Genomic DNA, 71739 nt, shown 5'->3' on the forward strand with positions numbered 1-71739 from the left:
TACCAGCTCTCCTGAGAAATGTCAGGTAAGAGGAAAAGAAGAAGAAATGCCTAATTTTTTCTGTTCAGTGGTGATATATGCATGCAGACACCAGCCTAGGAATTGTGGAGGGAACTCTAATGAATCCCTCTGAGTTGTGTCTATGGTGCTGATTACCGCTGTTCCCGCAGAAACCACTTGTATTTGTGTTTTGGAGAAGTTTTCAGCAGGCAATGAAGTATTAGTCGCTATTTAAAAAATGTACCACATAATTGCAGAAGATAGCATGTTCCCGTTCCAATTAGAAGTGAATAACTAATACCTGAAGGAGCCTTGTGCAGCATCTGTAGGTAAATACTGCTCTTTGTAAAGCAATCTACACATAGAAAAATGCGTAATAGGCTTGTGAATGGTAAGGTTTAGATGTAAACTACTGAAGTAAAAGAATCATGGAGAAATCTAAGCAGAGTTTAAGGTGTTTTTTTTCTGAAAAGATGCAAAATACATTGCTAGCACATCATGCTCTCATTTATTACTTGTATATCAATATGGCAAGCAGAACACTTTCTACCTGAGAAAAGTTTGTCCTCAGCTCTTCATGTAAAATTCACAAAAACATTTAGACATGGCAATGCTTCATCTTCAACCAAAGCCTGTCTTCATACGTTAACCATGCTTGCAGCCATTCTCCAATGCTGAGGTCAACTAGCATGAATGGCCCATATTGACTCTTAAAACTCCTACACAGCATGGCTGTTGCATACTGGAATGGGACTGTTCCCAGTAAACACCTGAATTAGCTCACTGCAAATGCTGAGATGTGCCCTAGCTGCTGGGTTATGTAGGGGAAATGTAGGGGCCTCTATTCAACACGTGTGCAGTCTTTTGGCAGTAGAGCAGATGGGCAGATTCTGATGATCTACGTGATGAAGGTGGTTGCTGAAAGTGGTGGTGCAGTGACTAAATCCATGCTTTTGTAGATTCAGCCCGTAACATTTAACTCCCACCCTAGAATTAGTAGCATCTAATCAGCTTGAACCTATGCTCTGGCAATATGTCAGGTACCTACGGAGTGTCCATGAACCAGCGAATGAACTTCAAATCAACTGAAAAATCCCACTGATTTGTGAATGGAACTACATCTGGACCCTCAGCAAAAAATGCAACCAGTCCTGCAGCTTCAGTTCGTTCCTGCATTTGGTGAGGTGATGACAGGCCTACAAGGACCGAGTTCGGGGCTTTGATTAAGCAAATGCAACTCTACTGTCTTGACAGAACTGCACTTGCCCATTGGAGGTCTGATTCTGACCCAAGATCTTTGTACACGGTGTTTATGTTGCTTTCTTATGTTGCTACAATGTTGCACGTGTATAATGCTGAAAGATCTTTGAAAAAACTTATTTTATAAAAGGGAATAGAAATATATATGGGGTATGACTGCAGGCTTGCAAACAACAGAAATACCTGAAAAACCCTCTGTTTGCTATTGATCCAAAGGAGTGCTGGAAACATTACTATGGCAACAATTCTCACCCAGTGGAAGAAGCATGCCATTATCTGTGCATAGGAACAAAACAAAAGGAGGCATTTTTCAGAACTGTTGCCCACCTCCCTTGACCACTACAGATGTGCTGACCTTCTGGCATGAGCTCCTGCTGCAGCAGCTTTCAACAAGGTATGACTTACAGAATTATTTATTGGCCCATGCACAGAGAAGAAAGAAATTCTATTGACCAACCGAGTCCTGTCGCAGAAAACAGCACTGCATGGAACTCCTGTTTTCTAAGAGTATCAAACATCTTCCTTACCTCGTTAACAACCTGGGTTATCGGTATGAATAAAAGAGACAAGGCTGCTCTGGCTCACTTAAATGTTTTCTATGTCATTTGGCTGCACACCACTTGAACCTTTCGCAAGTACAGTTATTAACTCGGAAAACTACTGAGCATCTAATCTGGCCATGTTCTTACTGAGGATAAGTTCAGGCTAAAGTACAAATCTGTGGCGTTGTGGTAATGGTTTTATTCGGTTTATTAATTAGCGGCTAGACTAATGAAGTCAGCAAGAAACCATTTTGCATTATATGGCTAAATTGAAAGTCCACATTCCATATAGCCTGAAGGCAGAATCAAGAGCTAATCATATTCCAGGTGTTTGTAACACTTAAGAAGCTCTGTCTGCTGCTCCTAGCTGCATCTCTCATCCCCAGCTTCACATATGGGCAATTTTAAGGAGTACTGTGACTCTGCTCACTGTTCCTAACCCTGAGGAGGGGAGTGATACTGGCTACAAGTCCAGGCAGACTGTTCTTCCTGTAAACGGCTGAGGAAAACGATTGTGTGGGAGATGGTGCCAAGCAAGGAGAGAAAAGGAGCAGCCTGGAAGAAAGCTTCCAAATATACACTCACACTGCAGAAACACTTTATGGCTGTCCTGAGGCTGGGGAGAAGAACAAGCAGCTGCAAGCTCTTTCCAGGCTGCTTGTTTGCCAGTCTTCTCTCTGGGCAGCCTGTGGTACAGCCAGTTGTGAGAGCAACACATGTAGGTGGAACAGCTCTGCCCACTTGGGAGCTCACCACTGCTCCACAGATCCACTTAACAGCATAAGCCAAGTGGATATTGCCCATTGCCATTAGTATTGTTATCCCCCTTTTTGTCAAAAACAGAAAAATAAGAAGGGTCAGAAAAAATGAGAGAGCGCCTGGGCAGAAGACAGACTGTAGAAAGCAACCAAGACTAATACCATGTATGTGAAGTACAAGGAAGAAATGGAAAGGACATCGCTGCTATTTAATAAAGTTGAGAAAACACACAAAACACCATCCAGCCTTTTACTAGGTCCCAGCCTAAAAAGCTGAGTTCCTGCTTATTCTGTAGAGATGGTAAAGATCTATTTCTTCTAGAGAAGTATGTAGCCCTGTTGTTCATGGAAATTACTCATCTTTCCTTCACGGAAAACGTCTCCTGCGTCCCATCATAAGCAGCCACAGTGGCACAGAATATATGTGCGTCTGTGTCTATATATAGGTATATATTACACGTGCATACACACAGATAGGAAAGTGTGTTGAAAACGTCTCAGTGAAAGAAAAACCAAAATACACACTGGGATTTAACCTATTTGGTCAATCTTTGTCCCTTCCCTAGAGACAACTGGTTTTATTCAATATTGACTTTTTTCCTAGTTTTAGATGACTTTGGGTCCTGAACATATAGAAATAGGAGCTAATATTAAGGATATAATTATTATTTTGACAACATCAACTTTGACAGCTTCATGAACTTTATTGAATAAATGATGGTTCATTACCCATCAAATAGTATTTTCCCCACTTCTCCAGCTTTTTCTGCCTTCAACATCTGAGAGCCTCCCAAGTATTTTATAAAAGTAATAATCTCTCTTCTAGCCTTTAGGGAAGCAGCTTGATCAGTTCCAGGAATTTTCTTCCATATCTGCTGTTGCACATGTGAGAGCAGGTGTCCTGGGAAGAAATTATTAAGGAAAGGCTAAGTCAAAGAGATAAGATACATGGGTAGTCTCAAATGCAGGGAAAGCTCTGTTCATTTTCAACTTCCATGAAAGCGAATTTCACACAGCCCAGGTCCAGCTCTGCACTCACAAGCAACCCCCTGTTGGCTGCGTTTCTTTATTCTGGGGAAATGCAATTGCTGATGGAAGTCATGCTCACTGAGGAGGAAGTTCTCACCCAGATTGCTTGGGATATCTGCAGAGGCTTTCTGAACATCAAAGCGGTGACTACAACATAGATTCTGTGTAAAATGTGGGAGCATCACTTGCAAACACTGATTTTGGGTGGTGGGGATGCTGATTGCAAGCAGGCTCTTATATTCTCTACCTGCTGTCCTGGAGTCCCACTCACAATCAGAACTGCTGTCCAACACGTCCATCGTACACGATTGCCAGTTTCCTGCTCTGAACGCAGGTGCATTTCTTTGGCTTGTGCAGCCCCTCTTTGCACAGGAATCCGGCATACAGGGGTTGAAAGGTACTGTGGAAAACCTAGGATAATATTTTAAGAAAGAGGAGTCAGCCACAAAGATGTGGGTCTAGATCTGCCTTTTCTGGACTTTGGAGAAGCAAAAGCTTTAGTTGCAAATGCAAACGTTATTATTTAGGACCATCTTTAGCAGGTAGCCACAAAGTTTGGGAGTCACAAAGTCTGCCACCCATTTTATTAGAAAGGGGGGCTTGCGCTCCCGCATGTGAATGCGGTATTCCCGCCACCAGCGAACGGCAAACGAACCGGCCGCTCTCACTCCGGTTGCCAGCTTCGACCTACGGCCTCGGGGCCCCCGGACCAGCCAGCCCACGCGGGCACGGCAGCCCGCCGGCGGGAGCCCCGCCGGGGCCGGGCCCGTTGTGACGCGCCCGGGGTTGCCGGGCGGCGGGCGGCGCGGCGGGCTCGGAGCGCGGCGGCATGGCGCTGCGGGCGGGCGGCGCGGCGAGGCGCCTGGCCCCGCTCCTGCCTCTGCTCCTGGCCCTGCTGGCGGCGGGCTCCGTGAACGGCAGCAGCGCGGAGGCGGCGGAGCCCCTGGGCCGGCGCGCCGAGCCGGGTGAGGCAGCCCCGGGCGGTGTGGGCGCCCTCGGCGGGCGGGGGCGCCGCTCGTCCCCGCCATCTCCGGCCCGAGCTGACCCCTCTGGCGCCGCGGCCCACCCAGAGGTGCGGGCGCTGGCCTGCCCTCAGCCCCGCCCGCTGCCTGCTCGTCTCCCCTTACGGCTTCTCCCGCAGATGCCGGTGATTCCCGCTCCCGCCACGGGGAGCTTCCCCCGCCCCGCCCAGCTCCCCCCTCGGGAGGCAGGGGGTGCAGGGAGACCAGGCTTCGCGCGGAAGAGCAGATATTTGCGGGGCTGCTGGGTGTCGTGCTTTGTGAGCAAGGCTTAATCACCGCCAGGATGTAACGATCTCTCCTCGGTGTCATATGCAGGCAGTGGGAAGGTGTCAGAGTGTATTCAGTGCTTTATTAAGCCATGCAGCATCACAGGGGCCCTCCTGAAGGGGGAGGCTGGGGAGACGGGGAAAGCTCCAGATCTGCTCGTCACTCTCGTAGCCGAAAGTGTGGGCTACGGAGAGTCGCATACGTGCAACCCCCCTCCGTCTGTCGTCGAGCAACGACCCGCACAGGTTCACAGCTGATGTGTTGTCAAGTGCAAAGCCAATTGCCCATGGAAAGATTTCCGTCCTGGGAAACCCGCTTTGTGGTATGACTTTGGGGATGGAGCAAGGCTGCTCCCCCTTCCCTCCGCACTTTGGCCTTCAGGACCCCATAAGCACTAAAGCCACAATACTGGGCAAGAATGAGATACCCAACTCAGGAGTCAGCGAGATCCCCTAGAGTTCATGACCGTGACTTTGAGTGCTCTCCGTTGACATTTTTAGAAGGACTTCTGTGGGCTTTTTAAGTGTTTATCAAAATATTCTGCATGTATGCTGTGATGTGGCTTGTAATTAAAATGGTGCATAATGGCAAAGATTTCTGTTCTACATAGGTTTTACAAGGCTTCCAAATGTAGATAGGAATACAGACTGCCTTTGCTGTGCTGGTACTAATTGCAGCCCCCTGACAGGAATGTAAATGCTGTTCCTTAGCACATTCTTATCTCAGCATGTGTGGGATTTACATATATAACTCCTATTAATGCTAATGGCAGCTATATACATAATTCTCTTTGTATAGGGCTGACACTATATTTTTATCTGAACCTGATGCAACTGGAACCAGCCATCTTACATAAGTGGAAAGATCTGTAGTTTCTTACCGAAAGCTTTCTTAAAATTTCGGTTCATTTAAAATGTAGGGAGGAAATGCAGGTAAAAACTTTGTATTGTGCTATTGGCATGGAAGGTTCATAACCTTCATCTAAAAAGTGTTGTGTTTTGCAGAGGATTATCAGTGAACCTGATCCTGTTTCCCTTAAAGTTTTTTATTGTTTTTTTTTTTTTTAATTTCATTAAATCAGAAATCAGGATTTAGATAATTTAGATAATTTAGAACCAATCAGCTTTTAATGTTTAGATATGTTTAGAGGTTTATTTGGAGTATTACTACTTAGAAAATACAGTATCTTTTTTATTTAGAGCTATAGTCAGTTCATCATTATGAATCTCTGCCAAAAGAGCCATGTTGTGCGTTGTGGTGCTCCTGAAGCCAGAAGCATCTTGAAAGCGTATCATGGTTGATATCTTCACCTATAATTAGAAGTTTGCTTTTACTGGTTAGTAAAGTCCCTCAGCCTCCTATTAGTAATATCTGAAGTTTTGTGTCTCTTCTTGTTTCTAAAGCTTTTTCTTCTTCTTTTTTTAAAATTTGTGTCTGGATGGGAAATGGCCGCTTCTCCTTTCAGATATGATGACACCCTGCTGTGGCTACACTCAGCTTGTCACCTCAAAATTGAATTACAGTAATGCCTACTTTCAGGGTAGAGGTTTGGGCCTTACCATAAGCTGATATGAATTGTCAGAAATCTATTGAGTGGAGAATTTACATCATCTGAAGCTGTCCTAGCCCTTCCTTCCATTCATTGTTGCATTTTTATGTTTATTCTGTGCACACGAACAAGCGCACTCACATTGTACCAAGTTGAAAACAGGCATTTTTAAACAGGACTGTATTTAGACTGTAGACAGGATCCTTACATTCTCCTCCTCCTCTCTGCTGTGCTGTGGTTGTTGTTGTTAGACAAGACTGTTGAATGACTATCCCATTAATTTAAAAGAAACTAAGGGAAACATGATAGGATGTCCATGGTGGGGACCATCTTCTAAAGAAGTTGTTATTTTTTAAGGCTCATTAGAGATAGAGATGAAGGATACACTAGCTTTTTTAAAGGTTGTCTCTGTTTTCATAGGATTTTAGTCTTATCATTTTTTTCCTTATGTTTTGGCTAAGGTTGGATTTCTTATCATTCAACTGGATAGTTAAGTTATTGTTTAAGGATCGTTGTGCATACTCTAGAAGACTGTTCTGACGAGCACAGCTTAAATGCTGAGGTAAATGTCAAAACCATAGAGACAGTTAGAGATAACAGAAGAATAAGATTTTGATGGCTCATTTATAATGTTGGGAAAAAGAGTTCAGTATCAGTGTATCATTGTGGCGAATGCACCGTGCTGCTGTAGTGTAAATCCTTTACAATGGAGGAATAAAGGTTTTATATTTATATATCACTGACTGCAGGAGAAATGGATCTGTTCCTTTCAACCTGAGAAATTTAAAGTTTTGGATAGTGTGTGAAAAATGCAAATGTTACTCAGAGATTTAGTAGCAAGAAGTGATATATAAACTTGCATTGCTGCACAGAAATAACATTTTGTAAACATAAATCTTGAATATAAAAAACTGAGAGACAGTGAAAACAAACTTTACATTGGTAAGTATTTGTTATCAGAAAAAAAATAATCTGAGTAGGCGGGACTGGCAGTGTAGACTTGTAAAAACAGTCATAGTGACTTTCTCTTTGCATTTGGAAGAATTGAAAAGACCTATTGCTTATTTAATGAATAATTTCCAAAGGATCTTCAGTAAGTTAGTTTCTATATGGAACAGTTACTGTATCTCAGTGTCCCTATAAACAAACATTCAAATTGCATGCTATTAGGATAAAATACATAATCCAGATTTGAATCCCAGATGGAGATGAGAACCTTTTGCTTTTGTACATTCTGTGAAACCCATTCTGTAACCTCAAAGTACCATTGAAAAATGGAAGGAACCCAATCATAGTGATTAAATCCCCAGTACCTAATTAAAATACTGTACCTGGTTGACTCATCTTTGTGCTGGCTGTCTAAACCTGACCTTGAAGTGTGATGGGGAAAAAATCATGTGGGAAGGCGTACGTTAGCCAGAAAGAACAAGGAAATGAGTTAAATGAATATTGTTTAATGAAAATTTTTCTTAACTCTTTTCAGGGAAGATCTATAATTTGCATAGAACCTAGACACTGCACTTTCCAGAGCATTCCATAGGCTAATTTAACATCATAGACTCGTTTATAATAAAAATACATTTTTTCCTTTTAAAGAATCATCTTAAGGTTTAAACATGAATGCTATTCACACTGGATTTTATGATAAATTTTTCATAAATATCTTGTTTTTCTGGTTAGTGAAAGCAAAAATATTGGCAAGTTTCACATTTCAACTAAAAAGTAGTAAAGATTTCAAAGAGTGAGTTTCCTGTTAATTGGGCATTTCCACACCTGTCATTGTATTAGAGATGTAACTTTAGACTTTGTGTTCAGGTCTGAATGCCACTGTGTCCACGGAAGTAGAATTTGGAGTATGCACAGTTACATGTGGTAAGTAGCAAAGCCGATGAATAAAACATATTGTCATTTGTGTTTGAAAAAAAAAAAGTGCTAACTGTAGCAATTTAGCAGTTGTAATTTGCTTGCCCTCGTTCACCTCTCATTGATTTCAATTGCCAATAACTATAATTAACAAAAACAATCAGGCTGATTGTCATTAGGAGTTTAGGTCAGATCTGTTGTTTTATTAATTTCACAGCCTGCAAGCTCCTATTTTAAACCAGTTCCCTACGTTTATTGGCACATGAGCTGCCTTCCCCAAAGTAACAATTTTCGCTATTTGTGAACATCTGTGAGATGTTCAGAAGATGAAAGATCTTCTGATGCTTCTCACAGATGTCTTCCCACATACAATATTGCCAAAAAATTGCTTGCCTGCAGTAGCCTGTTCTGTATTCCACATTTATACAATTTATAAATTGTGCAATGGAGAGGAGAGGTATCATTCTGGAGTAGGAAGAGAGAGAGGAAAAATGAGATGAGCCTTAAGAATATATCTCTGTGTTTGGAGTGATGATAGAAACTGCTGTGAGGTGGTAATTATATTGCTTAGGAAGCAGTCTTGAATCAGAAATGCTATTAATTTTTTTCTGAACAAATTCAGCTTCTCATAAGACCACAGAAAAAAGAGAGAGATGAGTGAGATGAGTTTTTGCCCCCATCAATCTGATGTTTTCTAGAGTATGCCTTTTTATTTTTTCCAGCCACTTTTTCATATTTCCAATGAGAGAGCTTCCTTGTTTCCCTCCTATTTCATGTCTTAGGACATTATTGGTTTAGGAGATTTTTTTTTTTTGCTTGTACATACTTTAATATTTCTCTTTCTTCACTTCATAATTTCAAATCTACTTATATGTTCCTTATACTGCTGCCGTATATGTATCTCCATACTCTTAATGACCTCACTTGCTCTGATGCATACATCTTTTGGATACTAAGAAACTGTTCCTTATCTCCCATCCCTTTAGCAGATGTCTCAAATATTCTGTATTTCCAGGGAATTTCACTAAATTTTGTCTCCGTTTTATCTTTGATCCTTCAAAGTTAATGTTGTGGTGGGTTAACCTTGGCTGGCTGCCAGATGCCCACCGAGCCGCCCTATCACTCCCCTCCTCAGCAGGACAAAAGGGGGAGAAAATAAGATGAAAAACTCATAGGTCGAGATAAAGGCAGTTTAATAAAGAAAAGCAAAGGCCTTGCGCAGAAGCAAAGGAAACAAACAAACAAAATTATTCTCTACTTCCCATCAGCAGGTGATGTCGAGCCACTTTCTGGGAAGTAGGGCCTCAGCATGCATAGAGGTTGCTTTGGGAGACAAACACCTTAATAAAAATGCCCCGCCCCTCCCCCCCCGCCTCCTTTCTCTTGGCTTTTATTGCTGAGCACAATGTCATATGGTATTGATTATCCCTTTGATCAGTTTGGGTCAGCTGTCTGGGCTGTGTCTCTTTCCAGCCTCCTGGCCTTTGGAAGGGGTGAAGAGACAGCCTGGATGCTGTGGGAGCACTGCTCAGCAGTAGCCAAAACATCGGTATGTTATCAACACCATTCCAGCTACAAATGCACTATGAGGGCTGCTATGGGGAAAGTTAATTCCATCCCAGCCAGACCCAATACAAATGTTTAATCCCTTTAATGCTGAAAATTATATAGTCTTACTGAAGAATCAGGAAAGGGAAGCACTAACAAAAAAAAAAAAAAGGCATAATCTCATATCTGGAGTTCGGATCATGTTTGTAGCCTTCATTCTAGTCTAGGCTGTTCAATGCATGGCATGTTTGTCTGTTGAAAGGCTGAAAAGTAGGTTCTTGGTTCTTCCAGTAAAGCTGTAAGCTCTTTGCCTCCTTCATATCCCTTCTTATTCCCTAGATTCATCTATCTAGCCCTTTATATTTCTTGCTTTCTGAACTGACTCCATTTTCTTTATTTTTTCCCTGTAATGCTGTGGCTTAGATCCATTGCTCCTCTATTCATAGTCCTCTATTCATAGGTTTACAGAGGCATTAAAGCATAATTAAAGCACATGTTAATGATGTCTTGTCATACCTGCCTCAAATTTGCCTTAGTCTCTTTGTGGTCTAACTGTTTTGGCCACTCTTACCTCTAAATTTCTCTCATAACTGCTGTTTTTGTGTTGCTAAGTATTCAGTTCTTTGTGGATCATCCCTCTTCACCCCCCTCCCTCCACCAGTCTATTAATTTACATTTCTCTAGGGTGAATTTCATTTCGGTAATTTATTTTACTGCATTGTGACCAGTTTTCTGTTAGGTTAACTTGTATCACTTGTTGAACTTAAGACTTCGTTTGTTAGAGCATCTCAGTAGATTAATTTCATCAGCATTGGCAGCTACTAAGAAAAGGTGGGGAAAGGAAACATGGAAATGAAAGAAAAAGCTGTCCAAAAAGAAGAGGCAGAGGAGTACCAAAAGAACTTGCAGATCTAATTAAAAGAGCTTTTTTCATCAACCCTTTGAGTGTGATATATTTCCCAAATTTTAATATTCCTGTAGGTAAGACACGGTGACATTTTTCCTGATGAATGTGACTACAGTTAGCCCAGCACCCAGATTTTATCAAGCCAGCCTTTTGGGTTGTCATAGGTTTCCTGTCTTTTTTGTTAGCTAAAAAAACTACATGGCACTGAAGAAAGAGGAATGCGTTTAATAAAAGTGTCAGTTCACTGCCATTTACACCTCTGTCTCTGCATCCTCGGGATGAGACATTCTTTGGAGTGGAGAACGATCCTTGTTTTGTGTCATTTTCAGTAAGTGGTGTTGTCTCCCTCTGTCACTTGAAGTACTGTTTCACGAGTTACATGACATCTCTGAAACATTCTGAAATCCACTGGTTTATGTAGTACACATTTAAGGAAGGCAGATGGATCATAAATGCAATATTCAAACCAATTTCCTATTTATTATTCTACTGCAAGGGGGGGGTTAACTCTCCTTTTTCCTTGCCTATTAGTAAACAAAATGCTTCTGGAAAAATGGCAAAACCTTCAGTGTTTACTGGGCCTAAACATCTTATTCCTGCCTCCCCCACAAGCTATGTCATTCCAATGAACTGTGTACACACTGTTTGGCAAAAACAATTATAGCACTTGTTTTGAATTTGTTCGTAATTGTTAAAATGAGGATGTTCCCATTGAAATCCCGATAGTGAGAGTGAACATTTTTTTTGCTTCCTTGAACACTGTGTGGGAATTTTCCTTAACTTTACACATTTGTGATAGGTCATCTCCTCTTCTTTGTCGTCAGTACTTTGTCTTCAGTAGGATCCTCTGTGTTGCAGGTGGAGTCCTGATGGTCAACAGTTGATTTCACCTGTTTCTCATGAGGAGCCCTATGTTACTGACCAGCAGCCTCCGTGCTCTGAGAGGCTTCATTTTGGAGGCTGTTGGTGGTATTCCTGTATCACTCATTGTTAGTCACTGTTAGGGAACTTCAGACTCCCCAGTCCCAGTGCCAGGAGGTTTTTAGTGCCTTCAGTTTCTGTTGACCTTGGTGGGAGTTGAAGACACTCAGACAGTCACAAGACTGGAGGCAGACTGAGTTGGCAGTCTGTACAGGGTTCTCTGTGCCATCTGATTTGAGCATTTAAAGGCCAGGAGCCTGAATGCTTTGATATTTAAAGTGAATTAACTGTTTTGCAGAACATACATTAGTTTCATTTCAAATTCTCTTCCTGTAAGAAGTTTTGAATTCATTTTGAATTCTTTTTCTGACACATGATGATTCTAAGAATCTGGCTCCTTCGGTGCAGAGTCTGACAGAAGTACGTGTTGTCATGAAATCTTAGATACCAACATGGGATAGCTTTAGCAGGCACTCTGAGAAGATCTGTTTTGCCTGGTATTTGGTAGATACATCATATTAACATCCAGAATGAAGAAAGAGAAAGCAAAAACAGATGAAGAAATGTGGAGTGAAACATTTTTTTTCCCTCAAAGGGATTGGCATTCGAGAAGTTCTGTTAACCAGTGGATGCCCTGGGACTGAAGCAAAATGTATTGTCCGCGTGGAGGAATGCCGGGGGCCAGTAGACTGTGGATGTAAGTGGAACACTGTGATACAGTAATCTAGAGCAAATAAGGTGATTCGAAGGAAACATCCTTATTCTCTGTTACTGTGGTGGAAGTGAAATGACGCAATTGCATTCCACCCTTCAATTACCCTGTTAAGCAATCCAGTAATGTTTCAGATCTCATTTCTGTACTGATGTGCACTTGATTTCAAATCCCTGTAAAATACTGTTTTTCTGCTATGTGCTTCATTCCAGACATTAGACCAAGCAAAAAGTATTTGAAGTAATTTTAAGGGAAAGGATAATTTCCAATTAACATTCTGTGGCTTAAAGAATTATGAACTTTATGATCTATACAGAGATGTTTCATACAGTTGATGATGTACCTGTTAAAAATTCCTCCTATAGGGGGAATACCAATTTCTGAGGGCCTTGCCTGCGTGAAGATGCCTTGTATTTATATACCTCCTGAAAATCGATTTAAATATGTTTGGAAGATGTTAATTCTAAACAAGGTGAGTAATTGAACCACACATTGTGCAGAAGAATTGCATACTGCATGTATTTACCACATGCTCCGTCTGAATTGTACAGACTTCTGGGCAGATTATTTCCTTTGCTGTCATAATGCAAATAAGCCCTGATTTCTCACTGGCGAGTTGGTAATACAAGGACTCGCATGGCTTTGCTCCTTTACGCAGCTTCAATTTCCTGTTTCTGTGAGGGAAACAATAATTTTAGGGAGTAACGTTTACTGTTATTTCAGAAAGGTGGGGCATAGTGGCTGGTGAGTGCATACATGTCAGCAAGTCGCAACCACGTTGCCCTTCCCAGTTGTTCAAGTAGGAGGTGCGGAAACGATGGGAGGAATTTTCCAGGGGGCAAGAGGTCCTGACAGGTTGAAAACTGTTTGAGTAGAATAAGCACTTTTGTGTGCGTCTGACATAATGCAACTCGTCTTTGCAGATCTATTTGAAAAAATGCAAACTCTTTTTTTTTTTTCCTTTCTGTTCAATGTGGCTAGACAGCACACATTCTTCCCAATGATTCAGCTATTATGGAAGTTTGCAGAGATACCCATTCGGTTACTTTCCAGTGTGAAACTCAAGAAAATGGAAATATAATTGCCTCTGTAAAATACACAGTCTACGCAACAACTGGTGAGCTCATAGAGATGCTTACAGTCTTCTAGTGATACAGCCTTGTGTTTTTTATGTAGTACTCAATCTTTGTAAGACTGCATGTCACCAGTAGTATATAGGCAGGAGCTTATGCGCTGTGGTAATGACTGTCATGAAATGCAGGCCAATAAAAGAGACATATAAAAGGAAATGACAGAACGGGAATGAAGAGGTTTCTTGTGGTAGGAATGAGTATTTTCTTTATCCTTTGCAAAAATTCAAGCTAAAATAAGGAGGTTTTCCTATTACCTGCTTGTTTTTTACTGCACCCAGGTTGGTTAACATAAGACTTCTTTTTGCCTCACTAAGCCATGTCGCACCATCAGCATGGGTTCTGCAGTTAAGTCTCCTTTCCACTTCAATACTGAAGCAGGAAAACAACCTTTTGGGGTTTTTCTTTTAGCAGCCATCTGGAATTTGCTTATACACAATGGATTTAGCAAAGTTTAACATTAAAAAGAATTACATCATAGAACAGGTTGCCCAGTACTATCTTTCTCACCTCCTCTGCTAATGGGATTTTTGCTGACTTCATCAGGAAAGGTAGCAGTATGCTGATTTTCTCAATGAGAACAGCCGTGCGGAAACTCCATCTTTCCTAATCAGAGAAAGGGTGAAAGTGCCTTGCTCATCAAAATCTAAAGTTTTTCCTGAAATAATGTAGATTCAGGTCTTATGCAAAATTATGGCAGACTAGAAAGAAAGCAAGCCTTGAAGTTATCCCTCCTCATGTTTCTCTCCTCCATGTTGTTTACCTAGGTAAAACTGGCCTGGGAATCCTGCTTTTTTTCCTCTCTCTTCAGTAAGATAGGCTATTTCCTCTATCTCTATTGAGGTCCTTTCTGCCATTGTACAGTAACATGGAATTTGTTTATTCATTTTATAAATCCATCTGGCAGTCACAAAACACCCAAAGCTTTTTTTTTTTTCCTTCTCCCACTAGTCAGTCTCTACATTCCTTTTTGTACAGAGGAAGCTTCCTTTTTGAGACCTGAACTAGCAGAGCACAGAATCTGTTTTAGGCTTAAGCATGCAAATGGTCCCATTGACTTGAGTCAGTGAGTCATCAATAGGACGACTCACACACTTGTGTTTAAGCTGTGACTGAGTAGCCTTGGTGAAAAGTGGTCAGATGAAACCTGCCCAACAGACATACCCACTGAGAACTTCTTAGAAGGATTGAGATTTATTGGTTCAGAAAATATTTATGACTATACGGAAATCTGAGGAAGACAAGCTCTGAAGTTTATTAAGTGGCTTAAAAGGAATGGGTTGTTCTGCATAGTGCCAGATTAGCATCCTTCGGCTTGGTAGAGAGGTGTGTAGATGCCCAAAGGAGTTTCTGGTCTTTGCTTCCCCAGGAGTGACATTGTTTGGACTTTAGAAATTATTAACTGTTAACTAGGTACATGGAAGAAGTTACCAGCGGAAGTTTTGATTAAGAACGTACCAGGACTTTCATCATACAGATCTAGTTTTTCTCTCTGTGGATGATCAGAAGTCTAGCCAGAACAGAAGATGGCATTTACTTTTCCAACAGGATCAAGAGGAAATGAGAAAGATCCTTCTGACAGCATCAATAGATGCGGCAAGACTCCTTGTGTTTGGATGCAGATTTTCTTAGCTGCTCTGTCCTCTGGGAGCATGTCTTGCTGTGTCGTTCAAACTTTTGGAAGGGGTAACGTTTCTGTCCACGGTACAATGCTGCCTTTCCCAGTTCCTCATTAAAAGACTTTTTGAAATGAGGGTTGGGGAATTTGAGACTTAAGTTTATCATCCCTGTCAAGCAAGATGGTTTCTCTACCTACCCAGAAAATCTTTCTGTTGAGTGAACATCTTTTTCTTTGCCGTTTATCTATCTGGTCTCCAAGCTGAAATGTAAAGCAGGGTAGAATCACAAAATCAGTATCAGAAATAGGACAAAAATCTCCTTTTTCAGGTAATCTACAGGACTGAACTGGATTTTCTTCCAGTATCCAAAACCGGCCACAGAGATTTCTAGTCAGCCTGGGTTGGGCTGCCCCTGGCTGGCTGCCAGCCCCAGCCGGGTGGGTCGGTTGGAGCCGGCTGGGACCGGCCGTGTCCGGCACGGGGCAGCCCCGGCCTCTCCTCACGGAGGCCGCCCCGCAGCCCCTCACTGCCTGGGCACCGGCAGCTGGTACAACAGGCCAAACTGCCTGTGGGGAGAGGGTCTCGTACAGATTTGGGGAGGCGTATTTGGACCAGCTGAAAGGGCAAATCAGCTTTAGTCAGGAGAAGAGCGGATCCTCTCTATTGCCTCCTAAATTACTTTTTTTTTTTAATCCAACTGAGGCGATTCTGACCATCTCTCTGCCTCACTCACGTCAATAAGCTTAAGTTTGTGTATTTTGTCTTTCTCATCACCTAGATTACTCCTTTCACTATTCCACAGAGATACATTTCTTCATGCCAGAGCTACAGGACAGGGCAGGGGAAGTGGAAATACGTTTGCTCCGTGGCTGGCCGTTCTTCTTGGCACTCTCCTAGAGAGAAAGCCTTGAAGTCATCAACAGAGCTAAAAACTATCAGTGCAGCCGATAAGGGGCAAATGTGTTTGCTTTTGTCTCATCCTTCCTCCTCTTTCCAGCGCTCTGATGTTTTACCCACGTGAACAGCAGTGGCCAGATTCAGCAACACCATCTGTAAGCCTGGCCCCAAAGCCACCACTTGAAAATACATAGCGTGACACTTTCTGCTTCAGATTTTGAGGCGTGTGAGGTGGGAGGAAGGGAAGACATGTTGCAAAAGGGCACCTCACAGGAATTTGTGTTTTGCCATGTGGCAAAACTTTGTATGAGTTAATTTTAAATCTATGCACGGAGAACTTCCATGTGTCCTTTTTACCAGTGATCACTGCGCTTCTCAGCAACCTTTTGATGTACAGTCGTAATGACCTTTTTGCATAAGTGAATGGTCGTTACTAATTTGGCTCTTCCTTTTATATTCAGAACTGTTCAGACCTATGGGTTCTCTTTGTCTTTTCTAGCAAGCGAAACATAACAGGGAAAACAAAAGTGTTTTATCTTCATCAAAAATTATTGGGATCTCTGCAAGGAAAATCCCATCTTTTAATAACTGACATTTCTATATGTCCTTCTTACTAAATCACTACCCTGAAACACTGAAGGGTGTTGTTTCACACTCCCGCCCGTTGTGTTGTTTGGTGTTTTGTGAGGACTTTGGAGCTTGTAGGCCGTTTATTCATGTTTACTAATAATAGTCCTGTGAGGAGGGAGGACTCTGCAAGGGAGGAATGCAAGAGCAGAGATCCTCATTAGGATGCTATGTGAAGGGTGTCAGCCTACTGAGATCCCAGCTGTGCTCCAAGCTTCACGCTTCTCATGAGCGAGAGAGCGATTTGGGGTGTGTGTCTAGTGGCACTTCCGTGGAAAAGATGGAGGCAATAGCATTTCTGTGTCTTGGAGGCCATTCTACCCCCATTTCTCTTCAGTTCGTTTCCTGATGATGACTTCAGTACCAGAGCTTCCTTGAGAGAGAAAAGTCACATCTCTGTAACCAGCTACTGTACAAACATGTAATCAGCATGGCTATGTTGTCCTTGCATTTGCACAGAAATGAATGGGGAATCCCAGTACCCAGGACTGACAGCCTGGATCTCCTCTGTGTGTATGTAATCCTGCTCTCCCATTAGCATATATCCATCCATTTTTAATACATAGAAAAAGGCTTATAGATAATCTAGAAGGGAAACAAAAAAGCTATGCATCACTGTTATATTCAGGGGGAAAAAAAAAAACAACACCAGCCAGCAGAGGCAGAATCTCATTCCCCTCTGCCAAACTGATACATACTTTCTGGATCTGAAAACCGGTGGGAAGAACTCCTGTTGGCTGCTGGACCATGTAAACAATTGGTCAAGCGTCTGCTTGTAGATGGAGCACTGCTGTACAGTCAACACCATGGTCTAGGAGGAACTCCAGCTCAATGAAATACCCAGGGGAAGAGGAGGATGAAGAGGAACAGTGCTGCTGGCAGAGGTAGTGGGTTTCCTTTGGACAGAAATGGTGCTGAAAAAGCAGGTGTTCCACTTTCTTGATGTATATGATTTATAGTATTGTGAATCTCTCTCTTATTGAAGAAATGACTCAATAGAATGCAGAGACAGAATTTGTATTGCTGATATTTTCTGGAGGGAAATGCTAGCAGTGGCAACAGATGCTTCTGAATGTATTTGAATTTAAGCAAATTGAAGAGAGAGGGTTCCATGAAGGCAGAGGACAGTCCAGAGATGCACCGCACTGCACAGAAATCAATCAAAGCAGCTTTGTTAAACTGTAGTATACAATGCAAATATAATTGCTGGGCCACACCACAGCGGAGAATGTGCTCTCTGTTTTAGAGCTATCCTGCTCTAGTGCTTGGTATGAGAGAGGTATGTGATGTATCTCTTTTGGCCCAAATAAGGAAGCAGTAAATTTCTAAGGTCTTTGAGCCAGGCCCTGCACGGTGACTCAGACTAAGTATATTGTTCTGATGGCAGAAAGAAGGTAAAAAAGCTGTCCAGCTTCTTAGCAGCTGGTAATGGTCATACAGATGACCCTTTTGGTTTCCTTTAATCCAGCCTGTTGTCCCCCCACTGGCATAGCAGATACGATCTAGGGTGGAGGGAGTGTATGGTGCTTGGACCATTTGAGCTGTTGGAAAGACTTCCATGGGCTACGACCAGCACACTCTGGGGTTTCTGCCACAGGGCTGGCCTCAAATCAGCAAGCACCAGTGGAAGCTAAGAATTAAATCTGAGCATTCCTTCTTTTCCTTTCTTCCTGCCTTGTTCTGACTTGCACAAATAAATGGATCTTCGTAGTTTAGATCCAACAGTGCCTACAATCTAAGTGCAGTATCTCACCCTCGCATTTCATTTAAGTGCATTCCTTTTTTAGTTAAGAAGAACTTAAAAAATCAACAGGTAAAGTGAGAATGCCAAGCTTTCGGTAGGGTTGGAGGCAATCTGCTTGAAACTGTCAGATATGTTATCAATGTTGGTTTTGTTTGTAGAACCCTAGAAAATTTCTAGTGGAGTGCACACAATTTTAGGAATTTTTTTACCATGTAATTGTGGAATATATATGATATAGTGCTTTTTTTCATCATTCTTTATAGTGAAGTAGTCCACAGACTCGCAGTGGGCCGTAGACTTTAAGTTGAAAGTCATTGAATTAGACTTTGCATGTTTCAAAAAAGAATTGTTCTTCCTACTTTTACTAAGCTAAGTGGACTTTTTTAAAAAGTTGATGTAAATACATCTTTGTAACCTTAAGTGTAAGCTGAAGATGTTTTTAAGGCATATTCTGGCTGTGGCAAAATTCTTACTGACTAATTGAGAGTGTTGCCTGGCCTTTAGGAGTGCAGTCAGGGGCTTAAAAGTGCACCCGATGTGAATCAGTCTCTGCTCATTGTAAACCAGCTTATTGGGAAGCTGCTTTTCTGTCTGCTTCCTGCTTGCATTTTAAACGTGTGTTTACTTGGAAGGCATCCCCTCTGTATTATCAGGTTGTCTCTTGGGCACTTCTTGTTCTTGACTATTGGAAGAATTTCTTGCCTAGGAAGAAAACTTGAGTAGATTAGCTGTGGATAACATGAAACTTGCTTTTCTCTTCAGCAGGCTCCTGTTACAGCCTGTAAACAGAGGTATTCTTAGAGCTCTAAATACGCATCTTGCGAAGGGGAAAATAATTACGTTAATGAAATTGCAAAATCAAAGATAATTTTCATTAACCTCCATCCCCACAACTGCATGTTATTCTAAAAAGACACAGCCCAGTCAGTGAAGTGAATTAGTCTAAAAGCAGTTAGCTCTACACTGTATAGAAACCTCAGTATTCAGACTTACTATGTATGATATTCTCAGCCAGTTCACCATTCTTACGTGCCTGTATCTTGCAGAAAGATCAGGAGAATCCTATAGATGAGCTGTGGTTTAAGAATATCAAAATGAAAATTCTGTGATGCAGGAGAATGAAACTCAAATGATGCGATGGAAGAGTTGCTTAGATACTACAGTGATGACAGTGGCACAGGACCTTATATAGAAGTAGAAATGAAATAGAAATAGAAATGGTTTTCCTGCAGTCATTCTGCTACACAGAATTCCTACCAGTGTGAACGTGAATTTTGCATACCAGTCAGTAATGAGATAGCACCTTGTAGTTTTAGAAACTATATGACGGAAAATGAAAGCAAAATTAGGGTTGGCTTGTGTAAAATTGTCAAAGCTGGGAAGATGCCTGACGGTTCATTGATTTGGTTGAATGTGGCTGCGTAAATAAGGTCAATTAAATTTCAGAATAAGGTGACTGGGTTTGGTTTCCAGGTGTTTATTTATCCACTGTCAAAAAATAGATGGGGGAAGCTGGTTGACCATTTTCTGCATTTTCCACTCTTCCTGGGTTGGCTGTTAGAGTCATCTCCTGACTGGTACATCTGGTCTTAAAGTAACAGTTTAAGTAATGGCAGGGCCCTCAGTTTCCTTAGGTGAATGGTTGAACATTGCAAAAAGCATTTTTACTTGGTATCCTTGCTACATTCTTCACTTTTCAGCTTCATGCAGCTGCTCCTTGCTATGCGTTTCTGGGCCATCCAGAAAAACTCCTTTCCATGCTCAGTGGTTATTTGCTTTAAATAAAGGCTTTGCAGACCTAGATAGAGACAGGGAACTGAAAAGCAGCACTTAAGTCCTTGAATCCAGTCTTTTGTTAGCATACTCTCTTCTGGCTTCATTATTATCATTATTACTGCAGCAATTACCATTGTTAGAATTCTTCTGTAGCACGGTGGTACCTTGGTGCTTCAGCCCTGGGTGACGGAGCACCTGGTACCAGGCACAGAACAAAGAAGTCAGCCTGCCTTGAGGCAGATAGCCTGTGGTAATTCTTCTCTCTTTATCGTATCTTACATAGATGAGTCCTGAATTAAAGCATTTCTTAAAGCAAAAATATTGTTACATTCGTCATTCTTAACATGTACCAAATAGATACTTTTCCCTCTCTTTAATTTTTAACTTGTCTTTACGAATTGCAGTTCTTCGTGTTTCACAGCTGTTAAGTGACATATATCCTGCTCCACATGCCTTGATCTCCATTTCTTTGCATCTTCTTTGGTTAGATATGCCTTTGCAAAGAAGGTATAAAATGTTACTATTCTAACTTTTGCTGATACGATAGAGGCCTGAAGGTTGTGAAAGATGTCAGGCAGTAAATAATGAGGCCCTGCTCCTTTTCAGTCCTGTTCATGAGATTAAATGCCTGACTCATTTGAAAATTTGAACATAATAATGACCATGTATTTCTTTTCTTCAGAAATGGAAACAAAAAAATCAAGGAGAATAGAAACAGGGCAATCAAGGAGAAAAACAACAGATGCCATTCTGGTCTTTTGCCTGGTAACTGGAATGATTGTGACTGTTGGTATGATCTTTGCCATGATCTTTATGATTCTTCACTGGTAGGTGGACAGCATACAATGTGATTTATGTTTTATTTGATCAAAATATGGTATTACTGATGACAAACATGACCTGGGGTGAACTATGTAAGTTTCTCTGTAGTTTAGTATTTGTGTTGCCAGTATAGAAAACCGGAGCAAGCTTCTGGAGATTGGAAAGAAGTACTTCGCAGAGCAGTTACAGTGATTGTGGATGGGAAGGGAATGATTCAGAGCCATTTATGTAAACCTATTTAAAGGTATGTTTTTGTTTAATTCTTTTTTCCATTTCAGGGCTGTTGTAAAATCTATTTGGGAGTCAAAATCTGGGCAAGACAACCAAGAAAAGAAGATGGCCAACAAAAGATCACTGTTGTAACATGGAATAAATAGTCCCCCACTCAAGGTCTACGTTGGCCTTTCAAAGAATTGGAGTCTCTGCACCTGCAGCTACCGTGTTCTCACCATCTGCATTACCCATAATACTTCTTGTATTAGGCAGAATACAATATATAATATATTAGGCAGAGCCCTCACTCACAGAGGATGAAGTACAGAACCCTTTTCAGGACTTGCATAATGAACAGAATTAGAGAAAAAAAAAATTGGATTACATAGAAATACGATATAAAGAAGATTAAAATATGTTTAAAATACTGCTTTTATGAAGTACTTTTTACAGTTCATTCACTGTCTTGGATTACTGAACTTTAAGTGAAATGGGTAACAATACTTCTATTTTAAGGTGGACGTCATTCCCCAGATGATTTAATAGTCTGAGCACCTCTGAACTGGAGAACCAAAGCCAGATTTTTGTGAGGATGGTGAAAATGATATAATTAACATGTCTTAATTTTGAGAAGATGTTAATCTAGACTAGATGAAATTAGGCATATAGTCTAGGCAGAGACCATTTTTTGTAAAGTGCTCCTTATCTCCTCAATGATCTTCAGCACCTACTATGTAATCGCTATAATCCAGTTTCTTCTTGGCACATGGAAGGATATGTAATGATAAGGAAGATCATTAAAAGTTCCTTCATAAGATTCATTAAATTTTTACCTGCACATTTGCACACATAACCATTTCTGCCATTAAGGGGACCATAATATGTGAACAGAAGAGTAGCCCCATAGGGTCAGACCAAGGATTCATCTATGTCTGTAATCAAATCAACGGACAAAAAAAGGATGTCTAGGGAAGAGTACAAAAACAAGACAAAGCTGTATGATGTTTTCCACATGTATTCCTCCAGCTTCCAGGCATTTGCAGGTTTTCTAAATCAGATGCAATTTCTAAGCAGTTAGCAATCTTGAATGGATTTCTTTTCCTTGGCTTTGTTCAGTGTACCTGTGAAAGCTTCTGTCCCATAAAACATGGGATCTCCCACAAGGAGATCCACAGTGCAACCACATCTTTTGTCCAGCTTGAACCCACTTCCTGCTAGCTTCATTTGTTACACCTTATTTCTTGAAAAGGCAGTGAGCTGTCAATCTACACTATCCTCTCCCAGAAAGGGACTGTCTTTTAAATCTCAAACATATTCCCTGGTTATTTGCTTTCTGGACTGAAAAGTGCAAGATTACTTAGTGATTCTTCATCCTGAAACTGTACCATACCTCTGACCATCCTTGCAGACCTTCTCTAACCCTCCTCCATTACATGACTATCTTGTTTATGAAGGTGCTTTCTGTTTGTGTAAATAAACATTGTTTGATGCAAATAAAAAAACTGAGCTGGTGACATCTTGAAAAATGGACTGTGGACTGATTAAAATGTTTAATAGATTTTCTCTTGAGTATAGTAGAAGCTCTGAAAAGAGGCCAAATATTGAGCACTCCAGGGTAGAGAATGCTTCTCAGTAAAGAACATTGCGAAAAAATTGCAAAAAAATAGATTGGAGGTAGTCACTCATCCTCTCAAAGAATTCCTGTTCTCTTCAGATCCTCTGTTGCTGCAGATGTTCTAACTGCACCATCTGCACATCCTTAAAAAAACATTATCATATTTTTCAGAGATACATCATTTTGTTTGCTGTTTAGTGAAAAGATCATTTACATTTTTGCAAATAAAACATATTCAAAAATGACGTGCACTTAATTCTATAAAAATATCTTTTTTAAAAAGGAAATGATATTTTTGGTAACACTATCATTAGCTATGTCATTTTATAGCATTGGATGGGCAAACCTAAAAGTCTTGCAACATTAAGAAGAAAATGCATAGAGAAGGAAAAAGCAGACAATAACAATTTTGCAGTTCACAAATCTAGCTTACACGTTCAAGGTGAGTTTTTGATCCCATGCAATCAAAGACAGTGTATTGTGGGGAGTCTGGGATTAGGTCTGGAATGCTGGTCTTAAAAATAGACCAAAACCAGTTGTTATTACTCAGGAAAATGTTTCCACTGAAAGTATGGTAAATATGAAGCCTTGTCATCAGCTCTGCGATTGGCTTTTAAACTCTTACTTTCATGTTGTAATTAGGGTGTAGCACAACTGAAAGAGAAAGAAAGGGAACTAGAATATTCTTTTCCATAACGATGCAAAGGTGTACTATTATACAACCATTTTGTATTTTAATAACCTTTGCAAAGAACCTCCAGTCTTATTTGGGTTGATGTTTTGAGGGTTTTAAATTTCCATGGTCTGCTGGCAAATCCAGCAAAGAGTAATCGATACATAAGCAGAGTGGTTCAGAAAATGAAATTCAGAAACAGCTGAACTAAGCCGTACTGGTGAATGCGGGGGTCCTTAGGGTAGATCAAGGAGGTTTTGTTCTTTATTGGCTTGTATTTTGTAAAATATTATTATCTTCTGCTTTTTTTTCCCCTCTTATAACTCCTTAAAGCTACCTACAAAATAGAAAAAAGATCACTGGAAAATTTTGTGCAAAAACTGTAGCATAAAATATGGAAGAGTGCCTTGCCACTCAACAGATGGGGTAAACAGGCGGTTCTGTTGTTGCAGCCGCAATCAGAAACTCCAAGAAGTGAGGAAATTCCTGAAGTTAAGATTACTTGTCCAAGCAGCCATCACACAACCACTATATTATCATTCTCTCACCCTAAATATAAACTTGAATGAATTGCTCTTTGTACTAGATGCAGTATAAAACACATAGGAAGTGCAAAATTATTATCTTAGCACAACACATAGCAACCTTCCCTGACTTCTGATCCCATAATCTGAATAATATACTTATTAGTTTGGTAACAGGGTGGACAGCCATGACAGATAAAGGACATCCAGAAATAAGTATTTTAACTTAAGTATTTTTAAAGAGATAAAGAACATGTTACAATCTGCTTGAACACTTCTGGCACGAAGTATTCACCATCTAGGATATATAACTGTACTGCATGTAACTCCTTTTATCTGCAGTGCCTGAGAAATGTAAAGAATGTTTTCTAGTAGTGGGTTGATTAAGAGAACCAACAAAGCTTCTCCTTTTCCACAGATTTAAGTACAGTATTTCTATGTCCTTCTGCTTGCTGACTGCAGTGGAAACATTATCTTTACTGATCACCCCAAGGTACGAAAGTATTCTTATTCTCAGACCTTAGGCATGTGCCGAACTCCTGTTTAAGCCAGTGGTATTTAAGCTCTTGAAGTGAGAATCTGGGGCATTTCTAAGGGGAGAAGCAAAGAAGAACTAGAAGGAGAAGCGACCAATGTCACATAAAAATATCTTCATGATCTCGGGAGTTTGTGCTGCCTACAAGAGCTTTTGGCCAGTGCAGATTAGGCAGCCTCCCTAGTCCGCTCTGTAAAGTGGGATCTGTACAGAAATCCCAGCACGCTGGGAGCTGGTAGCTTTGCCCTCATTCAGGCACCCTCCTACACCACACCTTGGAGGGCCATGAAGCTCAGTTCATCTGCCAGGAGACCTTTTCACCTGCCTTTGCTGTACAGAGGACTTCCAGTATCTCCTCCCACTACTCCAGCTGCTGGATCCAGGATACAGGGGCCAGAGTGAAGGTGAAAATCTCATCGTACTTAAATTGTACTTACATTCTTTCTTGAACTAAGATGTCCTCATACATGTGTTTAAGCAATTTCCTGAATCAGGGCCAAAATGACTGTGTCATCCATTGCTTTCATTTGCATTGCATTGTCTAATATTGCAGCATAATCTTCTGGGGTTTGTTTTAATTTAATAGTATTTTAAACATTTCCCCACTATTCTTTCATTCTTCCCTTTCTTATTCTTCTTAAAGAAAAATCTTTTTGGAATGCCTATTTTGTCTGTGTATGATCCACCATCTGTCTCAGGAAATTTAGGATGCATTTAGATAGTTATTTAGGTCTTGATGTATATGCAGTTTCATTTATGCATGGTCTAATAGTATATACCATAGAAATGAATTTTTTTTCTTTGACGGCTTTAGTGGCTCTTTTTGGAAATGAAATTTTTATGGTGAATTGCAGAGATTTTCATTATTTTTTATAACTTCATTTAGTCAAACACACTTAACAAAATAATAAGTAGTCATGTTTTTTCTTTCTTTGCTGCTATGCATGCAGGAGAGAGATTGCCACAGAAATATGGGTCATTTTTTAACCTGATGCTCTATGAAGTAAAATAAAGAAATGCTAGTTGAAAACCGATTCAGTGCTCCGTGATTGGTGGCAAAATTTCAGCATTGTGCAGCTATTACAGGGAGAAAATAAGCAAATAATTTGATTTATGATTTTATGAATCAGAAAGCTACAGCTAAATGTTAAATCAAATGTACAGCATTTTATATGCGTTTTGGAAATAAAGCTCTGTGGTTTCCAGTTTATCTGTAAAGTGTAGAGATGGATTTTTCAGGAGCTGAGCATTCAGCTTCTACCTCATTATGAGAATCTCGTTATATTAGGCCAATATTGTTCACTTATGGTTTATGAAGTTTTTTATTTAGCTGTGTAGAAAAACTTTTGACTTAGAACTGGGTCAGAGTGCTCAGACTGGAAAATTCATTATGGTGAATTTTCAGGACAATGCTATTTTAACAGGAAATTGTGTTTGTGGACTGTGAAAAGATAAGTGGAGAAAAAGCTTGCATGTCTGAAGCAATTAAACCTCAAATCCAGCATGGCTGGATATGGATAATTGGTTATTTGAAATTACTTAACCTACATGTGTTTTGCACTCTATCCTCATGTTCTTATAATCAGAAAGTTACTGGGCAAAATGGAAAGACTTGAGCCGATCAAATCTTCATTTTGGACTGTAAGCTCTTTCCCAAAGAGATGGTTTTGTAGTATATGCGCTTACGAAGTCTTATAACACGAATCCTTATTGAGGGTATCGCATGTTATCACAACATAAGAATTACGTAATAGTATGAAGTTGTCGTGCAGATGAAGCAGTTGCTATTTTGGGATAACATTATATTGTATTACACCTGGAATAATGGCAAATTGTCAATTAAGATCCCTTGATATTTGCAATGATCCAATTTTCTGCTACTTAATAACTGCCAAATTTTAGTCTTTAAGGCAGAAATTTGCCATGATGAAGATATGATCCTCAAGCTACTATCTTTCTTTCTGGGTATGCAAAAAGTGCACTCAAAAGTTTTATTTTTCTGGGGACCCACTCAATGGAAAAATAGGCTGCTAATCCCACCCTGACCATTTCTCTCATACTCCTGGTTTCTGCTCCCATCCCAGTTTCCCCCCTCCCAGCCTACTCTCCCATCAGCAGCTCTTCCTTAGTGTGGTAAGACTAAGACTGAACAGGAAAGGAATGACACTGTGACTTGGAGATGATGGAGGACAAGTAGGAAAGAGCAGGAAGATTAAGACAGGCTGGGTGAGTATTTTGAGAGGAGCTGGTGAGAGCAGGCTGGGAGGGGGGAAACTGGGAAGGGAGCAGAGACTGGGAGTGCTAGAGAAGTGGTCATGGAAGGAAGGCTGAGAAGAAAAAAGAAACTAAGCAGCATCCTGAGATTAGAGGGACAAAGAGGCTGTGCTTAGAAATCTGATGGGAGTGGGGAGAAGGAGCAGATACTGTGAAAAGAGAGATGACTGTGAGCAGGATCTTCACCAACAGGAAGAACTGGCTGGATATAAAGCCAGACAGGAATTGTGAGGAAAATGGGGAAGGAGACTGGGATTGTGAGACCCTGGGAGGCAGAGAGAAACATCAAACAGGGAGCCGAGCATGCTGAACATGAATATGGAGAGAGGAAAGGCAGGATGAAGACATTGAAACTGGGGAAACAACCTGGGTCTGAATGCTGGGACGGGAGGGCCGGAGGACTGGAGTGATGAAGAACAAGGCAGGAGGGGAAGACTAGGACTGAATGGATAAGAAAACAGAAACTGGGGTGAGAAACCTGAAGAGTGGGGACTGGAAGTCACTGGCAAGAAGAGACTGGAAGAATGAGCAAGGGAGACGTGGGACTACAGCAGGCATAGTTTTTGAAGGGACAAGACAGAAGAGGTCAGAACAGAGGATTTGTTTGGAGGTACCTGTGTCCATGTGAATACTCTTCCATCATGAGCCTGGATTAGGGGCAGTTTTTCTGAGTTTCTTTGTACCTCTGCTGCTAGCAAACATCTATAAGACCCACCAGCAAACTATGTCTCTTGCCTCCTGCGTTTGCAGTTAACTTGACGGGTGCATACGTTACTGCATTAGCTCAAGTATCCAGAGCCCTTTCCTAGAGCTGAAAGTCCCAACCCTGTCTGGTGTATTTTGTTATGAGTATGATGTCTGGTGTATTTTGTTATGAGTATGGTGCTACCTGGCAGAACATCTGAATTGTTAGTACGGAGTTTAAGAAATCACAGAAAACTTTAAAGGAATTGCAAGTTTGTTAAGAGATGTCAGTGTGTACGTGGGCTGTATAGCACTAGTCCAGCCCCTGTCTCTGGTGTGCACTTGAAGACAGACCAGGGTGCAGGCTTGTTCCTGCAACCCACTCACACAGAAAGGGCAGAAGAGCTGGGGAGCAGAGAACCAGCCAAAGCTGTCAGGATTGGTAGGGTTGGTTAAGCAGACCTGGGGAACATACCCAAGCAGATTAGCTGGAAGGCATTTTAAAGGCAAAACAGAGGCTGAAAGACTTCCTCTCTTCTCCCCCATTAAGTTTGGCCATAGACTGATGTGAGGCTAGGACTTCATCCAAACAGCTGAAAAAGGAGAAAAAGAAGGACACTGAGGAATTTAATGGGGCAAGATGCTGAGAGACAAACCTTATAAACTGGTAGATTAGTGTGTGTATTTACATCACTGTAAATGGTTCTGAACAGGCAGTCAGGTTTGTTACCTGTTTTCACTTTTAAAGCCTGCAGACTTTTATCTTTGTAGATAAATGGATAGAGGTAAATTCCTTGTTTCATAAAAGGTTCATCAGGTGAATGAGATGTAGTTCTTTCAAAATGTCATCAGTCTTCCCAGTGCAAGTGGTATTCACAGCAGCTTCTCAGCCAGTGGAAGTCAAAATGCCAGCTCCCTTTGAATAGCGTAGAGGCAAGTCCTGTATAATTGAATCTCTTCTTTTTATTGTTGAAGCACTGATTTTATCCAGGCTGCCCATGTGCTGCACTTGCTAATCTCAGGGGGAGACATCTGTGATTTTCTAAGAAAGCTTTAAAGACCTTAAGTTTGTATGTTCACAGAGCACATGTCCAGAAGGACCCACCGGATCATCTGGTCTGATCTTGTGTCTGTAAGAGGCTCTTCCCTGTCTGTCTATGACCCTTGTGCTGAGGCTGGTAACTCGACTAAGGTCTGTGTTTAAATAATACCTGTGAGAAAAGCACCCAGCCTTGCTTTGGGGACACTGAAAGACTGGATGTCCAGCACTTCCCTTAGCAATTTGTTCCAGAGGTTTATTGCCTTCTGTGCTAAACAAGAATTGCTCCTCATTCAAAATATGAACACATCTGGCTTCATCTTTCAGCCACTGGTTTTTGGTTCTGCTAAAATCAGCAATCTTTTAGTGCTTCATATTTTTTCTTTATGGAAAAATTTTTCTTCACCAACACACACTAATCAATCACTTTTCAGTCTTTTATCACTACGCTTCTTAAAGGTCTTGTCAAAAGCTTTTCTCTGTCATGTTTGGGTACTTTTTCTGACTCTTTTTGACAGCTTCTAATCTTTCAGCATTATCTGTTCAGCCAAGAACCATATATGCCCTATGACACTGATGTCTGTGTTCAGCTGCTTGCTATCCCTACATCCTAAATCCTTTGCAGAGTCGCATCTTTATAAAACACGGTTCCTGGTTCAGTAGATACAAACTACATTCCTTGTTCCTGAACCAACTTCTCATTTGGCCCTGATAAATCACACGGGGATGAGTTGTTCCTATATGTTCCTGATTGTTCCATATGCTTGTCCCAACTTCATTTACTGCTTCATCCATCTTCATGTCCTCCACCCATTTTGTCTTCACCAGGAGTGGCTGTTGGAGCACAGCCGCTATTCAGAGGAGGATTCAAGATTCACTGGCCTGGATGTACAAAGGTGCTAGTAGTCACACAACCCTGAACCCTGTTCAGTTTGAAGGGGATGCCTGTGTCTGCGTTTTACATTAAACAGTTGTATGATAAAATAAGAGAACAGGCACTGACTGCTGTTTCACCACTCATAGCCTCTTAGCAGTGGGGCTGCATAAGGGCAGGTCCCTGATTCCCCTTATGCCATACCCCGGGAATCTCTCATGATTCTACACACTGGTACAACTTGAGTAGAGAGGGTGGAGTGTGGGATGCAGGGAGAAATCCTGCATGTTAACCCCTAGCCTGGTAGCTGAGGTGCTTTCCTGGGAGATGTAGGCCTGCATTTCCTTCAGCTGAGAAAATGGATCTGGGATGGGGTCTGGGATCTGGGATGTGCAGTCATTGCACATTTGAGCAGAACAGGAGGTTAGTTTATAAAGAGGACAGTCCATTAAATTGCACTCAGAAGTGCTTTTGGGTGCTTTGTCATTGCCTCTTCTCTTTGCTGGAGACCTCTCTTACTCCCTTGCTTCCTGACTCATACAAAATATCACACGATGCATGCAGCTGGGGAAGCTCTGCTCTGCCTCTGCCTGGGGCTAGTGCTGGTCCAAACTGCATAAATTCTTCATATTTTATTTCATTTTAAGGAGTGCGAAATTTATGTTTCAACATTTTAAATAATGAAAAATCCAGCTTTTTCTACAAAGTTGCAACTCCATCTCTCTATCTTTCTCCCTTCAGGACAAATAAATGAATAATGGTCCATGACTGTGGTCCCCCCCAATCTTTCTTTGTTTTTCTTTCTCTTTTTGTTCAAGCTTTTTTAACTGGAGAGGAAACAGTGTGGCAAAAGAAAGCCCAGAGACCTTTAAAGTCTCAAAAGTTAAAATGGCAAATTTAGTGTCTCATTTTCACGGGTTTTCTTGCTCATGGTTTCCATAAAGCATGTCACGGCAGGGCTGTATTCAGGTATCACTTATAGCAGGTCCACACCACCAAGTTTGATGGGTTTTATTCCTAACTTTAAACCCTTGTGATAAAACTTCCTTGCAAATCCTGGAAAGGACTTACCATACCCTTCAGTGATGTCTTAAAATTTCAACTTGTGTTTGGCAAGATTGGTTCCTCAAGCAGTGACATGTCAGACCTTAGCAGAGAAAGAATTACATCTGTCTCTGGCAGACTGATTCACAGTGTTGCTTGAAATGCGAATTGTAGTGCTAGACTTTTCCAATGTGAATGAAAACACATTAAATAGGAAGCAAAATGGAAGGATCAGAACACAGTGTAGAATCCCTCTTTTCAAGTGTCATTTGTAAATGCAAGTATAATTCACCTAACCTTGCTGGCAACAGAGCAGATTTCCTTCCTTCCTTCCTTCCTTCCTTTCTTCCTTCCTTCCTTCCTCCCTCCCTCCCTCCCTCCCTCCCTCCCTTCCTTCCTTCCTTCCTTCCTTCCTTCTTTCCTTCCCTCCCCTTCTCTTGTTCTTTCTTTTTTCTCTTCCTTTCTTTGTCTCTTTCTTTGCCTCTTTCTCTCTCTCTCTCCTTCCCTTTCCCCCTCCTCTTTTCCTTTCTTCCCCCCTTCCTTCTTTCTCCCTTTTCTCCCTTCCTGCGCTCCTCTGTCCCTCCCTCCCTCCCTCGTTCCTTTTAAAAACTATTGACTCTGGGTAAAAGGAGGCAGTTTTTAAAATGAAAATTGGCATAGGGAAAAGTACAATGTCCTGCCACCTCTCAGCCTCAGTTCTGAGGATTCCAGGATTGTCAAAAAAATAGTTTTTGAAAGCACAGAATCAGCTCAGAAGTTTGGGTCAACTCCCATAGATATCAGTGAAAAGTCAGGTCATGATGACTAAAACTGCTCCATAACATTAATCTCAAAGTAATAATCAAAGTCTAACTCTTAGCTTTGAAAACCATGGCTGAGCTCCTGGGCTGTGTTTTGGGACCTGCATGCCGCTGGCTGCTGGCAGAGCGCGGGCGCTGGTGGAGGGCACAGGACGCAGCCAGCGGGAACCAGGCAGCATCTGCTACTCCCATTGCAGGGGTCTGCAACACCTCCTGGCTGCTGTTTGCCCTCGGGCCAGCGATGGACTTCACTCAAAAAATGAAAAAAGGGGCTTGTACCAGAGTCATCATTAATGCAGGGGGAAGCACCTGAGGAAAGCAAGCCCTCGAGCTTGAGGCTGCTGAGTCCCCACAGCTCGTGAGGGCAAAATCTTGTTGTTAATAAGATTTTAGTCCAAGCTAGTTCCTGATAACAGTGAAGCTACTGGAAGGTTGTGCTGAGCCGTGGTGGCTGGGAGGACACCAGCTGCAGAGAGAGGAGTAGGGTAAGGCCAGTGCCAGCCTAGGCTGGACACATTTTGTTGCCTGTGCCAAGGCCATGCCCACCAGCATCTGGACAGCTGGGGGGCTGTAATCCACACAGGTGGCTTTAAAATCCCCTTTGCCTGGGGAATAAGCTGCATTGGCACTAACTCACACCCAGTTGTCCCCCACATGCCGCCCTTACAGCTGAGCTTCACAGGCCACGGCGACAGACCAAGCATCCTCCCTCCTCGGGGTCTTCATCCCAGGCTGAGGATGAGCCTGGGGAACCCACAGGTTTCCTTGCCCCACTGTTTGGGGTCACAGGTATTACCCCCTCACCCCAGGAGTTCCTGCCGCCGGGCCAGGGGCATCACTGGCAGTGTCTTGCAGGCTTACCTGTCTCTGCCAGAGAAACAGCACCCTTCTTGGGATTGCTGAGATACCATGCTGCCCTGCACGTAAGGGCTGGGGACAGGTCTCACCGACGTGCGATGAACTCTGTTTTGTGTATTTGTGCTAGGTATGCCTTCTGCTTTGGCTTTCTATTTCTGATGGGTAGGTGTGCTCCTAGGGCTTTGGACGTGGGCAACCATGGGGGGACTAATGCCTTCTGGCTGGAGGGAAGCTGGCCGCGCCTCATTTCACCACCTCACACGTCCCACTGCCCCACTCTGTGTGTTTCCCCAGATGAACGTCCCTGCACAGGAACTGCCCACGGGGTTGGAAACAGGTCCTTCCTGTTGCTCAGATCGTCTTCTTGTGCCTCAGATGATCTCTTCCGGCAACAGGGCATGCCGAGAGCTTCAGGCAGCCAGCAGCCCTGGTGAGCTGGTGGGTGCAAAGGACTGTCGGGTGAGTTTATGAAGTTTTCCTCCTGCCTTTCATAGTCAACACACAGGAATTAATGCACTGTAGAAGATGGCAGCTGTGGCGGAGCAGCACCAAAGAGCTACATGATTTAAATTCTGGTATGATGAACACTTGTCAGATAGCTGGCACTAATCAATAAATGTCGTCTAATAACAACAGACTGCCATCAGACATGAACTCTATCCATGAGACTTTCACCTTGGATTTACAAAAAATCTTGTAAGATCAGCAGTTGGGCTTGTTACGTTTCTTGTGAACTACAGCTCTGAAATTCTTGGCTTACCTCTCTCTGCATGTCAAGGCAATTAATGTATTTTTTTTTAACTTCAGATTGGGTCAGTCCATATATACATAGCAACAAAAATGATGCCAATAGAGTCATATGGCAGGAAATATAATGTTAACTTGATCCTGGCTGTGCTTTTTATGCTTAAAAAGAGAAAACCAGGAAATAAGGAGAGTGTTGGATTTAATTTTGAATTTCCTGTCCCTTTGCTGTTTGTTGTCTTGAAGATAACACCGTCTAAATATACAGGGTCTTAAAAATTTAATTTCCGTTTTCTATTTCCTCGTTCCTATTGCTCAGGCTTCCAGGCTCCTATTGTGGTTCCTCCTGAAGTAGAGACTTTTTATAATTCTGAGTGTGTTTTCTGATTCACACTGCATTTACATTCCTCTTGTTCCTTTCCACTTTTCTCCCGAGCGAAAGCTCTGCATTCCCGCACACGGAGTCAGCCTGTGGTGCTAGAGGGAAGGCACAGAAAGGAGAATTTGTTGATACTGCCAGACCTTTTGTATTTTCCTTTCACTCTTTTCTCCATGTCGCTGAAGATAGCTGTTGCCCAACAGGGCACGTCAGACCTTACGTAGGGCGTGTTTGATCTCAGTGTCCAATATGCTCTGCAAGAGCGAGAAATCTTCTTTCTAGAGGCCAAAAATAAACCCCGTCTTGTCATTACACCTTAAGATCAATAGGCAGAAGCACAGATGCTTTCCTGTGATGTGACTGAGCTCACCAGTGTCGTTTCCAGCTGCTGCCACCTCAGCGGAGGAGGGACCTCTGTCAGGATTTTGGCCACAGTTGTGTCCTTGCTGCCCTTGCTATCTGGGTGCTGGTGGTCGCCCATGGGCCAGGGAGCTGACTTTCCATCTCCCAGTGGATTCTCTGCAAAGAAAGACCGGCAAATTCAGAGGGATTGTGGCAAGGGACATGGTCGCCTCATCAAGGGCTTTTTGAAGGTTCGGAGTTTACCCTTGCTTGGTTAAAATACAGGGTCCACAGGCAGAAAAGTGTCTGCTGTCCTCACACATTTGTCTCATCGTCTGTGCTTTTTTGTGCTGACTATTTCAGTGATTTAAACCTGCACAATGTTTCCCATCATTAGATTTTTTTATATGAGCTATTCTTTTTATCGACGCTAAAAGGGCATTACCTATTCTTTTAGTGTGGTCTGGCAAGCAGCACTCTGTAGAGAAGGACATAAAGCCACATTTTCATAACAAAGGGTCTTCTGCTAATTCTAGCCAGGCACACTACTTCCCACTTAAAATCTAAAACAAATTAAAGTAAATGGCTTGGTATATGTGGAAATTATTTTCTGATAATGGGTAGGTATTCTTGTTTATTATTTATGTGCATATAATTCTGGTAGCAATTAACATCTTAATGAAATCTTTATATAGAATAATTTTTTTAATGAAAACACAATTGTGAAGATGATTTGCTGCTCCTAGCAAACCAAATATAATTAGATCCAGTATAATAATGTGCAAAACTATTAACATATGAAGAATGTACTCTGAAAACATTCCTGCGATGACACAGGATCATCAGAAGAAGCTGAACTTACTTTTCCCAAGGTCCTGCAACACAGATGAGGCTGAGATGCTGTTGCAGTTACATCACACTGATCCCATTGGTGAGATACGCAGCCGTTTATTTGCAGAAAGCCTGTGCACTGTGAACCTTTATTTGCCTTTTCTCGCCAGGGGGTTTTACCCCTTGAGCAAGGGATGAAACCTCTCTCGAGTTTAGATTTCAGGAAACTCAAAACTCAATGAGAAATTAAGGTCTTGTTTGGTTTGGGGATTTTACCATATTATATCCACTGGTGACAGCCGCTGATGAGGCTTTGTCAGCGTTGTCCCCAAGTGCATACAGGCAAAGCTGCTATTTGCACTAGTGGAGATTAGCTGGCCCCTAAACAGGAGTAAATTGCACAAATGCAAATCGCAGCTTGCCGTGCCTTGCTGACTTGCATAAAGGGTTTCACCAATATGTCAATATGTTGGCTCTGGAAGTGGAGCATTTCTCCAGGGCAACTAAAGGCTAGCGGTTAGCAGGTTTTTGGATGCGACAAAGTGGAGAGGACAGGCAAGCCGTGAAACGCGCTTCGGGGTGGCTTGACGCACACATGGGCCAGGCGACTCACGGCCCACCAGCTTCCCTCCCAGAGCACACAGAAGCCTCTGCAAAACTTCTGATAAGCCTGTGCCCAAGATCTGAGCTTATAGCAAAGCTTTCATGACTTCTGTCCAGGTTTTTGTTTGATTTTTTTTTAATGAAATAATCATCCTGTTCTTCCCCAACTCACACCGAGCAGACCAGGAAAGGACTGAGGTGGGAATCCTCTCTGGATACCTTAAGAGCTTAGAGGCCATTAGAGGCACTTTAGCAGGCTTTGGCAAAGATTAAATCCAGATGGGCTTTCTCTTGCTGAGATCCATTTTGCCATGGCCTCACAATTATTTATACATCAGCACTCACATTTTCCAGTGTGGCTGCGTACAGCAGTTTTTACACACCTAATTAAGCCCAGAAATGCATGTTTAGTGTTCTAGCGATGACAGAACCACCCAATAATCTTTAGCACTTATGTACATATGAAATGGTGCATACAACATCAAAGCTGTATACACACATTAAATAATTCATCCTTATAATAACCACTGGAGGCGGGGGGGGGAGGCATTAGCTAAATAGCTCATCCCCGCTCTTGCAGCAAGTCACTGGCAGAGTCAGGGTTAAGCGCTGCAAGGGTTTGGTGCCGAGCTTTGTGCTTCATCTGTTAGCTCTCACTTCTCTGCGGTGGATGTACGTAGCAGCTCATATGTTATTTGGAACATTTCCTACTCCAAGACATTCTCCTGTGGGAAGCAGCTATGAGTCCACATGAACAAAATATTCCATAAAAATAAACTGGCGATCCCCGGGTTGGAGTGGCTGGTGCTGTCAAGGAGAGGTAACGCTACACAGATTAGCGATGCTGCATGGGTTGCTCATGATGCTAACACCCACGAATGTGTGGTGACACCGGGAGGCCACGCACCCACCCGCTCCAGCGGTGGGCAGGGGCACCCAGGTGCAGGAGCGTTGGAGAGCGTGGCACAGAGGGGGGCTGGGTGCTGGGCTGTGGAGAAAAACCCAAAACAAGATGAGCGTGGCAGCCGTGTCAGTGGCTTTCTGCTCTGCTGTGCTCACAACCAAAGAGTACAGCCCTACCTTGGTCGCCCTCCTACTTGCTGTCGTGATCAAATTCAATCAGCTGTTACCAAAAATGACATAAAAAGCGACCCCCAAATCCCTTTCAAAACATATGCGTTTTGAGACTAGTGGGGGCTCCCTTCCCCCTCCACCAGCCTTCAACCAAAGTGAGCAAATGGAGCACTGCTGGAAAACCGAATTTCTCTGCAGACAGCCTGTAGCTTTATGATCAGGATGCATCCTCGTGCATGATATTATTTGCACGGTTCAGTTCTGTGTCACATGCGTTGGCTTTTGTTTGTCTCTTCCCCTGAGCGGTGAGGTGTACGACACCTCTGAAAAAGCCCATCTGCAGAAGGCAGCTTTCCGAGGCTGGTAGAGACGGTATCCAATGCTCTGGGAAAGAGCCAGCTCAGATGCAATAATAATTTGATGTTTCACTGGCTGAGGATGGTAACTCTTGCTATTCTGCTGGCAATTTGCAGGGATATGGTTCTCCACATCGTGCGTTTCTGACAGACATGGCTATTTTTCCAAGAAGCCTTTGGACTTCAGACAGTATAAATGTGTTGCTGTTTTATTTTAATCTAGGTTGCCGTTTGGTGTAGTTATCTTTCTGGTCAATACAAGTTTACTTGTGAAGTTTATATTGCCCCTTTGGGATGTTAGGACCGAGTCCACATATTCTTTAAAAAGCCACTTTATCTTCAAAGAAAACACCCTGAAATTCCTGTACATATTCCAGAGCTTCTCACAACATACAAGAGGCTCTGGAGACACCTAGATAACAGAGACCATTTTCTCTCTAGATATGTTTGGACATTCCTTTATAGAGCATGTGGAAATATATTCCATTTTCAAATAGATACACCCTCCTCCTGTAACATGAGTCAAGAGGAGAAAGCCCACACAGTTGTTTTGGTTACTTAGGAACTTCCATGCCTGATTAATCAGTTTCTCTCCTCTGCTTCGAGGAACCTAATTGAACTTGTCATTTCATTCCTCTGAAATGTACTCATAGATTCAAAAAATTCTGGCATTTCTAATATTTATTTTCCACGCTGCAGTTGCCAAACGTACCTCCCTTGGGGGTAATATAGATTGGCTTCCATATTAGCTAAGATCATCCTGTACGTTTTCTGGTCCTTGCCTATGGGGAATGGAGCATCTTCTGCTCTTTTGGTGCAGTTTGGCAGGAACTGAGCCCATTTCTATACCATGGGGTCTTCCGTATCAGCAGTGCACCTCCTTCTCTTGCTCCCACCATATCTTTTCCCTCCAGCATCTTCCAATTACAGTATTCCTTCCATTACCATTAAATTTAATATAATCCATCAAGTAGTCCCAGAGGGGATATCTTTCACTTTGGATTTATCTGCTAATAGACACATGGTAGCAGGTGATCTCTCTCTCTCTCTTTTCTGGGAGATTATTAATTACTAACGCAATTTTATCGCAGAAACCTGACAGTCTCCAAACCTAGTCTCGTATCTTCCAGTTTCATTTGAATTTCTCCAGTGTAAATTACTGCCTCACAGTCCTGGTTTCTATAGGTGCTCATTGCATTCCAGCATAATTCATAAAAAAATATAAATAAATTATTTTATGGGCATGTTTCTTCATCCTTAGCTCCCCATCCATCCTTTGATTCTATTCTCTTTGGTGCATTTATACACTCATTTTTCACAGGTTTATAAATGTTGCAGTGGGGGCCTTGGATCAAATACTCAGCTATAGGCACAGGGCTCCCATCTAGATGAATAGCTTCTTAGGTTTAAGGCCAGAAAGAAACATTAGATCATCTGTTCTTATTTCCTGTATATCACAGGCCATTACATTTCACACAATTACCCATGTATTGAACCTAATAGCTTCTTTGGCTAAAGTACATCTTCTAGAAAGGCATCCAGCCGTGATTTGAAACTCTCCAGAGATAAGAATCCACAGCCTCCCTTGAGGATTTGTTCCAGTGGTTAATTACCCCCACTCTTAAAAATATATGCCTTATTTCCCATTTTAAATTGTCTGGCTTCAGCTTGCAGCCACTGGCTCTTGTTATGCATTTTTCTGCTGGTTAAAGAGCCTTTTAGTAGGTGGTATTTCCTCCCATGGAAATACTTCACATGCTACAAGAGAGTCATCTTTCAGTCTTCTCTTTGATAAAAAACCAAATGTTACGAGCTAGGTCTCTCATAGAAAAATGGATTCTCAAGCCATTAAATCATTTCTATGGCTTTTTCGGCACCTTTTCCAATTTTCCCTCACAAGAAATGACATTCATGTGTGTGGTTGCGATCTGCAGGAGGAAGCCCTGCTGCCTTCTCCTCCGTCCATTTAGGATATAGTCCAGGTGCCATCAAGACATGGTCATGCATAAACACAACGCTTGTGTCCAATCCTGGGAGGTGATGAGCTTTCTCGATCAGTTCAGCACAGCCTGAAAGCTAAGTCTTGTCCTTCCCAGGACAAGGAGGCTCAGGACAGTTACACAGTTTTTATCCAGATGCGTATCCTCCCGCCTGCCCTCCCAGCTCATTGTGAGATTGGCAAGAAGGGCCATGCTGCCATGTGTTCCCTTGGCCAAGCTGGCTGAAAAACCTGCTGCACCTGGCAGCGTGTCTCTCCAGGAGCCAAGTACGCATCAGGGGACTCTCCTGGCCTCTGCTGCTCTCCTTCCAAAACAAACCTCCTGTAACGGGGTACAAAGCATGGGGTGATGGATGAGCAACCACACTGTGGTGTGGTAGATGGACTTCCTGGGCATGGTCCATCAGGGATCCACCATGAAGAATCTCTTTTGGTTTTTTGTGTTGTGTTTTGGTCCCCCAAGAACTGGCAACTTCTCTGCAAATAATGGTACTTCCAGAGAAGAGGCTCTTGAGTGGTCATTCCCGTCTGGTACTCGGGCAGGGAAGAAGCAGCTATTGAACAAGTGCACTGATGTACCTAGCCTGTCCAGGCCTAATGTTTATTTTTATTAGCAATAAGTAGCTGCGAGTGTCTCTGAATGTCTCTTCTAGATAATGAAAGCTTCACTTCAAAAAACAAACAACAAATAGCTTTAAGGAAGTTTTATGACCGAACTGGGAAGCACTGTTGTTTTTGCGGCTTGTGGACCTCAAGGAGAAGCAAGGACTGGAAGCACTTTGCATCAGGCTCAGGCTGCCTCAGTTCCATCTGTGTTCAATTAAATCCTGACCAGCTAGCGATACCCATCATCGTGCCTGCTGCTGAACCCGGCGCTGCTGCTGCAAGAGGTTGGATGTGGCTGGAGTCTAAGGCGAAGGGTAGATGACTGAGGCAGCCATCCCTTGCCCATCTATTCAGACCAGGACCAGGGTGCCGCCCCAGAGCTCCTATTTAGGTACATATAAACTTTTGTGCTCCAGAATGGAGGTGCTAATGGTGGGTGCTAAAGATTTTAAGTGCCTTTAGATATTAGATGCTGCCAATCCATGCTGAATTAATGAGTCTTAGGGTGCCTGAAGTTGGCATAGGGTGGGATTTAGATCTGCTTATGGCTCGTTGCAATACAGGACAGGGACGGCATCAGGCAGCGTTGCCTGTGCAGGGATGCAGGGCCCCAGCCCTGTGCCTGTCCTTGCTGTGTGGTGTTTCATGGCATTGTCTTCTAGCACGCATGTAAGGATGGCAACTAGTGCCAGGCAGTTTCCTTCCACCTGTGCCAGCCAGCACTGAGAAAGTGCTTCGGCTCTGTTCTTTTAGCTTCATTAGCAGGCTCCAAGCACACATCCCCAGCCAGGAAATCAGAGGCAGTAAATACACTCGGACTTTCAAAGCAAAGTTAGATACTGTGAAGAGCACTGGAAAAGACTGTATTTGCAGGCTGCTGAAGGCAGTGGAGAAGGAAGAGGTGAGGCTGAGTGCTCTGCGAGACCTGCCCCTGGCTGACAAGCCATCAGCCTCAAGGTTGGTTTTTATCTTGAAGTCCCGCCAGAGGGGTTGAAATGTGGTTTGCTGTGTCACTCCCAAGTCTCCCCTGTATCCCTGAACTCATGGATGTATTAGAGAGAAAATATCTGTGCTAATGGGTAGTCCTTAGGTCTTGGTCTTCTGCAGACCTCGTGGCCATGCTGTAAGGTCCTCCCTTTAGGCATGTGGAGAGAGAAAGATGAGGCAGGGAAGAAGCTCTCTTTGAGTTGAAACATTTTATTTTTCAGGGAGGGGGGATAGCTATTTATTTACTTTTGATGGAGCCAGGGCAAACCATTTATTTGATGGATTAGGCAGTTAGTTTTAATTTGTCAGGTTGCCTAGGGTACAGGACAGGCAGGTTAGCTGGAGCAATTGTCTCTATACAAATGGAAAGAATAATGTCCTGAAAAGACAGCATTAAAGGGACTGCTCTCTCCTCTGCAGACCGTTCCACAATACTTACCCTTTAAATCCCAGTCAAGTCTCTTGAGGAGACCTGAGTTAGCAGGTAGAAGTAAAGGCTTGTGTGGCCTTTTAGCTGCAGACTAAATACCGCTCTAATAATGCAGCCTTTGACATATACAATGCTGGTTTTTCCCCATAGGAATGGTTTGATAAAGGCTGTTTGGTTTTTTTTTGTGCTGTTGCTAATATCTCAAGCCTCTGTTATCATGAGCTGCCAGGTGTAACAGCAATATATGTAAAAACAGGCCATTAACTCAGTGACTTGCAAAGGAGAGTATTATGAGTCTACTCCTCTTTGGCTAGAGAGCTTACACATTACTGGTAATGTCTGGCTCGTTTGGTCCCCAGTTTAGGTTAGGATGGCTTAAGGGTACACGAGGTACACACGTATGTTAGTGTGAGGAGAAGTGCAGTCTGGACTGCCAGGGATGACGGCTACCACCTTCCCATGTGCATCTTTGCACCCCAGGGAAAATGTGGGGTCCTTTGCCCTCCTGTGAAAGGATACGGTTGCAATTACTTTTGTGGACTAAAGACATCCGCAGCTCAGCAGTGTGACTGACTGATATATGACTGGCCTCTATTGCTCTGCTTGCGAATGTGGTAGAACTCTTCTAATTTACAGCAGCTTCTCCTCCTGATTTATTTACCAACCCAGGCTCTAGAGAAGATCGATTTTTTTGATACAGAACTAGGCAGTTTCTTTTTTTAACAATACAGGCCTGTAAAATCAAAGTTTGACTTGTTTTTTCTAAGAGTGAACATTTCCCCAGTGCTCATGTTGTCATTGGTAGGGATTCAAATAAAATTTGAGAAGCAAAAAGGTACTGAGTGCTCATGCTGCTGAAGAGGTTGTAGTGGTTGTCCTGCCTGACTGCTGAGATGTAGTTTGCTTCCACGATTGCCCACCAGCTGGTCAGCTCCTTCTGCAAAGCATCTCTGCAGCGACGAGAAACTAACCGCTTCAATTCCCAGTAACTTACCAGTAACTTACTGCAGCGGTACGAGGGCCGCTGCAGCACCAAGCTCGCCCTGCCTGCCCGGGGACTTTGTGTACCGGTGCGGAGAGGTGTTCACCATGGCATGCCCAGAGCAAGGTGTGCCCGCGGCGAGTCGGCCATGTGGCTGGTAGAAGGAGAGATGACTTGCATGTTCTGCCCATCCGCCTGAGCATGGGCATTTCCAAAGACTCATCAGGAGCATAGGTATCTTTCAAGAGAAGGAAAAGACAAAGGGAATTTTCCAACCCAATGGTTACTTTTGTTGTTGAAAAAAAAAAAGTGTATTCATGCCGGCAAAGTCACTGGCACTGAGAATGGGGAGAGTTTTTTTAGCTCTGGTGAGAACTTTGTCTTTGAAGGACACAGATGCAGCCCCTGCAGTTTCAGTGCTTCAGTGGGCTCTGAAACTCAAGTTTTCCTCAGCACTCCTGTTTGGAAGTGCAGAATACTTTTAGACTGTTCTGATAATGAACAACAAGACCCTGAAAGTCCCATTAGACGCTTGGCACAGTAGGAAGCTGGTTTGATGGAGCTGTTGAGTTGCCCGTGTGATAAATTCTGTGCCAGTTCCCAGCTCTGAAACCCAGGTCATGCAGTCTGGAAATGATCTAGCAGGCATAACATGTCCAAAAAAGAAAAAAAATGTTATTTTTTAGCTGGATCAGTTCAGCTGGATCTGATTCACCAGGCAGCCATGCAAGCACTTGTGTTGGCACTATGGAGAGGCAGCATAGAGAGGAGAAGGAACAAACTGCCAGAGGGCAAGGGACCACAGAAAATGTCCATCAGCCCATGTTCTCATGCTTTGCCATTGTTCACTTTCCTACAAGAAACACCTTCCTATCCATTCCCACCTCCACACTCTGCTCTCTAGAAGGCAAGTGCCCTGTTCCTTTTTGAGACTTCAGCCTACACTTTCATATTCAGCAGAAGGATTTAAGCCTCAGGAGGGGCCAGCTGACACAGCAGCTAAGATTAGATCCCAAACAGCTATTTAAAAACCTCATGTAATCAGCAAGAAAGGGCAAAGAGCAAAAGCATAAGAATAGAGCGACACTGAGTTTGAAGGCCCTCTCTGTCCTTTCTTATGATAGCCAGTAGCTTCATCATGTCTGCAATAACAAAATAAAGCATCTGCAGGGCCCAGCGGTATTTTGAATGGGATTAAAAGGAAAAGAAATGATGGACACTCTCACTTCATATCACGGCTGAATGTCTTGAATGAGAGAACCCAAAAGGTCTCAGCTTAGATATCTATTTAGGAGGTCAGCTGTTGGACACTATAGGAGTGGTCCTTTCCAGCACCAGATGCAACTGCTGCCTGCATTGCCATTGAGTGAGACCACTCCGTCTTTTAACTAAGCTAAACTAGATTCTCAGCTTTCCCAGGGGAAAATGAGGTTAAATGGTTTACCTGCATATATTGCTTGCATAGAAAACTATTTGGGCTAAATGCCCAATTTGTAGGTGGATAATGTGGTCTTTTTTTGAGTCTTTTATGACATTTTGCTGTTAAGCTACTCTTCCTGTAATCTATCTATAAGGACTGTAGACATGTGGGTTTTTTTATCATCTGCACATAGCCACATTTTGGTCAGCTCCAGGATCCTGAGTGAGGAACACCAAAGCTGAAAGTGGAAGCTTTTCTTAAAGAACAGTTTGGGGCAAAAAACCAGACATTCAAGCTATGCACAATCCACACTCACAGGCAGGAAGAAGCCAGCTCCCTTTGCAAGTGCCTCGCCATGGGCACTAACCCTTGGGTGCAACAATTCTGGCCGTGTCCCTGCCAAGGAGCCCATCATCAGCTGCCAAGGTGGGAGTTGGGGCGTTTGCTTTCCTGCCCCTGCGGCAGTGGCCACCCAGCACCCCCCAAGCTGTAAGGGGATGTAGGACGTGCCTGGGGAAGAAGCTGTGCCCCGGAACGCTTTGCTCTTTTCTCATCTCCTACTAGGCTTGCTATGAAGTGGCAAATCCTCTCTCTTCGCCTCCTTGTCCAGATCAGCGTTTTGCAGCGCCTGGGCGCCCTGGCCCCACTGCTGCAGGCAACTCAACAACGCCACCGGCCGCATGCAGAGGGACCGTCTCTCCCTCTGCCAGAGCTGTCAGGTTTTGCTAGTGCTATAATAAGAGTAAATAAAACCCCTCAAATAAATAGGAAAAGATAAGGAGGCAGATAACTGTAATTCTCATGACTGATGGTATTACTCAATTTAGACATTAACATTCTAGCTAAAGCTTTAAACCTTGGATTTACTGAGCATGCCTGTTATTAATTTTGCCAACTCAGACTGCATTGGTAGCAGGTAGGTGTATAATTTAAAAATGACTTTGAATTAGGTTACAAGTTAAGCATTGCAGAGACAATGATTATATTTTTTTCCCAGGCTGCTGATGAAAGGCCTTACAGGATTTATTATTACCCTTGTGAAGGTTTGGGAGGAGTGTTTACTGGATGGATCCACAGCCTGTATAATTCCCCACGTTCTTCTATGAAAATGATACCCCTAATCCTTGTTCCTTAACTAAGAACTGATGCATAGCAGGTCTCTGCGTTATTACCTTGCTACGTCTTAAATCCTTTCTTTTCAGAGTTTCAACCAGAGATGATTATTCTTCACCCCTCTTGATGAGGTTTCTGCTCTCGGCCAGGTTACAGCAACCACCAAGCCTTGCCTTGGAGGGCAGGGACACCACGGGGAAGTCCCCAGGGACCCTCGTACACCCACACATACAGTGGCTCTGGGAACAGCCTGCCGCAAACAAGAACTGGGGCATTTCCATGTCCCTTCCCTTCTCCCTCTCTTCAGCTCAGTGAAAAGTGGGGTATCCCTGTGGTGCTGAGCCCTGGAGGACTTTCAGTAAGACCCATGGGGAAAAAAAATAGCAATGGCAGGGCTTGATCCATCCAGTTATGGCTATAAATGGCAAAAGAGGTTTCCCCTTTGTGAAATCAGTAGCTGTGAAGTTGTTTCACATCATTATTATTATTATTATTATTACTACTACTACTACTACTACTACTACTACTACTACTACTACTACTACAACAACATGTAGAGAGACTTCTTTATTTTGGGGAAAGATTTTTGAATATGTGTGTAGCCTGTTTTCACCATGCACACACATATATGTATATATGTGGAGAGAGGGGGAGAAAGCAGCATCAAAATGGCATCAGTGCAAGTGGTCAGGAAGCGACTCTGTCAGCATTACTGTGAGAGCAGTTTTGTTCATGATGTTCTCCAGCCCATCTGCACACATATGGATAAATAAATTGCTTCACTCCCATGACAAGTCCATTGAACTCCTGCCAGACTTTATGATTCTGCATTGACCCACCGGAATTCAAAACAGATTATCTTGGAGGTAAAAAAAAAACCAACCCAATGGATATAGAGGCTGTTATTTATTCTGCCTCATCTTTCTTTTAATGTCATTGATCACGCAAATACAATGGAATATAAAATTGCACTTTCCAAATGCAAACTCATAGTTTGAAAATCTAGGGTAAGATATCATTTCTGCTGAAGTCAATAAAAAATTCTTAGTGACTTTATTAAGACAGGATTCCATACCTTAACATGCTTTAACATTAAACTGAGTGCTGCTCTGAATACCAAAGATGATTTATTGGAAAGCAATACCAGGGCATGTCATAACTAGTCATTAAGATTTCCTTGGGCTTATTATCACTCTTTCTGTTAACTGAATTTTAAAGATTAGTATTAGATGGCTGTTCATATTAAAGAGCCCTGTTATAGGCAACCACGTGCTTCATATGTTGTGCTGCTATTTAAAGAAAACTCTGTTGATATTCTTTATATCCATTACCTAAAAAGACCAATGGCTAAAGGCAGAATGGAAGAAAACATGTATTCTAAACTGTCGAATAAAATGCTACGCTTTCTTAAACACAGGCAAAATGATTTTTTTCTCTTCTTTTAGAATCTGTTCCCAGATATTATGATTTAATTTTTAAATCAAGCCGCAGCTGGACTTTCACTGAAGATAAAACATATTTTTTTAAAAAAACAACAAAATGCAGATGTTTTATTGGTGATGTGCGTGCATGATGATATTGTGACTTCTTAAAACAACTGTCAGAAGAGCGGAAATAATAATGGATGTTAATGTGAAAGGCTGAAACAATAACAGTGTATTTGCCTGCGCACTCCCTGAGCTGGTATAGTTGGGAAAGCAGTTGCTTGGAAAGTTGTCATTGTTTCCTCTTGTGTTGTTTAGAATAGACTTAGGTGTTACCATCAAGAGGAACTGTTGGTTTGTGGCAGTATAGCCCTTATTTTCTAGTGAACATGCGAATACAGTGGGAATCGTCTCCTGGCTGCTTTGGAAGTGACAGTTTTCAGCAGAAATATTCAGCCGTCTTCATTTAAATGTAGTATGCAGCTGAAGATTAAGAGCTACTCTTTCATTTCTAGTTGCTTTTGTTTTGCCAAGACTTTCTCAATTCATCAGTGACCTAATTTTTATACAAATACTGTGACACAACCATGATCCATGGCCCCAGGACATGCTCACTTCATCCTCTAAGGACCTCCGTTGTTTTCAAACTACAAATGTGGAGAAGGAAACTTGCCCAAGTAACATGAATGTGAGATTAAGTCATACGAAAAACTGATCCTTTGAAATGGGCAGGGACCTTTCTACAGCATTTAGTGGGCTTTGGATAGGGCGTGATTCTAAGAGATTCTAAGTGTTTTTTCAACCCTTCCTTTCAGTTGTGGATGAGCAGTGGTGGGGCACTTTCGTGTGCCCCGTAGGCAGTGGCATGGCTGAGCTTGCTCTCCCTGCACAGCTTTTGTGCAACCCTGTTCGACCACTCCATCATCTGTCCCCCCTCCCACCCCCCAAGTCTGGCCAAAACTAGACTAACTTTTTGTTTGTCTCAAGTCTTTGATTACATTTACATCCACCAATAACTAATTTAGGTTGTCGTTGTTGCTGGCAGCACTATTTTAATTTGTATTTCTTTCTTCTGCCCTTTTGTGTTTTGTTTTTCTGAAGTATATGGGTTTGTCTTAATGTGACATCTCTGTGCAAACATATGCATCTGAGGAAGGCAAAAGAGATTTATTGCATTTTGGCTAATACAGAGGAAAGGGGAAATTGCCTACATAATGAAACAGGAGATTCAGTTTTAACTCTGTCATTTCTCTCGTCTCCATAGTACTGAATACACAAATATAAAATATATAATCTACCTCCTTCAAACATATCAACGTACAATTAAAACCCACAAAGCTTGACAACCTGTTGTCAAGTTGTTTAAGCAGTTGTTTCAGAATCTGACAGACAAACTTACAAACAAAACGTAGAGCACCAGATTGTGGGATGAGGCAGCATCATCACGTGGCTTCCTCAGTTATCTCAAAATTTGGAAAACAAAAAAAGTAGAGGAATACTTTTTCTCCTTGAATAAATAACAGTTTAATTACATTATAGAAATAAAATATGATATGGTAGGAATACACTGGAAATCTTACAGAAATACTATTCTGCTACGGTAGGTAAATGGTCAAAGCTACTTTTCATGACAATCTGACCAGTACTTGTGTACAAACTATTATACAGGTTGCTAATGAAAAATATTGCAGCAGTTGCAAGGATGTTACCAGCTCAAACAAACATCTAATGATACAATATTCTTCTAAGAGGAAGTAATAATGTTAGATTTACAGACAATAAAGAGTTATGTTCTCCACTTTGAAACACTGGAAATAAAAAGCTCAGGTAATCCAATTTCTTCACCTCATATTATCACAAGGCAAGATTTTCCTTTCACTATGAAACAGCATCCAAAGAGACCCTGTAAACAGTTTATTCAAAGGTAGTATTTGAGATGTCACAGCAACTTCAACAATTGTCCTAGTCTACAATTACAGACTTCTTAGGCCACTGCTTGTACAGATGACTTTTTTTATTTTTCACTTATTTACATACATTCAGCCCAATAACAGCAGGTAAAATGCGCTGTCTATCTCACAATAGACACACTAAAGTTTTCATCAAAAGGCCAGTGCAAGAAGATGTGGATAGTGATTGCACAGCATCGAGGAGATTATATTATACAAATATACAATTAGACTGTTGAGAATCTAACGCTGCACGCACGTGACATAGATGGTCTTCTCAGTAGATACGCGACACTTGGGAGTTGTATGTATACGTAACTGCAACTATTGTTGGTTGATGATGATGACGGTGTGGGTGGCCATGGAACACAGTATCGTTTGGCTGTGCTATCACTAAGTGAAGGTAGGCAACTGCAAATTAGGAATACCTAAAGCTGAAGTTTAAGTACAGCTTATCTTGGAACGGCAGCAGATTTTTCTAATGAAAGAGTAGTTCTACTCGGTGCGCAATGTGTAGGGAAATTGTTGCCACCTCTTAATAAATGGTTCTAAGTGAACCGACACAGTTCCCAGAGCTTTAGAAAAACTCATTATGCAAATGAAGATACTGATGATAGACGGTAACATTTCACAGGATGCTATTTCTTATTATATCAGTAAGCACCAAGTTAAGTGCCAAGACAGCCCCATTGTCCCATGATTTATCATGTAAAATTTAGAACTTGAATGCACAACAAAAGTCCACGAAGTTTGCATTTCATTCACAAGACGGTTTCAAAAATGGCTCTTAAAATACCTTTACATTTCAAATGGGCTTTCCCCCCCCTCCTCCAAGAGGACTGCTTTAGGATGGACTACACCTAGATATGAGAAAGGTCTTTCAGAAGGAGGACCTGCATGTCCTCCAGGAATCCTCTGCAGTCCGCTGGTTTCGGCTGACTGCCGCGGCCCCCTCAAGAGCGTGGTGCCCTGTCCTACCACCCAGCTAAGCTGCAGGGGAGGGGAGCGGAGGAGGAAAGTACCCCTGTGACTTCCAGCTGCTGCTCAGCACCTCGTCTGATGAGACCCTTAAAATGTGCCGCCCCTCACCAAGCCTGAACTTGGAGCCACATTCGCCCCCACAGAGCCACCAGCTGAAATCGGCTGGGCCGTTTGCGCCTCCGACTGCTCTGGCCCGCACTGAGGTATCAGAAACACCATGGGGACACCACGGTGGCCAGAGACCCCAGGGCTGCCGCCCTGCTCTTTCCCTACATAACCCCGAGGCCGGGCGGTGGGGCAGCATGGGTTTGGCTCCACTCGCCCGCTGCCAGGGAGGGAGTCGCCCCTCTTGCGGCAACCGCCAGGCAGCTAATGGGCTAAGCCGCCTTTGCAGCTATTTTGGCAGAAATCATCCAGAAGAAGGGTGAGGAAACGGTCCAAAAAAGCAAGGCAGCAGAGAAGAGGACCCCATACCTTCTGATTCAGAACGGAATTACAGGATATCCATGCCTCAAAGACTATCCGGTAACATGCTCCGTGCGAAAGTCCCAGCCTGCAGAAACAATCAGTAAGTTCTCTGTCATCGAAGCTGATGGTGTCAAACCTTGTCATCTGTATCCTGATTTCACAGTGAGACTCACCTCATTTCAAGCAATCAGATTTGAATGCTGACAGTCTTAAAACAAATAACCATTTATTTCTGGCTTTCTCAGTTTTCAGGAACACCATCGACAGCCACTGCAGTTGTCAGAGCAGGCTCATGCCATGCTCTGCCTCTTGTTCCCCCATATTCTCAAGTACAACTGAAAGGTTGCTTTCTCTGGCACGCGGATACACGTCTCAGAGTGGATCGGGATGTTCTTGATACGGTACTTTCATCAGTAATCAGTTGGAAGAACTCAATTTTAGAAACAGAATTCGTGTGCAAAGCGTGCAACAAGAAGTACAGTTTACATTTGGTCATAGTGACCTATCTTAGTTATGCTACCATGACTCACACTGATTAGTATACTTACACACACACACACGCACACACACGTACACACACATAGATATTTATTTATATACACGCTCACACAATAAGAAAATGTCTAAGTCTGACAATATTTCCTCCTCTTTTAGTGAAGATGGGAGTTTGGCATCTCAGGCTCTGAATCTGCTTAAACCTGGGATACAGGAATGCGACACACTTCAAGTATACATCGACTGCACAGTGATAACATCGCACATTGAGTCTGACACATGCTGTCTTCAGTGGTCCAGCACCAGCACGTGGCTTAAAACCAGTTGCCCGTTAAAGGAGCCAATATCCGGGACCTTCGCCTTTCCGTGTTCGTATTCACGCAACGCCCAAGAGCAGGGCGATAGTCTGTACAACCATAAACGTCCTTCTGTATAAACGCAGTGGTAGGTAAAAGTCTGAACCAGTGCATTCCTCTCTTACATTCCTCCTCTATTCCTTTGTTGCTGTTACTCTCGTATGCATGTGAAAGTAAAAGGAAGTGGGGAAATAATTTTAGTAGAAGAACACAAAGCCTCTCCTCTAAGTCCACAGAAGACCACTGGAAGTGTAAAATTTCCAAAATAGCTCATAGGAATTCTTCAAATACAGTAAGTGTTTTCAATGGGCTTTACATATCACATTTCACATTATTTCCACGGAAGTCTATCTTATCACTTTGTTTAATCAGACAAATATCAATAACACATAATAAAACAGCATACAATTCACGGGACACGACACGTTTTACAAAACCTCTAAAACTCAGCACTGCCGCTTTTGGAAAAAATCAAAAGCTCCTATTACTTACAGACATGAAATACACTTCACATTGAAATGAACAGCATGATTACAAGGCTTTTTCTCTTATTTGATGGTATTGGTTTAGGATGCATTAGTTTTCCATTAGGTTTCACAATTTTTCTTCATGCCCCCAAAAGGAACCGTTGCTAACCCGGTATTTTCTCTGTGCTCTTTCAGGAAACTTACTATTATTCAGTAAACGCTTTTTGAGAAAAAAACTTTTGAAAATTTAGCTTGAATCCCTAATTGTAAAACCTGAAGAACTGGCTGATGGTAATGCTCTTAACACAATCATCGCCCAGCTTACAATGACAAACCAAAAAAATATTACAGGAGGGTACAAACACGTTAAGCCACGGGTTTGGTTTTCTCTGTTGTTGATTTTTTTTTTTTTTTTAAACTAACTCCTTTTCTCACACCGCTGAGAAGTCTCTGACTTACAACGCTTCAGCAGTCGTGTCTGTGGAGACAGACATGGTAACTTTGGCAATCTTAACTGTGCTCTTAATGCAGCTCTCGGCAGCCCTGTGCACGTTCCCCGCGTTGTTGGCGTGTTTGTGCTGGCAGTCAGACTCCATGCTGTTATCGAGGGGCTGCGCGGTTCCTTCGCAGGTGGGGAACATGCTGCGGAAGGCGTGTCGCAAGTCCTTGCTCCTCAGAGCGTAGATGATGGGATTCACTGTTGAATTGAGCAAACAGAGCATGCTACAGAAGGCAAAGACAGTCTTGATGAGCTTGTTCATTTTCCCAAAGACATCGTACACCATGATGGCGAGGAGAGGGCCCCAGCATATGATTAAAACGACTAAGATAAGGACCAAGGTTTTGGCTAACCTGATGTCCATACGAGTTTGATCAGGCCTAGTGATCTGTACCTTACCATCCTCCGTAGACTGAATGATTATGCTTTTCTGCGTGCCCCGCTGAATCATGCGAACCGCGTGGCTGTGAGCCTTCCACAGTATGTACATGTAGGCATAGACAATGAACAGCAAGAGGACGCTGGTGACCCCGATCCAGAACATCAGGTACGTCTCGTCAATGAGAGGGAATATGTCTGAACAAACAGAGTTGAGCTTTTTGCAGTTCCAGCCGAGCAGAGGAAGAACGGCTATTACAATAGCGATGGTCCACATCACACAAAACGCTACAACAGCCTTTGGTCGGGTGACAATCCTTTTGTAAGCTAGTGGCCTGTGTATAGATATGTACCGGTCTATTGCCGTGAGGAAAAGGCTACCTACGGAGGCGGTGAAGGAGGCTGTAACTCCACCCAGTTTGAACAAGAAGACGTTGGGGCTGTCCTTCCGGTGGAAAACATGGAAATCCACAAAACTGTAGACAAAAATCACGCTGCCCAGGAGGTCGGCCACAGCCAGGCTGCTGATGAAATGGTAGGAGGGTCTACATCGGAGGCTTCGGGAGTGGAGGATGACACACAGGACGAGGAGGTTCTCTAGGACCGTGAAGGTGCCCAGGGTGAGCGACAGCACGGCGATGGCCAGCTGCTGGCTGGGGTTCAGGATCATAAAGCACTCCATATCCATGAAGTTCTCCCCACACTGTATGTTCTCCTCATTATCCTTAAACGTGGACAGGGACTTGTTGTAAAACTCTGTGATGTTGACCTGATCTGAGGGAATAATGCTCAACAGGGGATCATCTCCCGCAGTCATTTTTTCTTGGAAAGGATCACCCCTGAAGGAAGAGAGGGGAAACTTCTGGGGATAGTATCCCAGCTTGGATGCCATGTCGCCTTTCATGTCTTCGTACTGGATATCGTTGGAGCCCACGTAAAGGAGATCTGTTGTGATTGTTCGGAAAGTTGTATCTGCGAGGCCATCTAGGATTGACTTCATAACCCCAGTCTTGTTGGTTTCAGAGAGACTTGGGGGAGGGAAAAATGCATCGGAGGAAATCCTAGAAGGGGAAAAGATCAGACTTCATTAAGATAAACAGGGAGACAAACAACTCCACAACCAACTTAGTTGAACTGTGTCAAACAAAATCGACCTTTCCCTTGTATTCAGTGCAGGTCTAGCCTTTGCCACCTGCGGGAATCAGGGTGAGTCGAGCACTTAGAAAGAAATCACCTGGATTTCACTACAACTGAATTACACTAAGAAGTGACACGAAAACCGGAGGCACAGGGCATTGGGTATTCCACAGGAAAGAAATTTTCATTTCTCATCAAAAGCTTCCAAGCTGCTCAACCAGAAAGATATTTTTCTCTAGATCTGAACTTGGCTTCTGATTGCAAAGTACCTTGCAGACCAGTATTCCTTGGGCTTGCTTCATTTAGATAATACCAAGTGCCACTGCAGGAGCAGCATTAAACTGAATCATCACCTTCATTGCTTTTCTTTCAAAAGGCACCGAGGGTTTTGAAAACCTGACAACACAGAGGGAATGGGGAAAGAGCCATGCGCTCTAAGTTTCACAGTTCACCCGGTATGCCTGTATATTCACATTACCCTGTTACAGCAATCTGAGGTCTAACATCCTGAATTTGTTATTGCAAATTTATTAGCAAGATGCTTCATCTACAAATACAGGGATCTGGATATAGCTTCATTACTCTCTCCCTTTCTTCTGCTGAGCATACCAAGGCAACTGGGGTGTTTGGACTCTACGGGGAAGATGGGTTGTTACCCAGCCCTGTCCACGGTTTCAGGAAAGGTGACCAACACTACTAAGTCAGCGAGTGCATCAGTGATCCATTCGGGGTGGATCAGAAGCCTCCATCAGAGCAGTTCGCGCTTGCCTAGAAAAACATCACACCAAGTTTGGGTCAGAGTGCAGCTCAGGCCAAAACTCCAAGCAAAACACACCAGGAGCCACTGCTCCTGTGAGAAGCATGGAAATGTAACTCGTCCCATTGGGACACCCTCAAAAACATTCTGCCCCCTCAGAAGCGAGAAGCCCAGCAGAAGGTCCCAGGTAGCCAGTGGTCTCCAAGTCCCGTCATGCCCAGCCTTTGCTTGTGGATGGTGATTAACTGCAGGGTGTAACTCCTGGTCCGGGTACCCTTGGGAGAGCAGCCTCATCAGCATCTGAGCATCCTACATGCATCACCACGTAAGACAGGTCTTACAGCTCTTCTTATGCTGTGCTCCTTTATATAACTTTGCCCATATACACATGCCTTGAATATGTACTGAACATCTGCTTTAGGGCCCCCTTCCACCGCCAGAGTGGCTGAGAGTGGTCTGAATGTAAGTAAGAGACAGAATCATTACTTCAGTGTGCTACAGCCATTCTGCATCTGCTATGGGACATCTCGATGATTACATCAGCAACAGGAGCAAACCCAAGCTTTTTCATGCTTTTAGGATGGAGGAAATTGTTTGTGACACCCAAGAAATCCCAGATGCCATATATAGGCTTGTACTGACTTAACCTGGTCGCTTTACACAACTGACAACAAATGGCCAGAAAGGCCACGAGAGATTATCTGCCAAAACCCAGAGTACTGATCACCTCAACTCTTAAAGAGGAGACTTGCACAGCAGGTACCACAGCTCAGTTTTCTCATGAAAACTAAAAGAAAGAAGAAAACGATTCATCTCTACAACAATACCAATACTTAAAACCAGAAGAAATCATGCGCATTTCTAAAAGGAGCAGAGATCATTTGGCTGATGAGGTATTTATACTGCACTTACACATGGCATCTGAACACTCAAGACTTTTTCCACGGTTCATTAAAGTTTTCCATTTAATTCAGCAGGCCTGGATATTCAGTGTTAAAGGAAATATAGGAGCCTAGACCTCCAGAAGACACTGCAACTCCAGTGCTGCAAACAAGGGTGAATATAAAGAACCCTTACCAGGATAGTCTAACACACAACACAGACGCTGCTGTGTCAGCTTTTGCAGACATCGTTGCTCAGCAAATAACAACAAAATTATTAGACAGACAGACAATAGTAAGGAATTTTGAGGGTTTGAGCAGTGAGGGAGGGAAATGTCACTGAAGCACACATTAAAAATGAACAGCAATAATCTAATACGTACTTTTCATCCAGAAGGTGCTTTACAGCTGTTCCTAGTAGAATTTGCAGATGTTACATGTTGCAAAGATGACCCTGCTGACAACTGACAAATCTGCTTTGGGTGAAGTCTGGCAACTCTAAACTTGGCATTATAACACCAGTTTAAAACCAGAAGTGAAGAATGTGTTATTCATTTGAAAACTACCCCAAAAATATTAAATAAATCAAGTAGTTCTATAAACATGTAAAGATGGCTGTGGTATTCTCTGTTATTCCAGCTTATTCCAGACAGAAAAAAGACAACCATTTTAATGATTAAAGCCACAGCCCCATGTCGAGAAGATTATGTTTAAGTAAAGCTTAAAAAATTGTATGCAACGGAGCACTTCTGCTAGACAGACAAACAAATTATTATGAGGTAGCTGGTCCCTGCTGGAGTCATGTTAAGTACAGACTTCTTCAGAGTAAGGTGCAAGCCGCCGTGCAACCCCTACCTCTGTTTGAAATACAAATGAAAGAACACAGATTCCTGCGTGCTCTTTTGAAGATGGCAGTGAGTTATGTGACAATATCACTATGCATGCATATGCTATGCTAACAACATAGTTAATGGGATCAGGAGAGGCAAATCTTACTCTGAATTTCAATGATTTTTTTTCCCTCTGTATTTTTACATTGAGATTATTACAGTAATTTCCACCTTATTGTCTCTGCAAAGAGAGTTTTCTTTGAGAGTACTTGGAAGTTCATTAGTGGTGTAGTTTAGGCTTTGGGGGATGCAGCTGACATTAATTTTGTTTTTGTTTGCTGCTGGGAATATCATAATTGGAAATTTCTAGCAGTATGTGTGCGTGCACCTATTCAAGTAGTAGTTGATTTTTATTAAAGTTGTAGTAAAACAGCCATTCCCTGCTCTGGAATTGCACTTTACTAGAATTTCGTTTATTTTAATTTAGATACTAGATTGCCCAGCTATAAGCTACAATACTGAAATGCGCTGAAGCCATCAGCGAGTTTTCCATGGCTGTCTAGTGAAAATAAGACTGAACCTTTAGCACTGAGGTTATCAAGAGAGTCCAGGTCACAGTCTGAGGTGTTGCACCATTTGACATAGACTGAAAAGCTGATGGTGGGAGCAGCGGTCTGGTTCCTGGTCTTTTTGTTTGGTTAGGTGGATGTGCCAGTGTCACACAAATTTTGACTCTCAGCTCTTCTGTCCAAACCTGGCGCGGCGGGGAGGCACTGTCCCCAAGAACGGGACACCGCACTCCACATGGCCACACTGCTCCGTGCAGCTGGCTTCAACGCAACCCAAACCCACATTGCCTGAGACCCATTAACATCTCTACACGAAACACTCTGGGAGCCTTCTCACAGCCTCCCTGGTGGACAAGGGTCCCCTGCACAGATCCCTCCTCTCTGGACGGGGCTGGGGTGACGGCCGTCTGCCCGCAGCAAGGTCCCCTCGTGGGCAGGGTGGCAGCGAGGGAGAGCCTCCCTGCCCTGCCAAAAGCCACTCTTCCAACAGGGCCTTTGAGTGTCCAAAGCCCTCGGCTTCGTCCCTTCCTTAAATGAGCTCTACTACCTCACTCATTTTAAAATGGCTTTAAAAACAACTGAAACATTGATTAAAGGTGAGGAAGACCCCATGCTGATGCCGGCACTCAAAATTTCCGGTGTATTTCCATGACTGCATGCAGCAATTCACAGTAAGTAATGAATTATGATTACGGATAAGGATTAAACAAGAGAGAAAAATTTCAAGCATCTTTTATCTTGCAGACCAAACCCAGAAAACCCATAGCTGAACACCATTTTAGACTTTTCTCCCATCAGCCGGCGGCTGTGGATGGGCACTGCCAGACCAGCTGTGCAAAGTGACTGCCACTAGATGGAGCGGCTTTTACAAACACACCGCTTAGCTGTCTGCAGGGACCTGGATTTAACTTCCTCCAGCCCTTTTTTTCCAGCCTGCTTTACCGAGGTTCAAACATATGAGGTGTTAAACATCAGCTGAAGGTTGAAGACACAACTTCGTAAGGCTTTGCCCTCAAAGCGAAAGAATTGGCGGAGTTGAGGGGGCAAGTCTTACTACTGCCCTCCGCTGTGTGGTTACATATAGCCTTAAAAGAAGCTTGGATGCTATCAGAATATAAAGACCCCTTAGGTAAAATATAAAATATATAATACGTAAAAGGCTGGTAACTCATCTCAGACAACAGGGAGAATTCTACCTCCTCTGGACTCCTCGTTGGTCCACAGGACCAGTTCACTCGGGGACAAGAACGTGACTTCATTAAAATGCTATTGTCTGTCCTCTCCTGCTGTTCTGGGGGAGAGGGAGGGCTGGAAAGTTTTTATCGTTGTCTAAAAAAAGGGCTGAATTTATTATAATTTTCAAACCAGGATGATTGATAGAGTAATTTTAATAGCCTGAATAGAAACAGTGAATATTTGCGTTCTTCCTCGGAAAGTAATTATGAGCACTACAATGATGCTACTGATAACTGCAGAAATGTTGACGTGGCAAGAAAAGGAATCAAAACAAGAAAGGGAAATCCACAATCAAAGCTTTCCAGCTTCTATTTTAGAAAATATTTTGATGTCCACGTCTATACATTTCTTCTATGATACCCACAGCTAATTAAGAACAGGCTAAAGGACAAGTAGGTATAATTGAAACATAGTTTTTGAATGCACAAAAATATTTAAATGCATTCTCCTTGCTTACCCATTGTAAGGCTTGTAAGTCCTTCAGAGGGCTTTATGTTCCAGTAAGTTTGCATAGCGCCCAGTACACTGGGACTCCTAACAAACTGGGTCCACAAAGTACTACTACAGGAGAAACAGCAGTAACTTATACTTGTGTGTAGTCAGCTGAAAAAGTGTGAGAGAAATTAGATCGACCATAGTAACTGTTGGCCTCCAGGAATTAGAACTGTCCTATAAAATGAAAATTTATATGGCTAATAATTACCTTATCCCATATGGCGATGAACAATACTGCTTTGAGGACAGCACAAGGTTTCTAAGCCTTGGAGAAAGAAACGCGCTGTCTGAGAAATCGCACTCTAAGACTCAGTAACACCGAGTAAGAAAAAAAACATGTTGATGAGAATGTGAAAGCAATGTTACCCCTATCCTATTTACTGTTTTACTATTCCATCTCCAACACTGTGCTACTCCTAGGCTATAAATGGCAAATACGCTGTCACTCCTAATTCAGGAAAACTTGCATTCACTTCAGTGAATTTTCTCTGTGTGAGGGATGGGGAAGGAGCACAGGCACTAGGAGAGGAGCAAATGAGGGATGCTATCTTCTAGTCACAGCAAGGCACTATAAGCTATGGGGTAAACTAGGGCATGCAAGTAGTGAACCAAATTTTGTTCTTGTGTAACATGATGATATCTTTGGCAAGTTGAAGCTTAATTAGCAAGAAACCACAGCTACATGGTTATTTATGTTAATTAACATACCGTTTGCACACTAGCAGGATAGGGACTGGATTGTTATAATTTGGGGGCAAACAGCCCCTACGTGACACCACCCAGCATCCAGCAGCTGACAATCTGAACAATAAAACCAAAACGATGGGGAAAACAGAGCGTTAATCAGTGACCAACAATGTTTTTAAAAGAAGTAACATTATTTCTTCCCTCCAAAGTTTTGTTGGTGAGATGAGTGTACCATTTTTTGCACAGGTGACGTGCAGGCACAGAGAAAAAGAGGCTGCGTCTTCTCCCTCAAACAGCCAGGGCATGCACCTGTGTCGACGACCAGAGAGGTTCAAAAGCAAGGTTGAAGTCCTGCTCCGTTTGGTGCAGGCGAAGGACCGAATTTTGCTCTCCTGCGAGCCAGGTGAGCGTGCTGGCAACCTCTCCGTCCTGCTGCCCGTCTCTAAACTGCTCGAGTTGCTCCACGTTGGATCAAGAGTTAAACATCAGGAAACAAAAGCACCTGGCAGGTGAGAGGCTTAGCTTGAAGCCTTTTCTCTGAATTAGGGGAACCAAGGATGTGTCTCTCACACCCGCCCAGCCGCAGGGGGAAGAGCGGGGACAGCTGTCCGTCTGCCTGTCAAAAACCTCCAAAGCTCCTGTGTCCACTCGAAATCCCTCAGCTTGTGAAATACAACCCCTACACACACATTTCCTACCCGGCTGGGGAGAAGACCAAGTACTGAAGGCACTAAGCAGCAAGGGGACCGTCAGGGTCACGTTAATGGGAAACTACAGCTACCTGGGACCGCCTGGCTTTTGACAGAAAGGACGGAAGGCGAAGGTGGCTTTCTTAATAAAAAGAGGGTCTGAACGTGGGATTTTAACATCTTTCACAGTTTATACATCTTAATTTTATTTAAAGACATAGTTTTGGGAGAGGATGAAGAGGCTCGCTGAAGTAGGAAAGGTTCAGATGAAAGGGAAACAGTGAAGCAAGAGTGAGCTGCTATTTGCTTAAAATCAGCTCCAGTTTAGGGACCCATTTCCCAATAAAGCAGAAGGAACAGGTAATACGAAAAGTTTGATACAATGTTACGGCATTTACATTTTAAAGAAAATGGAAGAGAACTCATTAAGCTGGTCAATTTTGAACTCTCAAACTTTTTCACAAAAGGGTTTATCTTGGATTTCAACATTCCAACAGAAATTGCTTCATTCCCAGCCTCTTTTCTAGCCATTCTCTAATGCCAAAAGTGCAGGCGCTTATTACTGCTGAGCAGAATTGACATAAATGTTAAATGGAGACAGAGAAGCGCAGCCAGGTGCGAGAGAGATGGGGGCTGAACACTGGGTCTCCTGGAAGTACCTAAAAGAGACAGCAGCTTAGCACACAACGTGTAGTTGAAGGGAGAGAAGTCATTTGAAAGAGCAGAGCAGGACATAAAAGACCAAGGCTCCACTGGATGCTAAATGCTAAAGGTCCCCAGAAGAATGTAACGTCTAGAGGATGAAACTGGGGGAGAAAACACATTTATTAGGGTGGGGGGGAAAAAAGGAGATAACTACTCCAAGGAAACAGCTTCCATGTAATGGCCAGAGCAGAACAAAAAGGTCAAGAATTTGTTGCAGCAGAAAACATTAGTGAACTTTATTAAAAGAGTAAGGATTAGAGGCAGAAAGGTAGCAAAAACATCAGGCCCCAGGGAGAACTCTCATAAACTGCACAGAGTGCATGTCTGCCTCCTCCTCCCTTTGCAACAAGCTGTGGCCGTAACAAGTTTTAATCAAAGACTTTGTGAGATAACAAGGAGATGCGGAGAGAAAAGGTAATGGGGGTTAAGTGATTGGTGTGAAGGGGACTGGGAGGAGAGATAGGGAATAGGACGTCTCCAGGTGAGACGGGATCAAACCAGGGAAAGATAAGAGAGGAAGACCCAAGTGGAAGGAGCGCCTGTGAGGCAGGGGATGCAGATTTTAGGGAAACAGAAGAATTCCCTTTGTGATCGGCTTGGAGAAAGCAGATCAGGTGAAGGAGAAAACTCACGAGAGAAAACCTCCCTCCTCGTCCGAGCTACGCGAACTTCAGAGACACCTCCATAAGCTGAAGGCTATAGCTAGTGGGATTTTCAGATCTCACCGTAAAGAAAGAACAGACCCACTGCTCTGCAGGCAATGACTTGCTCTTTTGAAAGTCCATTTCTGATCTGTATTCAGAGAGCGAAGGAGGATGCAAAGGGCTCTGAGAAACCATCCTCGGTAAGGTCACAGAAAAGGACAGCACTGTACGCACTGACACATGGGACCGAGCTGGGGACACTCAGGGGAGATCAGTTGAGCAAATCTGGCCAGGGACATTAATAAAAACTAAACTGCTTAAGGAAAATGAAGTCCAGGATACGGATCTCAGAGGTGGTAAGGAAGATGGAGAGCTCAGATGGAGCTACTGGGGGACCCATACAGTGGTTAAACGCACCGAAAGGGGAAAAGGGAAGAGGGGTTTACAGGCGATGACAGAAAGTTAGTGCACAGAAGGTCAGCAACACATTATTGCAAAGCAACATCCCTTCTACCTCAGAAGTCTGCTTCTCCCGAAAATTGTTATTAGGCCACCAAGTATTGGCAGTGCTCAGAAGCTAGGACAGAAAGGCTTTTGGTAAATGCGATGTCCCACGCCATCAGTATTAGTGAAGGATGAAAATATGCACTCCAATTAAAAAATGTAAAACATTCTTTCATTTCTGGAGCTGTCTGGCCTTTCATAAAATTTAAATAAGCTCAGATAACTCTCTTCGTAGCTACATTCAGAATATAATGATATTCAAATATACTGCCTCCACACACACACAAACAACTTGTGAAATTATTTGCCAGCATATTAAGCCACTACACCAGATTGCTTGGCAATGGTGCATGTCTTGGAAATATGCAGATGCTTTTCTTTTTTAAAAAAAGGAGAGAGGGAGAAAAGAGGAGAAGTGAGAAAGAATTACAGTAGAATCTGATATCCAACTAGCCAGAACAACAAACTGCGGAGAGACTCCAACCAATATTACATCAGATTTGAAAAAACAGTTAAAAGATACTCAGGGATGAGTTATGACTTTTTATTTGTGTGTGTGTGTGTATATATATATATTTCTATGCATAAACCTACAGATAGACATACACAAACACATACACATGCCTAGAGGAACAATTATGCAAAGTCTCACAAACGCTGCAGTAGTATTTGTCATGCATAAACTCAAATTCCTGGAGCCAGAGGACAAGCAGACAAGCTAGAAGTGTAGGTACGAAAAATACAGGCAAGATGAGTGCTGAATATCTTTTTTAATTCCCCCATACACAGCATTCCTGGGGAAAAGCAAGAATCTAAAATGAGTACATCTATCGAGATCCTGTAAAAATTATGTTTTGTGTGTGTGTATATATATATAGGTACCTGTATTCACACTCCAAACCTATTCCACTTAATTTTCCAGGCACACACATACTCTGGTCTCCAGTATTATATCGTTTTAAACAGAGGCAGAATTGGCTAAAAATAATGATTTCTAAGAGCACATTTCACATATTCACCACAACGGGAAGGAGGGAGCTCCCCAAGCCCCTAAGCACAAACTTTGAAAGGTTTCCTAAAATGCAAAATATGAAAATGACTCCAGCTAGGGCTGAAAGGGAATTGACAATATTCCCTACGGAACTGCTCCTGCTCAGTACTTTGCAGTGAGTAAACACGCCTTTCTTAAGAAGAATATACAACTGCCATAAAACAGGTTAACACAGGATAAGATACAATTTGATGCCATCTAGCCTCCATCTATGCAAACAAGACAACATTGAAATGTATAAAACATCCAGTTTCACCAACAGTCCAGCGGAAGTATAATGAGTGACATTATATTAACACACACAGTAGTGAAATACCTATTTTATCTGTAATTCGGATATTGGTAGCTTGATCAAAAAACGATGTTCCTACGGCAGAGAGGCAGAACTGGGCTTGGTGTGTGCATCACCATAATGCCCCTGCATGAGGCACAAACAGCAGAATAAAATGTGCTCCAACCTTATGTTGCAAACCCAATCATTTTTCACGGGCAACAATGGCACCTTCGGGAAAAAGAAAAAAAAAAGTTCTTTCTAACAAGAAATTGATTTATAAGTCATTATAACCATTTCAAAAGGACAGGTCGTGGCTGGTTTCAGCGATCATTAACAAAGCCACGCACTTTCAAAGAGCCTGAGTTCTTGGGGGGAAATTCTTATCCCACTGACAGCGATCGGATGTGCACTTTTTGCAGCAGTACAGCATCCGTCTAGAAATAGAGATGTAAAGAGCAGTACTGAGAAGACAGGTTGTCACATTTTTAACTTTGCATTAATAACAAATGCTGTTGCTGTCTATTCTGGCACATTTGCAAGCTTGCTTTTAAGTACAAGGGGCTGGCATGCATTTCTACTATAGATAGGAAAACAAGAGCAGCCTTGTTATGATTAAAAGGGTCTATTTCCCTCTGCCTTCTGTCTTCTATGTCCATCTGCACAGCTGCTTTGAACTTGGCCAAATCCCAGTGTTAGGGTCGGCCACAGTACATATTTTAAATCAGCAGCAGACTGTGTGAATTTGCTGCTAGAGAAGAGAAAAATCTCCAAATTCTCACTTAAATGGTTGATGAGTGGTTTTGTAGAACATTCATCATTTTACACAGCCTAAACTATTTGGGAAATTGCAGGGAAAAGTATCTAAAATCATTTACTGTTTCAGGAGGAGACTCAGATAAAGCCAATGTAGACATCTGCAAAGAAATGAAGAGCAATCAGAAAAATGAATTCTGCGGATGCCTAGATAGCCGACTGCTTGACTAGAGAGAGGTCACAAAGTTTGCATTGGAGGAATTACAGTAATTTCTCTTAAAACGTGCAGAAGTAGAAAAACCAGGTGAATGGAAGACATTGCATGAGACCTGCAGAACCAGGAACGGCAATGTATTTGTAAAATTATTGGGCAATACTAAGTGAATATACGGGTTTGGGTTCTCCCTTGCCTCTTAATCTCCTCACCTACCTCTACTCAACAGAAAGGAAAGCCATCCCAGCTCTCCCTCCCTAGCGCGTAACACTTTCAGCACCAAAATTCCCAGCGGGGTGACAGTCTGCAAGCATTTTGGTATGGCCACATTAAAGGCTGAAAGTCAGAAATTACTAAAAAAAAAGTTATTTCATTTCTAAACTTCTGTTGCCCAATCAGAAACCTGTGAACAGAGAAAGGGAAAGAAAGGCTTGCATTGGCTAAGACCTGCCATTCCTTCAGCAGAGCATGAAAGCCCTTAATGGGGTCCTTTATGCAACTGAGCTAACATAATTCACCAAAGAACAACAGCCAGGATCAAAGGCGCCCACCGGCTCATCCTCACGATACTATACCCTGCTTCCACCTTCACCTTGAGTTTTGCAGGTATTTTGATTTGATTACTGTGGGTTTAGCTGTTATCGAATGGTCGGTGAGGTAAATTCACAGCAAATAGTCCATTTCTTTACCTAGCCAACTTTTTTTTCTCCCCCCTGGCAATAGATGCCTGCTGGCTCAGTCACACAATTATTGCTTTTATCAATTCTGCTTTAAAATGTTTTTATTCAGATGGTTCTGCCTCTCATTCCAAAGACCAATGGATAATAAAGCAAAGCTGTTCCTGGTTGCTACAAAACTAATTTTAACCTCAAGCAAATCAGGAATTACACATTCATCTTCTAAACTGTTTAAAGATGTTACGTTCATTTCTTTTACAGCTGATTTAATAAACTCTGCCTGCATAATAAATATTCCTACTATAGTCACAGGGTTTTTTTCCTTTCTTGAGAAAGGAAAACCCATGCTGGCAGTTGATACGAGGTGTAATCCAAAAAGAATTAAGCACGCCCAAGTAATTTTTGCAACGTTGCACATTTTGTTATTAAATTTCATATTAAATCTCACTCTGATCCTTCACATGATCTTGGTACATGTGAACAGCAATGCCACCCCCAGCAGAGAATGCTATATTCCTTTAAGAAAAGGTGAACAATAACAATGAAAACAAGATGATACATCTAAGGAAAAAAAAAAAAGAAATATTACTACACCTTTAACAGGTTAAAAAAGCCACATTACATTTTTTTTAAAAAACTTGTAGCTACTCAAGAAGGAATATTTTGCTATCGGGCTCTATGTTATATACGTCCCTTTATCTTCTGAAAGAAGAAAACGTACGCTAAAACTGTTAATATGATCGTTTGCTGCCATACAGAAAATAACACTGATGATAATTTTAGAGAAAGAAGGAAAACCATGGACTTCATCTTCTGACACCATTTTACTTAATCAAACTGAAATCACAGTAACGAGCTCTCTCCTGCCAAAGGCTTGGTACATACCTCATCCAGGGGTGTTCTCAATGGAGATTTGCAGACGCCTTTGAGACAAAAAGATGCCCATTTAAAATAAGCCCATCTGGTTACCCAGAATTATTTCTCAACAGCTGAAGATTTCACACGACAAACACGGCGTGAAGTTTAAAAAGCTCACTCTTTTTCTGCTGTTTTCCCCCCAGACCTCCGAATTTCAGACAAAAACAAACGAACCAACCAAAAACCCTACTGGGATATTCTGAAGGTGCTGGATGCCTAAGTGACAGCTTTTAACAGAACATCATTGCGCACAGAATCACGAACCGCCTTTTATTTCGGTTGCAGCCTCAAGGGCTGAGTTTTGGGAGGAAAAGTGCACACGAAAACCGGGCTGGATGCCACCCGCTGTAAATCACCGGTGGCTGAGGACGAGAGGAGAAACCTCCGATGTCAGAGAAGGTCCTGTGGGGACCCGGGAGGCTGCCGGCTCCGCGCACAGAAGAATAGGCGCGTGTTAACCGTAACGCCACCGGCCTCCCGCACCTCCCCTCGGCAGCCGGGGCCCCCCCTCCTCCGGCCGGGACCACGAAAGCAAACCACGCGCCTCCGGCCACCGGCTCTCCCCGGGTGGCCCCGGGGCACCCTCCAACTCCCTCCACGCCGCGGGGCCGTGCCCGGGGCAGCGGCGAGACCCGCGCTCCCCCCGGCCCCCTCCGCAGCGCGGGTCGCGGCGCTGCGGGACGCGGCGGCGGATCCCGGGGAGGGATGCTCCCGCAGGCAGCCGCCTCCCCTCCGGCCGCTCCGCCGTCGGGGCAGGCGGTGTCACTCCCCCGGACCCCCCCCCCTTCCCACGCCGCCAACAAACTTTGAGGGGGACGACGGCTACCTGGCCCCCGGCCGGGGGGGGACCCCCCGCACCCTCCCGCTCCCCCGCCCCGCGCCGTCCTTACCCTCCGCACGGCACCGGCCGCGTCCCCCGCCTGCTCCGGCCGCGCCGACCCCCGGCAGGGAGCGGGAGCGCCGCCCCGCCCGGGCACCCCGGCACAGGGGAGCGCCGAGGAGGCGGTGCCGGCGAGGGGAAGGAGGAGGTGGGAGACTTCACCCCCCGGCTGCCTCCCCTTCTTCCCTTCCCTCCCCTCGGCGCCTCCTCTCCGACCACCGCCGCCCTCGCTCGCCCGGCTCAGGCGGCGCAGCGGGCTCCGCCGCCCCGCCGCCGCCGCCGCTCCATGTGCCGCCCGCCCCCCCAGGCCGCCGCCCCCGGCCCTCCTCCGCCGCCTCCGCCCGCCGCCGCCGCCGCCTCGGCGCGGGGAGGCAGCGCGGGAGCCGCCGGGCGCCCGGCGCGGCTCCGGCACACGCCGCCGCCGCGTCCCCCCCCGCCTTCCGCCCCTCTCCGGTCCCATTTATGAAGCCCGGCTCCCATCACGTGTCAGTGTGCCTTTTGTCCCGGCCCTGGCAGCGGCGGCGGCGCCCCGCACGCGCGGGCAGCGCCGGGGGAGACGGGCGGCGGCGGCGGCCAAACTTCGCCCCGGGGGAGGGACACGGGGACACCGGGGGACAGCGGGGGAGGGGGCCGGGCGGGCGGCGGCGGAGAGCGCGCCCCGTTCGCCCCGTCCGGCTCGAGCCGTGCCCCTCGCCCCCGGCCGCCCGCCCGCCGTTCGCCCCGCGGTGGGGCCGTGGGTGATGAATCGTGACTAGCCCCCTCGTGCCAGCGCTCCGCCGCGGCGCCCCGCCGGGCGCGGGGGAGCCGGGCCGGGGGAGGCGGCGCGCCGGGCCTCCAGCCAATGTGGAAGGCAGCGCCTCCTCCGGCCCGCGGGGGCGGACGGCGCCTCCCCGCCGGGGGCGGGTAGCGCTGCCCCGCCGCGGGGCCCGGCCCGGCCTCCAGCCCTCTCCGCCCCGCCGGGGGCTGGGGCGGGCTGCCCCAGGCTGCCGCCGGCGTGGCGCGGGGACAGCGGGGACAGGCCCCGCGGGCCCTCGGGGTTGGTGCGCCCCGGGGGCTGGGTGGGTTGGCGGCCGTTGGGCCTTAGGCCATGGCTGCGCTCGCAGGGCGTCCCTCAAGGCCGAGCCCCTTCCCTGTGCCAGTGTTTCCTGTGGAACGCCAGAGTTTTGCCGTCGTTTTTTTCCCTTTTCCTCACTACCCTTGAGTCCTGCCTTGGGTATTTCGGGGCTTACGCGACAGCCGTCATGGCAGGCCTCAGAAGTGCTGGGGAATCCCTCATCTCTGAGGGACGAAGTGGCTCCAAAGGCAGACGGGCAATGGGCAAAGCTGGAAAGCTTTATTCAACAGCCAGTTCCGAAAGACTGTAATATCCGACTGGCTTTGCTCCACGTGCTTCTGCCTCTGCAGTGTCATAAATATGTATTTGCCTTCACACATTAATACAGAAACATGATAAATATTTATCATTTGACGTAGTGTCTAAAGACATTAACTGGTCCATCTACCACATCCACCCATGGAGGAGGAATATGCCGTATTCCTCATTTCTCAGGAAAAAAAGCACTCAACTCTTCACGAGTGAGGGTTAAAGATGTCGGGTGGCTGTATTTTTTAGGGTGCCCAACTTGAGATGTGCCTGCCATCTGACGGCGAGTCTTCCTCTTGAAGGTTTCTTGAGCTGGGCCCCCTTGGCCTGAGGCTCCCAAAATCTCAGGGCTCCGTCCGGAGAAGTGCATCTGCCGAGGAGCACAGACCCATTCTTACAATCCAGTGTTTTCCTTGCATCTTGTCCCACAGCAAGTCTGCAGGATCATAATTACTGCCTATATTTTTTCCACCGCTGGCTGTTTCCGATGGTAATCGTTAAATTAACAAGACAGGAGATTATTTCAAATGGCATTCCTGTAAGAAAAGTGGAAAAGAAAAAAAACCTAACTCATTTGTGCCCAGCTCCAGTTTCTGATGTTAGTCAGTCTGTTTGGTCATTCGGAAGTGGTGCTATGTAAAAAGAACTTTATTTAACACTGCAGTAAATCAGAACAGCTTTCTCTTTGGCTGTGCATTTCAGAAAGCACTGACTTCTCGTCCTCAGAGGACTAAGACTTTTCATTTAATAAGCTTACCAGGTTAAGCTTCTCTTCCACGTTCATGGAGGGACACATGCCCTCGGCAAAGGCAAGTCACGTCCAGTGGACATCGCCGGACTAAAATCAGCCCACAGAGAGAATTTAAGGGCACATGTTACTGCTCATCCCACCTCCAGATCCTCCACATTCATGGCTTGCTAAAGATCCCCATCCTGAACTGGGAGTTACTCCAATCCTGGGGTAATCCTTCTTTCTGTCGCTTCTAAACTCGGATGGTAGAGAGGGAAATTGCAGCGTTGAACATGTAAGCCGTGCCCACACACTGAGGGCTTTTTTTTTTCCCCCTAAAATCCCCCACAGTTGCTACTGCCAGTTCAGCCCACAGGCATAGCAGTTCCACAGGAGACAAGATGTATGGTTAGACAGAGGTGATTCAAGCACCAGGTTCTCAACCTTCTTCACAGTGGGGCGTCCTGTGACCCCTCATGCCTTGCACACCCCAGCCACTTTTCCAGGATCTTGCTTTTAATTTAACAATTTGGCAAAGGGAAGGTTGTTGCGATCCCGTGACACCTGTTCCTAGCGGAGCTGGTTGGAAAACCTCTGAAAGAACAGCTTTCCACTGGAAAATGCAACCCTGTCAAAATTGAAACGCTTTGCAAACTTGTGTCGGTTGCACTGAAAATGTCATTTAAAAAAGAGTAAGTGGTGGAGGGATGTTCCAACAGTGTGGGAACATCTCATTTTGACATTTCCAAGCTAAATGTTTCAATTTATTCCTTCAAAATGAGTTTTGGTTTCAAAATATTTCATTTTATATTCTATATTACAAAAGAATACAAAATTTGAAAAGCTGAATCACAAATTTCCATCAATCTGAAATTAATGTTATCCACAACTTTCTCGAGGTAAAGAATTCAGCTATTCTGATTTGGAGAAAAATTTTAAACCCCAAACATCTAGGGAAACTAGAATAACTAGAATTTTGTTGGGCTCTCAACCACATGATGGAATTCCAGAGCACATCGATGGCTGCCTTTTTAAAATGTATGGTTACAAAATATTTTAAATAGTGAAGGGCTAGTTGCAGTCTTGTCTTTACTCACATTTTAAGCCTTGCTGCCACTGGAGAGAAAACCGTTCAATAAGAAAGATGAGGTCTGAGGGAAAAGATGGGGGTGGACATAGACCCTGAGAGTAGAAGTTCTCATTTTTCTTTTGGTTGCTCCCACTTAGCATATTTCAAAGCAGTGCATCAGTCAGGTATCTGCTGGCCACCCCCAGTACAATTGCAAATGGAATTTCCTTTAGTTCTTATTTCAGGAAGAAGAGGAAAGGGGTATCAGATGAGATAATCCAGCTGATTCTATGCTCTTTCTAAATCACAAATTCCATCAATTCTTTGCCCTCTCAGATTTTTTTTTCAAATACTTGTATTTTATATTTTTATGAAAAGTAAACTTTGTCCGTCACTTTATGAATGTTGCATTTCATCCATGAAGCACTTTATTTATCTATTTAGGTTGACCAGAGGTGCCTAATGAGTGAGTTTGGTGATTTACTTAGCAAGAATCCATACAATGATCAGGTTAGGTGCTTCAGTCATCTCAGAACTTGCTTTGCTTGCTTTCTGGAGTTCCATGGCTGCTTTCAAGATTTCCCCATCTCTTCTTTTCAAGAGTATTTCCAGCTGCCGCCTCATATTATAGGCTTGGAGGATTTGCTCACTTTTATCCCTTCATCCATAGGTAGATACAACTATCAAACAAGACGTAAATGATCTCCCAAGAGGCACTTGGGAGTACGCTGGCTTCTAACACTCTCATCCCATGCCCTGCCCACAAGCAAATGGGTTTTCGCAAGGTTTATGTGGCGGTTTATTAAATTGTTTTCAAATCAGAGACAAGATTTGGTCTTATGTCCATTCCCAATTTAGAAGACTCTCTACTTGTCCCAAAAGCTCACCTTTATCTGTCCAGTTTAGGAGACTGTTGCTAGAATAGCGCTGAGCACCATGGGTGCACACAAGTCCTTCCACCATTCCACAGTCATAAAATCTCTGGAAAAAGTTGAAGAGGGTCTTCACCATAAATACAGTTCTGCTCCTGCATATCTTGAGGGCCATGATAGAAGTTCCTTTGGACAAGGAAAGGAAAAGGCTGAGAAACAAGCCCTTAAACCTTGACCATTTCCTGCACTAGCTTTTTCTTCCTAAACCACAGGGCCTGAGAACCTGATATGTTCAGGTGCCGCTGCAGCAGACATAAGGACAAATGCTCCTAAGGCACTATGAGTTTTAGCTTTTCTACGTTTTCTCTGCAAGCTATCAAACAAGCGAGGTTGGGACCCACCAAGTCCTGATTCTGCCCATCCTTGTTATGTGATGTTGGCCTCAGTTTTTTTCAGTTGTGTTGAACACAAGTTGCAACTTTCACTGAGTTCAGCAAGAGCTGCAGGACCTCAGCACCTCAGGACGTCCTGCTGTTCGTCTTTCTGTGCTGGTGCTCCCCAGCTGTAAAATGAGGATAATAGTATCTCCTTTCTTTCACCACTCTCAGGCTTTTCTATTTAAACTGTAAGGTCATCAAAGCGAGAACCGTCTCTTACTAGTAGATTGTGAGCACCTATCACAACAAAGTCATAATCCTGGCTGTGACCTGCAGGCACTAACACATTGCAAATAATAACAATAAAAACCCAATCAGAAATGTTATTGTCCAGGAGTAGCTTTACTGCCATCCAACCAATAAAAAAAAAACAGCCCAGGGAATGACAGAACCCGTGAAAGCGAGTGGGTTACCCGGGGGCTTTGCTTATTATCCAGCTCCGTATTTAGTCAAATGTTGGTCTCGTGTGAAAGGGTTGAGCTACCAGCGGGCAGTCACTGTTCGTGTCATGGGCGAGGCACGGCGGTGTCCTTGTTTTGGGCTGTCCTCAGCCTGTTGCTCAGGTTGTACCGTAGCCCTGCCCCTTCCCCACGCCTGACGCTCCGCCAGCCACTGAGAGTGGGAGATGTGCCGCTGGCTTTTGTAACACCGACGGCCACCAGCTAGGAACAGACCGAGACCACCAACTCGTCTCACGCAGGAAAACGAACAGCTCTCATATGGTAATGACTTTGTGTTACTGCTGCCCCTGAACCAAATTAAAACCAGTGATGCAGGCATTCAAGTCTCTCTATCCTGTCATTAACTATCCCCTGAAGCTATCCAGTTCCCCAAATATTATGCTCTTCAGCTTCTTGCTTTGTCCTTTTAAATTGGAGTTGAGCAATGATGAACCAATTTAGCCACTGTTCTACGTAATGTAGGTTATGAACTCAATGAATTAAGAAGAGGAGAGAGACATGTAACAGTTAAGCATGCATACGTTTTTAAAAAATTCTCAGTTTACTACTGAGGAGTGTTAGTAGCCATACCAGGCAGAATGCATTTGAGCTTAATCTTCTGTTAGATTGATTTTTTTGTAATGTTTTGCCTGTTCTGTTGTGGGTGGCACTGCAGGATACTAACAAGGTTTTTTCTTTTGCTCTGATGGCAGCGATACTCTGCTGTATCACGTTCCTTCTACCAACTCCTGACAAAGATGACAGAAAAGAAGAAGAGCCAGAAGATTGGTGAGCACTCGCTACAGAGAAACCTCTGTTTTGAAACAAAGGCTTCCCCAGATTCAGAGGCAGGGAATTGCTTATCTGACATCTGTTGCCTGTCACACATTTGCTGATGCCGGGGGAAGGACTCTTAGAAATGTTCCTTTGGGCTGAAGTCCACCGTCCCCTCCTCCTTCCTTTCTCATTCTCTCTCTCGGCTCTGGCACGCTGGAAGGAAGCTGCTGTGTTCGGTGCGAAGCCATGACATGGTGCTCCTGTTCGGAGCAGCGCCTTCTGGCTTCAGCGACTCTAATTGGCTCTGTGCTTTGAACCGTTCGGCACTGTGTGCTCTGCTCAGCGTGGCTTGGTATTGACTCACTCTTCATTGCAAGTCTCCGGAGTAAATGGCAGTAATCTCCCGAGTTAAAGATCACAATTTTGGAGTCTCTTTTTCTGCAGAGTTTGAATCTGTGGCTGCAGCTCTAGGTAAGGGTCCATGAGCTGCCCTGTTAGGTGCATGCAGCTTCGAGCGCCTGCTATGGCATTTTTGCATGTTCCTTCAGAGCTAAAAGCTGGCTGAGGCACATGAGTTTCTTTTCTCTCCACCATCTGAAAATTACAAAATGCTGGTCCAGGTGGAAAAAGGAGGTTGTCAGGGAGGAGAGTGAGTATACTGTTAGAGAGGATGGGCCTCTTTGACCTTGGGGATGCTGCTTTTGAACCTTTTTTTTTATATTTTTCTCACACAAAGGAAATCACTGCTGCTCCTAAGTGATCTTTTAATGCAGAGAAACACCCTCATTAGTTTTTTTTTTCACCTTCTCACCTTCTTTCATTAAACCATACTCTTTACAGTCCCAGTTGAACAGCAGGGAACATTATGAGCTGACTGAAAAGCATTTTCCTTTGTTAACATGTTTTTTCATCATCGAGCAATAGAGCAGTAATGAGGACACAGATCATCTTTTCATTATAAATATGCATAGCAAAGTGTAAAAAAAAAAAGTGGGTTCCTAAAATAAATAAATAAACAAAACAACTGTGTGGTGAAGGGAAGGAATTGAGAAAAACAAGATGACAAAGCTTTTTCCTGATGCTCTACCTTTGCTAGTGTACAGAGGCATCAAAGTCAGGAAAGGCTCCAAGTGATGTTGGG

At 43.6% G+C, this 71739-nt stretch overlaps 2 protein-coding genes across 3 annotated transcripts; one reads left to right on the forward strand and one right to left on the reverse strand.

Annotated features, from left to right (window-relative positions):
• Window positions 1-8248: 8248 nt before the first annotated feature.
• SPACA1 (sperm acrosome associated 1) lies at window positions 8249-22019 on the forward strand. The gene is made up of 6 exons (XM_075148049.1): window positions 8249-8299; window positions 12262-12363; window positions 12744-12850; window positions 13360-13495; window positions 20854-20998; window positions 21272-22019. The coding sequence occupies exons 3-6, from the start codon at window positions 12782-12784 to the stop codon at window positions 21354-21356; spliced, it is 435 nt and encodes a 144-aa protein (XP_075004150.1). The 5' UTR covers window positions 8249-8299; window positions 12262-12363; window positions 12744-12781; the 3' UTR covers window positions 21357-22019.
• Window positions 22020-49392: 27373 nt separating this feature from the next.
• Window positions 49393-64957, reverse strand: CNR1 (cannabinoid receptor 1). Of its 2 annotated transcripts, none has more exons than XM_075148051.1 (2): window positions 64921-64957; window positions 49393-52070 (listed from the first exon to the last, which is right to left on the reverse strand). In XM_075148051.1, exon 2 carries the CDS (start codon window positions 52007-52009, stop codon window positions 50588-50590), a length of 1422 nt encoding a protein of 473 aa, XP_075004152.1. In that variant the 5' UTR covers window positions 52010-52070; window positions 64921-64957; the 3' UTR covers window positions 49393-50587. The 2 variants fall into 2 exon arrangements, with proteins under 2 accessions (XP_075004152.1, XP_075004151.1); XM_075148050.1 differs by lacking the exon at window positions 64921-64957 and adding an exon at window positions 61511-61970.
• Between the last annotated feature and the right edge of the window lie 6782 nt (window positions 64958-71739).

The sequence above is a fragment of the Calonectris borealis genome, chromosome 3 (assembly GCF_964195595.1).
Source record: "Calonectris borealis chromosome 3, bCalBor7.hap1.2, whole genome shotgun sequence".
NCBI classification, from domain to species: Eukaryota; Metazoa; Chordata; class Aves; order Procellariiformes; family Procellariidae; genus Calonectris; species Calonectris borealis.

What these genes read in the sequence shown, in the direction of transcription:
- SPACA1 (XM_075148049.1), top strand. Translation starts at nt 12,782, where the DNA reads ATGCCTTGTATTTATATACCTCCTGAAAATCGATTTAAATATGTTTGG. An exon ending in AGATGTTAATTCTAAACAAG is followed by an intron (nt 12,851 to 13,359) that starts GTGAGTAATTGA and finishes CAATGTGGCTAG; the next exon opens with ACAGCACACATTCTTCCCAA. An exon ending in ATCTTTATGATTCTTCACTG is followed by an intron (nt 20,999 to 21,271) that starts GTAGGTGGACAG and finishes TTTCCATTTCAG; the next exon opens with GGCTGTTGTAAAATCTATTT.
- CNR1 (XM_075148051.1), bottom strand. Translation starts at nt 52,009, where the DNA reads ATGAAGTCAATCCTAGATGGCCTCGCAGATACAACTTTCCGAACAATC.